The sequence below is a fragment of the Cajanus cajan genome, chromosome 1 (assembly GCF_000230855.2).
Source record: "Cajanus cajan strain Asha chromosome 1, NIPB_CcT2T_4, whole genome shotgun sequence".
In the NCBI taxonomy this organism is placed as follows: Eukaryota; Viridiplantae; Streptophyta; class Magnoliopsida; order Fabales; family Fabaceae; genus Cajanus; species Cajanus cajan.
Window position 1 is genome coordinate 64,715,824 of NC_138517.1, and position 72,089 is coordinate 64,787,912.

Below are 72,089 nucleotides of genomic sequence, written 5' to 3' on the forward strand. Positions count from 1 at the left end.
ACTTGTGCAATCTTCTTCTACCTTTATCTTTTACTTTAAGTAATATCTTGGTTGAATATTAAAGAAGATAATTCTTGATTAACATGTATGTGTGAATATTGATGGTTTAATCTGAATTTAGTGCATTACATTTGAACCTCATTATTTTGTAATCAAGAAAGCATATAGCATTCATACTTCTATAAACAAGTCTTTGAAGAAACTTCATTGAAAATTCTGTCTTAGAAAGGTTTAAGTGAAATAAAGATCCTAAATACTCTGATAATTTTTAAAGGGTCATAGAATCCAATTCACCCCCCCTCTTGGATTGTGCCATTCTTTTCTAACAATTGGTATCTAGAGCAAGGTTCTTGAGAGTTATTCAAGATTTCAAAAATGGCCAATAACAACCTACCCTATGGTGAAGGTGTGTCTATTCATAGACCTCCTGTTTTCATTGGTGAAAACTATGTCTACTGGAAAATTAGGATGAGAATTTTCATTGAAGCTATTGATATTGCTGTATGGGATGCAATAGAAAATGGACTCTATATCCCTATGAAAAAAGATGGTGATGAGCTTAAAGAAAAACATTGGAGTGAGTGGAGTGATGAGGAAAAGAAAAGAGCCCAACATGATAAAAGAGCCAAAAACATCATAACATCTGCATTGTCTATTGATGAATTTTTTTAGAATTTCACAATGCATATCTGCTAAAGAAATGTGGAACACTTTGCAAGTCACTCATGATGGAACAAGTGATGTAAAGAGATCAAGGAAGCATACTCTCATTAGAGAATATGAGCTGTTTATAATGCAAAATGGTGAATCTATTTTTGATTTTCAAAAAAGATTTACACACTTGATAAATCACCTTGTTGACCTTGGCAGGAAATTTGAGAAAGAAGAGTTGAATTTGAAAGTGCTTCAATGCTTGGACAGATCATGGCAAGCAAAGGTGACAGCCATTGAAAAATCAAAGGATTTGACCTCCTCGACACTTGCTACTCTCTCTGGGAAGCTGAGAGAGCATGAGCAAAAGCTGCACATATTTGATGAACATGAGCAGCAGGATAAGAAAGGCAAAGGAGTGTCATTGAAAGCCTTGAAATCTGCCAAAGGAAAAGAGGTGTGTGAAGAATCAAACTCCGATGATTCCGAGACTGAGAACTTCAATTTGCTGGTGAAGAAGTTCAGAAAATTCATAAGTAGAGAAAAATTCGCCCTACAAATTTAATAAGAAGACAAACAAGAAAGAGGAAGCAAGCACATCCTCCTTCAATTGCTTTGAATGTGGAAAACCAGGACACATGAAAGCTGAGTGTCCAAACCTCTTGAAGAAGCAACAAGAGGAGAAGAAAAGCAAGAGAAATGGAAAAAGGGAAGAAAGCCTACATTGCTTGGGAAGATAATGACTCAAGCACAACAAGTGATGAATCCAAATGTGAGGAGAAAAACTTGTGCTTGATGGCTGGAACTGACCAAGACACAATAGTAAGTGACTCTGACCTTGAATCAAATCCGGATTATGACCAACTCCAAGAAGCTTTTATACAAATTCATAAAGAAGCTGTAAAATTGGATGCATTGAATTCAAAGCTGAAAAACAAGTTGAAATGGTATGAAAATGCTTTAATTAAATTTGAACAAGAGCTTGATGATTTGAAACATGAGCATGAAAATCTTCAAACTATGTTTAACTTTAGTGAAGCTCATTGTGAAAACTCCACCTCCTCAAATGATGTTTGTGGAAATTGCAAGAATTTTGAAAAAGAAAATGCTGATTTAAAATCCACTCTTGCAAAGTCCACTAATGGAAATGAAAATTTAAATATTCTTTTGGGAAAATAAAGAAACACTTTTGATAGGAGTGGACTTGGTTTTAATCAAAGCATGCGCATGCCATTTAAGTCAAAGAAAGAAGTTTTTGTGAAAAACCAAAATTTCAAAAAATTTAAAAGCAATTTTTCTAGACAAACAACCTGATTTTATTGTTATAAAAGAGGTCATACAATAAGGAACTGCTATTCTAGGAAATATGGAGTTCCAAATGGAGAGATGGTTTGGGTTGAAAAGAGTCAAAGGCTGAGAACTAACCTACAAGGACCCTTCACATGGGTACCTAAATTTTTTCTTTGAATCTTTGTTGTAGGAATGCTTGAGGGCCAAAAATCTACTTTGGTATCTTGATAGTGGCTGCTCAAGGCATATGACTAGGGATCCTTCAAAATTCTCAAGTCTGAAATTGAAGAATGAACGGTATGTTACCTATGGTGACAACAACAAAGGGAAAATTCTTGGCCATGGCAATGTTGGTAATCCCTCCTCTCAAACATTGATTGAGAATGTATTGCTTGTTGATGGTTTGAAACATAATTTACTGAGTATAAGTCAACTAAGTGATAAAGGTTTTAGAATTGAATTTGATAATACATGTTTCTTGATATGTGATAAAAAGACTAAAGAAATCAGATTCATAGGAAAAAGGATTGACAATATATACATGCTTGACTTAGAACACTCTATAGCAATTTCAAACACTAAGTGCTTAATAACTCAAGAAGAAAACATATGGCTTTGGCATAGGAGAGCTGCACATATTCATAAGGATCATTTGAATAAGTTGAGTAGGAAAGAATTAGTGATTGGTCTACCTAAACTCAAGTTTGGTAAGGATAAACTATGTGATGCTTGTCAAAAGGGCAAGCAAGTGAAAGCTAGCTTTAAAAGAAAAAATCAGATTTCCATAACTAGACCTTTGCAATTAATTCACATGGATTTGTTTGGTCCTTCAAGAACCATGAGCTTAGGCGGAAACTACTATGGTTTAGTGATTGTTGATGACTACTCAAGATACACATGGGTTATGTTTCTTGCAAACAAAAATGATGCTTTTAATGCCTTTAGAAAATTTGCCAAGATTGTTCAAAATGAGAAGTGTTCAAACATCACCTCTATAAGAAGTGATCATGGAGGTGAGTTTCAAAACATAATGTTTGAAAAATTCTGTGAAGAACATGGTATAAACCATAATTTCTCAGCACCTAGGACACCTCAACAAAATGGGGTTGTTGAGAGGAAAAATAGGCCCTTAGAAGAACTTGCTAGAACAATGTTAAATGAAATAAACTTGCCAAAATATTTTTGGGCTGATGCTATTAACACAGTTTGTCATGTGTTAAACATAGTTCTGATCCGGCCTATATTAAAGAAAACACCCTATGAAATTTACAATGGAAGGAAGCCTAACATTTCATACTTTAGAGTGTTTGGGTGTAAGTGCTATGTGCTGAATAATGGGAAAGAGCAATTTGGAAAGTTTGATGCAAAGGCTGATGAGGCAATCTTTCTAGGATACTCTACAAATAGTAAAGCTTATAGAATCTATAACAAGAGAACTCTAGTTGTAGAAGAATCTGTCCATGTGGTATTTGATGCGTCTAATAAACAAGAGACAAGGCAAACTGAAATTGAAGATTTAACTGAGTTGCTTGATCAACCCCTACTGGAAAATGAACCAAATGAAGAGCCTAAGGAGAATGAATCACATGAGAAAGCAAGGGAAACAAGTGAACAATTGCCCAAAGAATGGAAAACTTCTAGAGACTTATCAATGGATAACATAATTGGAAATATTGGTAAGGGAGTTTCAACTAGGAGTGCTATTAAAAATATTTGCAACACTATGGCATTTGTGTCACAAGTTGAACCTAAGAGCATTGATGAAACACTAAAAGATGAACATTGATTAATGGCCATGCAAGAGGAACTAAATCAGTTTGAAAGAAATGAAGTATGGGATTTAGTGCCATTACCAAAAGATTATCCAATAATTGGAACCAAGTGGGTTTTTAGAAATAAGCTTGATGAATCTGGGATAATTCTAAGAAATAAGGCAAGACTAGTTGCTAAGGGGTATAATCAAGAAGAGGGGATTGACTATGATGAGACTTTTGCCCCTGTAACAAGGATAGAAGCCATTAGATTACTTCTTTCTTATTCTTCTATAAAGAATTTCAAGCTTTATCAAATGGATGTGAAAAGTGCTTTCCTCAATGGGTTGATACAAGAGGAAGTGTATGTGGAACAACCACCAAGCTTTGTGGACTTTAAGAATCCTAATCATGTGTACAAGCTCAAAAAGGCACTCTATGGCTTGAAGCAAGCTCCTAGATCATGGTATGACAGGTTAAGCAAATTTTTGATTAAGAATGACTATGAAAAAGGGAAGGTGGATAATACATTGTTTGTCAAGAAGTTTAAAAATGATTCAATGTATGTACAAATCTATGTGGATGATATTGTATTTGGATCTACAAATACCTCTCTATGCAAAGAATTTGCTAAAACTATGCAAGGAGAATTTGAAATGTCAATGATGGGAGAGCTCACATTCTTTTTGGGGTTACAAATCAAACAAATGCATGATGGAATATTCATATGTCAAAGCAAGTATTGCAATGAACTTCTGAAAAATTTTGGTATGGAAGGGTGTAAGGAGGCTGCCACACCTATATCAAATAATTGCAATCTTGACTTAGATGAGAGAGGAATTGACGAGTCATTATTTTCCATTACTTTCTTACCTTTCTGTACTTATTTTAAGCTCTGATTTTTGCTTAATTGTTTATATTCTGTACTGTTTTCTATTTGGGTTTTAATTGGACTGGTAATTCATATTTTAATTAATTTGAATTTTCTGAATCTAATTATTCCAAATTTCATTTTCAGGGCAGTTTAATAATTATCTGAGATTGGAATTATTTTCTAGACTTCAAGTGGAGCTGCCACGTCATCTGCCACATCATCTGCCATGTCACTACTGCACCATTTTCCACCTCAGCATTTATTTTCAGTCCTTAGTCTATTTTATTGTAGTTGGGTCAGACTTGTAACTGTTAGGGGCCCAATTTCGTTTTTCTAGGTCATAGGTCTAGGTTAGGGCTGACTTGGCAGCCACTAACATGAGAGGCTAAAGTGACTACGTGAACAGGAGCCTTCTCTCTCATTTATTCACGTTTTCTCTCATGTAGCTACAATTTGGACGTTTTGGGTTTTCCTTGTTGCTTTCTTTTACGTTTTGTTCTCTTTGAGCTGCCATTGTATTTTCGTTTTACTCTTCTCCTCTGTGGTTGTGGAACTTGAACATTTATATTTGAAGAATACACATTTTCGTTTTCCTTCTCTGCCTTGCTGCATTTTTGTTTCTGTTTGCTGTTCTGTTTTAATGGAAGGCTAAAAACCTTTGGGGTTGGTTCCTTGAGCAGATTGCAATATCTATTTGAGGTTTTATTTGTATTTGAATCTGTGTTCTACTTGGTTCTTCTTCATTGAACCTCTCAAACGTTTTCGTTTTTGATAGATGTTCATGCTTAATGAATCAGGTTGCTCACAAGTTGCTTAATCTTGTGGGGAGGTTTAATGTTGTATACGTTTGCTTAATTCGTGTAGGGAAATCTTGAGTTAATCTTCGCTTAGTTGGTTAACTCGGATGGAACAAGGATTAAGTTATGAACAGAGAAATGTTCTGAGAACCAGGGATAAAAGAGTTGCAATCTGAGCAGGGAACCAATCTGTTTTACTTACTATTTTATTTCGTATTATTTTGTTACAAATTGAAAATCTGAAAACAAACCCCCACCATTTCGTGTGTTTAAGCCTTTAATAGTAAAAGACGGTCCTTGGGAGACGACCTAAGAGTCACTTCTTAGTACTAGATTTACCTGTATTTATTTGACCGGATACGACTTCGATCAAATTTGGCGCCGTTGCCGGGGACCATTGGTTCTTGTTAAAGGCTGTGTGTTATTTGTTTTTGTTGTGTGTTTAGTGTTTTAGAGTCTTTGTTATGTTATGTGTGTTTTTGGTGTAGTGTGTTTTAGTGTATCAGTATATCAGTGTTAGTGTATCAGTGTTTGTTTCAATTTTGTATGAACAGTAAACCAATGGAACAGTAACTCAAATTTGGTTTTTTATGCATTTGTTTGCTGTCATGTGTTTGTCATAGCTGATCTTTATTGCATTTGATAGGCCATTGTGACCAATTATATTGATTCCATTTGGTGTGCTGAATCATTATTGTGTGTGTTGAGTTTCAATTCTGGTGCATTTCGTGGTGCATGTGGCTCAAAATCTAGTGCATTTTGGCTCAAAATCTGGTGCATTTTGGCTCAAAATCTGGTGTATTTTCTGGTGCATTTTGCTCTGTTTTTGGTGCGTTTTCTGGTTCATTTTTGGTGCATGTTCTGTTTCGGTTTGGGCCTACTCTGTTTTGGCTGTCTACTAGTCCTCTGTTCAGGTGCCAAAAACGTGGGAAAATGGTGTGGAAGAGCAAAATATGGTGCAAAAATGTGGCGCATGAATAGTGCTGAATAGTGCCAGAATTTTCCAATTAATTGTGATTTTTGGTTTTGATAGCTAAACTTGTTATTTTTGCCTAATTTTTTTTGTGGTAACTTCTTTCAAGCTATATTTTGTGTAAAAAATAGCTAGGGCACCCAGTTTGGTCAAAATTTGGAGATACCTAAATTTTTGAAAATTATTTTCAGCAAAACTTCAAAGGGCCATAACTTTGGCTCTAGTTATCGGAATTAGGCAAACTTTATTTTTGAAGTTTTATTTCACTATTTTTCCAAACTTTTCTAATTTTTTTAAAATAGTTAGGCTTTGAATTTTGTTCTCAACTTTTTTGTGGTAGTGTCTTATGGTTTTAGGATGATGTTGGTGCATTAGTTTTAATGGTTTCCAAATTTGCATGAAAATTCTAATGAATTTTGTGGTTGTTTTTACTTTTCACGGTTACTATTCATGCATGTTTTCATGTAGTGCATGACTAGGAGCAACCTTGAATTTTTGCACCCATTTGATCCTGAGATTGATAGGACATTCCATAGATTAATTAGAGAGCATATCATTCCATCTTTAGATAGTGTTAGTCATAGCCATAGTGATAGTCTTAGTGTAATTGTTGCATCTGAACTTGATTCAAGCCAAACAGAAAATATGGGTGAACATAATGGACCCCGTGAGAGGACTCTTAGGGAGATGGCTGCGCCTGATTTCACATATGAGAGTCTATGCATTCAATATCCTGAGGAAGATGTTCCTTTTGTGCTAAAAACTGGACTAATCCATTTGTTGCCTAAGTTTCATGGTCGTGCAGGTGAGGATCCACACAAGCATCTCAAGGAGTTCCACATAGTTTGTTCCACCATGAGGCCACCTAATGTCCTTGAAGATCACATCTACCTGAAGGCATTCCCTTTTTCATTGGAGGATCTTGCCAAGGACTGGTTGTATTATCTGGCTCCTGGTTCAATAACAGGCTGGGATGATTTGAAGAGAGTGTTCCTCAAAAAATTCTCCCCTGCATCCAGGACCACTGCAATCCGGAAAGACATATATGGAATTAGGCAACTCATGGGGGAGAGCTTATATGAGTACTGGGAAAGATTCAAGAGGCTGTGTGCTAGCTGCCCTCACCATCAAATTTCTAAGCAGTTATTATTGCAATATTTCTATGAGGGGTTGAACATGATGGATAGAAGCATGATTGATGCAGCTAGTGGAGGAGCTTTAGGAGATATGACACCTGCTTCTGCTAGAGGGCTGATTGAAAAAATGGCGTCCAACTCACAACAATTCAATATGAGGAGTGATGCCATAGTTGTGAGGGGTGTGCATGATGTGGTAGCCTCAGATTCCACTGAACATAAGAAGCTGGAGAGTAAAATTGATGCTCTCACCACCTTGGTTTCACAACTGGCTGCAAATAAAAAATCAGCTCCACCACCAGCAAGAGTATGTGGCATCTGCACTTCAATTAATCATCCAACAGATGGTTGTCCCTCCTTACAAGACTCTTCTACAGGTCCTGATGCTCCACAAGCATATGCTGCCAACATTTACAACAATAGACCTCCTGTGCAGCAGCAACAACAGCAGAATTATGACCTCTCCAGTAATAGGTACAATCCAGGTTGGAGAAATCATCCTAACCTCAAATGGTCTAACCAGCAACAACAACAGCCATCCCCTCCCTTCCAAAACAATGTTGGTCCTAGCAGATATGTACCTCCTCCTGTCCAACAGCAGCAGCAGCAGCAGAGACAACATGAAGCTCCTGCACCACCAGCTCCTCAACCTTCTACTTCTGAACCTTCATTGGAGGAGTTAGTGAGGCAGATGACTCTTCAAAACATGCAGTTCCAACAAGAGACCAGAGCTTCCATTCAGAGTCTGACAAATCAAATGGGTCAGATGGCCACTTAGCTAAATCAGGCATAGTCCCAAAATTCAGACAAGCTACCTTCACAAATTGTGCAAAATCCGAAGAATGTGAGTGCCATCACCTTGAGGTCTGGCAAACAAGTTGACATACCAGCACCACCACCTACAGCTGTTGTACCTCCACTTGAGCCTACACTTGAGAAAAAGGGCCATACAGGTAGTAGCAAAAATTTTCATGCAGGTGGACCTTCTTCCAGTGCAGACAGTGATGATCTACATCAGCCTCCTATCCCTCTTCCATTTCCACCAAAATCAATTCCAAGAAAAAAGATGGAAGAGGTGGATAAGGAGATCTTGGAGACTTTCAGGAAGGTGGAGGTGAACATACCTCTACTAGATGCCATTAAGCAAATTCCCAGATATGCTAAGTTCCTGAAAGACTTGTGCACCCACAAGAGGAAGCTGAAGGGCAATGAGCGAATCAGCATGGGTAGAAATGTCTCAGCACTCATAGGTAAATCTGTTCCTCACATTCCTGAGAAGTGTAGGGACCCAGGTACATTTTGTGTACCTTGCATTATTGATTTAGGAGCTTCAATTAATGTCATGCCTCTGCCTATTTCAATTCTTTGTCTCTTGGTTCTTTGCAACCTACGGGTGTGGTCATTCAGTTGGCCAATAGGAGTGTTGCCCACCCCACAGGTTTTATAGAGGATGTCTTGGTTCGGGTTGGTGAACTATTTTTTCCTGCCGATTTTTATGTGCTTGATATGGAGGACGGATTCTCCCATGGTTCTGTCCCAATCATTCTGGGCGGACCATTTTTGAAAACAGCCCGGACCAAGATTGATGTTTATGCTGGCACGTTGTCTATGGAATTTGGTGATATTGTTGTTCACTTTAATATTTTGGATGCCATGAAATTTCCTTCTGAAGCACATTCTGTTTTTCGTGCTGAATTGATTGATGATCTAGTTGATGAGCACATTCATGATTTACATTCTTCTCATGCTAAGAAGCATTCATTTTCATCTGATTTGTATTGTTATCTTCCATGCATTGAGTCTGAATCTAAATATCAATCTGAATGTGAAACTGATTATGAGGCATCTGAATTTGAATTTGACACTTTGGGTGCTGTACCTCTTGCTCTTGATTTTATACAGTCAGAATGCACTAACCATTTTGCAGGAAGTACAAAAGAATCTGACTTGCAGGTTGAGGTATAGTCTGCGGAACCCCTTCTCCCTTTTTTGGTTCCTTCTGATGTTCAGCCAGCACCCACACCAGAGTTGAAGCCTCTTCCAGAGAACCTCAAGTATGCTTACTTGGAGGATGATGAGAGATTCCCTGTGATCATATCCACATCCCTTGATGCTGATCAAAAAGAGAGGTTGTTGCATGTGCTTCGGAAGCACAAGAAGGCAATTGGTTGGACCCTGGCAGACATTCCTGGTATTAGCCCATCCACATGCATGCACAGGATATTATTGGAGGATGGAGCTAAACCAGTGAGACAGCCTCAGAGGAGACTTAACCCGGTGATTTTAGATGTTGTGAAGAAAGAGGTGACCAAGCTTCTACAAGTTGGGATCATCTATCCCATTTCAGATAGTCAGTGGGTGAGTCCGGTCCAAGTGGTCCCCAAGAAGACAGGCCTCACTGTTGTTAAGAATGAGAGGGATGAGCTCATACCCACCAGAGTCCAAAATAGTTGGAGGGTCTGTATTGACTATCGGAGGCTCAACCAAGCAACAAGGAAGGATCATTTTCCTCTGCCCTTCATTGATCAGATGCTTGAGTGCCTGGTAGGTAAATCTCATTATTGTTTTCTTGATGGGTTCTCTGGTTATTTTCAGATTCATATTGCTCTTGAGGATCAGGAAAAGACCACATTCACCTGCCCTTTTGGTACTTTTGCCTATAGGAGGATGCCTTTTGGCCTATGCAATGCCCCTGGCACATTCCAGCGATGCATGCTCAGTATTTTTAGTGATTTTCTTGAAAATTGCATAGAGGTGTTTATGGATGATTTTACTGTTTATGGATCCTCTTTTGATGCATGCTTGGATAGTTTGGATAGAGTTTTGAATAGATGCATTGAGACTAACCTTGTTCTTAATTTTGAGAAATGTCATTTCATGGTAGAGCAGGGTATAGTTTTAGGGCATATCATTTCTAGTCGGGGCATTGAGGTTGACCCTGCAAAGATATCTGTCATTGCGCAATTGCCTTACCCCTCTTGCGTGCGAGAGGTGCGATCTTTTGTTGGCCATGCAGGTTTCTACAGGCGCTTCATTAAGGACTTCAGCAAGAAAGCCCTTCCACTATCCAACTTGCTTCAGAAGGATATTGAATTTGATTTTGATGACAGGTGCAAGGAGGCGTTTGACTGCCTCAAGACAGCCTTGACCACCACTTCTATCATTCAAGCACCACACTGGACAGTTCCCTTTGAGTTGATGTGTGATGCTTCAAATTATGCACTGGGGGCTGTCTTAGCACAGAGGGTTGACAGATCACCTAGAGTGATATACTATGCTTCCAGGACATTGGATGCTGCTCAAGCAAATTACACGACCATGGAAAAGGAACTTTTAGCTATTATTTTTGCACTTGATAAATTTCGATCATATTTGCTTGGTTCTCGTGTCATTGTTTTTACAAATCATGCAGCTCTAAAGTACCTATTGAAGAAGGCTGACTCAAAGCCTAGGCTGATTAGATGGATGCTCTGGCTTTAAGAGTTTGACTTGGACATCCGTGACAGGAGCGAAGCACAAAACTTAGTGGCAGACCATCTTAGCAGGATTGAGAGAGCTGAGGACAGTGCTGATGTCTTGCCCATCCAGGATAACTTTCCTGATGAAAATTTGTTGATTGTTTCTTCTGTTTCTGTTCCTTCCCCCACCCCTTGGTTTGCGAACATTGTTAATTATTTAGTTGCTTCTGTTTTTCCTCCATTAGCATCTAGAGCTCAGATTGATAAACTCAAGAGTGATGCTAAACATTATGTTTGGGATGACCCCTATTTGTGGAAGTTTTGCAGTGATCAGGTAATCAGGAGATGCTTGCCAGACCATGAGATTGACTCTGTCCTGCAGTTCTGTCATTCTTCTGCATCTGGTGGTCATCTTGGCATTCAGAGGATAGCTCGCAAGGTGCTTGATTGTGGTTTTTACTGGCCCACCATCTTCAAGGATGCGTGGAAGATTTGTAGCACTTGTGAGCAGTGTTAGAGAGCAGGAGGATCCCTTACATGGAGACAGCAGATGCCTCAACAGCCCATGCTATTCTATGAGGTGTTTGATATCTGGGGTATTGATTTCATGGGTCCCTTTCCTGTTTCTTTTGGTTTTTCCTACATTCTCCTAGCTATTGATTATGTTTCAAAATGGGTGGAAGCCAAAGCCACCAGAACTAATGATGCTCGGGTTGTTGTGGATTTTGTCAGATCTAACATATTTTGCAGGTTTGGAGTACCCAGAGCTATTGTTAGTGATCAGGGCACCCATTTTTTGTAACAGATCCATGTAGTCTTTGCTCAAGAAGTATGGGGTAGTGCACAAAATTTCTACACCCTACCACCCCAGACTAATGGGCAAGCTGTGATTTCAAATAGGGAGATCAAGAGGATCTTAGAGAAGATTGTGCAGCCCAACAGAAAAGATTGGAGTAACAGGTTGGAGGATGCTCTCTAGGCGCATAGGACTGCCTACAAGGCACCTATAGGGATGTCTCCTTATCAGGTTGTCTTTGGTAAGGCATGTCATTTACCTGTGGAGATAGAGCACCGAGCCTACTGGGCTGTGAAGACTTGCAACTTCTCTATTGATCAGGCTGGAGAGGAAAGAAAGTTGCAACTGAGTGAGCTTGATGAGATCCGCCTTGAAGCCTATGAGAACTCTAAGTTCTACAAGGAGAAAACCAAGAAGTTCCATGACAACTTGATAGCTAGGAAGGACTTCGTGGTTGGCCAGAAAGTTCTCTTGTACAATTCTCGGCTCGGACTCATGGGTGGTAAGTTACGTTCTAAGTGGATTGGACCTTTTGTTGTTACTAATGTTTTTCCTTATGGTACAATTGAGGTCAAAAGTGAATCCACAGACAAGAGCTTCAAAGTTAATGGGCACCGTCTGAAACCTTTCCTCAGCAATCCATCCTTGTTGAATGCAGTTGAAGAGGAGATGTCTCTGCTCGACCCCGCTACTCTCCCACCATGACTTAGGGAGTTTTCTTTCCCCCTCTCCTTCTTTACTTTTATTGCACTTGTCCAGATTTATTGATTGTTCTGATTGCTCTGATCTTTTGTTTGGGCCACATTTGGATATGATTAAGGCATTTTTGTTCTGATAAGCCTCTGGCCAAATAAGCCTACCTTGATTTAACTCCTCTGATAACCGCTGCTGAGCCTATTTCCCCCTCTTAACCTTAGGGAGTTTTGGAGCTTTGGAATTGTTTTGGGAATAAGTTCTTGAATAAGTGTGGGTGTGTGTGTATGTTTCATTGGATGATGTATGTTGGCTAGTTAATTCCTTATGCTGTACACTTTGCTTCTCTGCATGTTATCTCATTTCAAATTTTCGTGTGTACTGTTCACTATGTACTATTCATGTTTAAAAAAAAAAGTGAAAAAATGAAAAAGAGAAGTTGTTTGAGGCAAGAGAAAGAGGATTCATCATCATAGAGGTCATTAGAGGTTTTTGGGTTTGTTTTTTGTGCGCATTCTTGACTTATTCCCCATTGCTGCTCTAGTTCCTCTGGTTTGTATTTACTTATCCCATATATTTTCCTCTACCCTGTCTTTGGCCTCATTACAACCCTAAAAAAAAGACCTTGTTGGATCGAGCGCTTACCACTAGGCCAAAAGCTATAGCTGATAGTCAGGGCGCAACTCTTTTTACTTAAGAGCGCAGCAGCCCAAGCGCCATGATTCGACAGTGACTTGGCCCACCTAGCCTCCACCACGAGACAATTGATGCAACCCGCAACAATCTCCCCCTCAGCAATTGCCCTGCTGGGTATCGAACTCATGACCTTGGCTCTGATACCACTTGTTAGTCCCTTAGCCTCAATTAACTTAAGAGGGGGGGGTGAATTAAGTTTACTAAATTTCCTCTTATAAAAACTTTTCCAATTACTTCTTTATCAATTTATTTCCTTAGACAAATTTGTATGTAAAGAATGAATGATGATGAAAACTATACAATTATAATTAATAACAAGAAATTAAAAGTGTAGGGAAAGAAGAATTGTAAACTTGATTTTATACTGGTTTGGCCAATCCTGCCTACATCCAGTCCTCAAGTCTTCCACTTGAGATTTCCACTACTCTTGTAAACCTTACAAGAAAATGAATCCTCCAACACCTCGGAACTCCCTTTCCTTGTGTTGAGATTCAAACACCAACAAGGAGAAAAACCCTTTCTCCTTTACAGATCTAATGATCTATTAAGTATTACAGAATGACTCTCTTGAAGAGTGGATATTACACTTTCATGATCTTTGATGAACTCTTTAGAGATTTTGCAAATGATTTTGGCCAAGTGATTTGTAAAGATTATTTTCACAATAGAGTTCGTCACCTTGCTCTGAAAAATTATAGGTATTTATAGGCAATTGTTTCTTAGGTTATGTCTTTTCATGAAGAGTTGTAACTTTCTATAATTTTTCAGAAAATAGGCTCTGGTAATCGATTACAAAACTTAGTAATCGATTACAACGGTTAAAGTTCAAAATGATTGAAATGTTGTATAATTTAAATTCAAATTTTTAAGTTTTATCTTCTGGTAATCGATTACCAGAACACATTTTGTATTCAGAATTTGAACTTTGAAATTTCCTGTTCTGGTAATGGATTACAAGGTCTGGTAATGGATTACTAGAACATATTTTTATTGTTTCAAAAACTTTTATGTAGAAAACTTCATCTCAATAATTTCTTTCACAAATCTTTTTTAAGAAATGATTTGAACTATTCTTTAAAGCTTTTGTTAAGTCTTTTGAAAACATTTTTACTTACTTTCAAAAGATTTACAACTTTTTTAAATTTAAAGAGATTAATTTGAGATTTTTGAAAACTTATTCTCAAGGCCAAGCATACTTGCAATTTCAAAAGATTCTTTTACATACTTAGCTAAGTTGACAAGACTTATCTATGTACCAATTGAGATCTTGTTCTTGCATCAACTTGCTTTAGCTCAACCATGATTCTTCTTCAATGCTTTATAATCACTTTGGCATCATCAAAACATTTGTGCATATTTTCTTCCACATTCTCCCCCTTTTTGATGATGACAATTCACTGAAAAGGGAAAGAAAATAAAACAATATATTTCGATCACTCCCCCTTAAACTCCCCCTTAGTAAAGCATTGATTGAAGTTCCTTTTATTTTATAAAAGGAGTTGTACTTATGTTTTGAAAAAGATTGTAGAGATCAATGTTTATATTTTAAAACATAAGTGTCAAGTTGGGCATCAAGAATATTTTTGTCAAAATATTTTAGTCAAACTTAGCCCAAAGTAATGTTAGAAAAAAAATAAACATTTTCTTTTCCTTTGCGGTCTTATCTCCCCCCCTTTGGCAACATCAAAAAACCAAGTAGAGTATTAAGACAAATGTTTATCTTTGTCCTTTTGTGATCCTTATCCTTTCTCTCCCCCTTTAGCAATCATCAAAAAGAACATAATAACAAAATAATCCAAAGGTAAAGAGCAAGCCAAAAAATTTTCCATTCCAAATTTTGTGTAAATTCATACTATTTTTGCTTTGATAAATTCATGTTGTATCAACCTTTCCTCTTGTAAATTCTTTTTCCAAAAGAAATTTACTAAGTCTTTCATACCATGCCCTAGGAGCTTGTTTTAATCCATATACAACCCTTTTCAACTTAATGACATGGTTTGGAAATTATGAGTTTTCAAATCTAGATGGTTGTTCAACATATACTTCTTCTTGAATAAAATCATTTAGAAATGCACTTTTGACATCCATTTAATATAGTTTGAAATTCATTATAGATGCAAAGGCTATTAACATTTTAATGGTTTCTAGTCTTGCTATAAGTGCATATGTTTCTTCATAATATATGCCTTCTTCTTGATTATATCCTTTAGCAACTAGTCTAGCTTTGTTTCTTATAATTATACCATGTTCATTTAATTTATTTCTAAATACGCATTTTGTTCCAATAATTGGATGATTATATGGTCTAGGGACTAGTTTCCATACTAGATTTTTCTCAAATTGATTTAACTCTTCTTGCATAGCATTTATCCAATGTTCATCATTTAAGGCTTCATCAATAATTTTTAACTTCTATTTTAGAAACAAAAGCCAAGTTATTGCATGCTTCTTTGAGAGAGTATCTAATATTTACCTCTTTCGATATGTCTCCAATGATATTTTCCAGAGGATGATTTCTTGAGATTCTGAACTCTCTTTGAGGAATCATGTTTGTTTGATTCTCTTGAATTATAGAATCCTCCATTCCTTAATCTTTTTTGTCCTTTTGAGTTTGCTCATGAATATGAGTGTCTTCAAAGCTTTCTACAATATCATCAATAATATCTTTTCTTGGACAAACAAGGTTAGTTTCATCAAATATAACATGAATTGATTCCTCTATTGTCATGCATCACAAAGTTTATTTTTCTCAAATTTAATTTTTGGTAATCCTATTTCTAAATCTTTTGAGATTAATTTATTTAAGTATTCCATGTTTATGTGAGCAATTCTTTTATGTCATAACCATGATTCATCATCTTCACTCAAGTCATTGAGAATAACTCATATTTTTCTCTAATTTTATCTTGTATACATTTTTTACTCTAAATCTTATTATTTTAACATGCTCATAATTTTTGTTCAATAAGACATTTTTGTGAATCAAAAGACACAGAGAAACTTTTATCACATAATTGACTCACTTGATAAACTATGTTTAAGAACATCCACAAGACATTTTCTATGGAGGTTGAGAAATTTATACCTATTTTTCAATGTCAAGCATTTTTCTTTGTTGTTGTCTCCATAGGTTACATGTCCACTTTTCTTAGGAGTAATTTCAATTATCTCCTATCATATGCTTGGAACATCCACTATCAATGTACCAAGTTTGGTCTTTGGAATCCTTCAAGAAAAAGAATGAATTGATTTTGGTACCCAAGCTTTCTTTGGGTCCTTAATGTTAGTAATAACAGAAGAACCTTTAGGAATCCATACCATATTCTTGAGATTGTTAAAATTCTTTCTAATAAAGCAAGTTGAAGAATTATGACCTTTCTTTCCACAATAAAAACATGTTGTGAATGGAGAACTAGTAACTTGTGTGGGAACAAAGAAATTTTTGTATTTCTTTTGTTGTTTTTGAGGATTATATCCTAATCCTTCCTTATCAAATACACATTTTTGTTTTCCTAATATTATATCCAAATTATTTCTTCCACTAGTAAATTTTGCAAGAGTGTTTCTTAGGTTACTAATTTCTTCTTTAAATCTATTGCATGTTGAACATGGATGATTTATTTTATTTGTTTCTAAATTATTTTTAATCTCTTGATTTTCTTCTTTAGAATTTATTATCCTAATTTCAGTTTTAAGATCATCTAATTCATTATTTAATTTCGAAATCTCTTTTTCCAAGTTTGAAATTGTTTTCTTATATGATGATACTAATTTTGCAAGTTTAAAAGATTCCTTGTGTAAATCATTAAATGCATCTTGCAATTCATCAAAGGTAATAGAGATATCATTGTTAGACGATGTTACCTCTTCTTCGCTTTCGTAATCTTTGGCCATGAATCCCAAATTTACAACTTCATTTTCTGAATCACTTGTAGAGTTCATATCATTTTCTTCCCAAATGATATATACTTTCTTGCTTTTCTTATCCTTGAAGTTTTTGTTGTTTGACTTCTCCATCTTCTTTTTGTAAATTGGACATTCCAATTTTAAGTGACCTAGTTGATTGCATTCATAGCATCTTGGAGTTGAAGAAGATTCTTCTCCTTTCTTCTTTATATTGAAATTGAATTTTCTTCTATTATCTTCATTCCATTGATCTTTGGGCAAATTTTTAATTTCATTGCCTACTACAATAGAGGGAATGAAAGGACCATTTTCAATAGCATCCCATATGTTTAAATCTATGGCTTCTATAAAAATTTGCATCCTAGATTTCCAATAATGATAACCTTCGCCATTGAATATAGGGGGTCTATAAATAGAGTTACCCTCGGGAAATAAAAAATTTGATGAGGCCATTTCAATTCTTGAAACTTTTAAGCCTTCTACAAGAAACCTGCTCTGATACCAATTGTTGGATCGAGCTCTTACCACTAGGCCAAAAGCTATAGCTGATAGTCAGGGCGCAACTCTTTTTACTTAAGAGCGCAGCAGCCCAAGCGCCATGATTCGACAGTGACTTGGCCCACCTAGCCTCCGCCACGAGACAATTGATGCAACCCGCAACAGACCTTTTGATCCTTATGTGCATGTTTATTGGGTGTTGATTTTAGAGGCTTGCCAAGTCTATCTGTTGCTTGTTTGTCATGAGTGCTTTGAGAGTATACAGTTGCTTAGACACTTGAGAGATACAGTGATACAGTGCATCTTGTGAGGTTCTGTTGCTTTTGATTCACCTCTTGAGCTGATTGATTGTCTTGCCATCTTTTGAAATGCTTGGATGATTTCCATAAGTATCTGGTTTCTCTGACTCTTTCTGTGTTGGATGTTGTCTACTCCTTTTCTTTTCCCAGGATTCATTGAGGATTGTGTAAATCTGTGTGTTTTCTTGTGTGTATTCTTGTTTCTGTTTCTTCATGTTGTGTCACTCTCTTTGCTGTCTTTGGAATTGTTCCTTGCTCTGCTTTTTAATTTTGCCCCGGAGTGCAAAAGGCTAAGTGTGGGGGAATTTGATGAGTCATTATTTTCCCTTACTTTCTTACCTTTCTGTACTTATTTTAATCTCTGATTTGTGCTTAATTGTTTATATTCTGTACTATTTTCTATTTGGGTTTCAATTGGACTGGTAATTCATAGTTTAATTAATATGAATTTTCTGAATCTAATTATTCCAAATTTCATTTTCAGGGCAGTTTAATAATTATCTGGGCTTGGAATTAATTTCTAGACTTCAAGTGGAGCTGCCACGTCATCTGCCACATCATCTGCCATGTCACTGTTGCACCATTTTCCACCTCAGCATTTATTTTCAGTCCTTAGTCTATTTTATTGTAGTTGGGTCAGACTTGTAACTGTTAGGGGCCCAATTTCGTTTTTTAGGTCATAGGTCTAGGTTAGGGTTGACTTGGCAGCCACTAACATGAGAGGCTAAAGTGACTACGTGAACAGGAGCCTCCTCTCTCATTCATTCACGTTTTCTCTCATGTAGCTACAGTTTGAATGTTTTGGGTTTTCCTTGTTGCTTTCTTTTACGTTTTGTTCTCTTTGAGCTGCCATTGTATTTTCGTTTTACTCTTCTCCTCTATGGTTGTGGAACTTGAACATTTATATTTGAAGAATACACATTTTCGTTTTCCTTCATTTTCGTTTTTGTTCATTTTCTTTTTCCTTCTCTGCCTTGCTGCATTTTCGTTTCTGTTTGCTGTTCTGTTTTAATGGAAGGCTAAAAGCCCTTGGGGTTGGTTCCTTGAGCAGATTGCAATATCTATTTGAGGTTTTATTTGTATTTGAATCTGTGTTCTACTTGGTTCTTCTTCATTGAACCTCTGAAACGTTTTCGTTTTTGATAGTTGTTCATGCTTAATGAATCACAAGTTGCTTAATCTTGTGGGGAGGTTTAATGTTGTATACGTTTGCTTAATTCGTGTAGGGAAATATCGAGTTAATCTTCGCTTAGTTGGTTAACTCGGATGGAACAAGGATTAAGTTATGAACAGAGAAATGTTCTGAGAACCAGGGATAAAAGAGTTGTAATCTGAGCAGGGAACCAATCTGTTTTACTTACTGTTTTATTTCGTATTATTGTGTTACAAATTGAAAATCCGAAAACAAACCCCCACCATTTCGTGTGTTTAAGCCTTTAACAGTAAAAGACGGTCCTTGGGAGATGACCTAGGAGTCACTTCTTTGTACTACATTTACCTGTATTTATTTGACCGGATACGACTTCGATCAGGAATAACTGTTGATAGTTCAAAGTATAGAGGCATTATTGGATCACTCTTGTACTTGACAGCAAGTAGGCCTGATATAATGTTTGCTGTGTGCCTATGTGCAAGATTTCAAGCTAATCCAAAAGAATCTCACATGAACAGTGTGAAGAGAATTCTCAAATATTTGAAAGGTACAACCAATGTAGGTTTGTGGTATCCAAAGGGAGTCTCACTAAGTCTGATAGGCTACTCAGATTCAGACTATGCTGGGTGTAGACTAGATAGAAAAAGCACAAGTGGAACTTGTCACCTACTAGGTAGTGCACTTGTTTCATGGCATAGCAAAAAGCAAGCTTGTGTTGCTTTAAGTACAGATGAGGCTGAGTATATAGCTGTTGGAAGTTGTTGTGCTCAAATTCTTTGGATGAAACAACAATTAAGAGATTATGGAGTTGAGCTGAATAAAATTTCTTTGAGGTGTGACAACACAAGTGCAATAAATTTGACCAAAAACCCAATTTTGCACTCTAGGAAAAAACATATTGAGATATGACACCACTTCTTAAGAGATCATGTTCAAAGGAATGACTGTGTTGTAGAGTTTGTAGAGACTAGCAAACAATTAGCTGATATTTTTACAAAACCTCTACCAAGGGAAAGATTCAACCAATTAAGAATTGAATTAGGGATAATCAATGAATCATGTTTAAATTGATTATGCTTTGAGAGTGATAGTTAGAGATGTAGGATGCAGTGATATAGATGTTTAGAAGAGAGTATTCAAGTGGCAAATTAGACTAGGTGTAACTTGAAAGGTTAAAATTTCTGAGAAGCAAAACTTCTCTGGAATAATCGATTATCTTAAAATATAATCGATTATGTTAAGTAAACCCATGATAATAATCGATTATTTGGGTAAAGATTATCTGGAACATGAAGAATTCCAAGAGCCATAGGAATAATCGATTATTTGGGGAATAATCGATTATCTGGCAAGAAGAATCTAAAGAGTCACTGTAATAATCGATTATTTTGGGAAATAATCGATTATCTAAGAAGTGGAATCTGAGAGGTCACTGGAATAATCATTTATTCTGCAAATAATCGATTATCTGGGCAATGTTAGGAGAAACTACCCTCTGTAATAATCGATTATCTTGAATATAATCAATTATCTATATCAGATTGTGTTTCCAAAGGGATTTTGCTGATGCAAATAATCGATTTTTTGCATAAATAATCGATTATCTGGGCGGTTTTTGAAATTTCTGAAACGTTTAAACGGTTAAATACGCGCCAAACACTTGGAACTCTGATGAGCCGTAATTTAGTGCTTCAATTCATATCATTATGGCATTGATTACTTCTCACATTTAGGGTTAATTTCGTGGTTTTATCATGTTTGCTAATTGTCATTTGAATTATGGGCTTAATTGCAAAACTAATCAAATTTCTGTTTCTGGACAGTTTGACCTTTGCTCGGTGTTTTGGCCATATCTGGAGCTACAGGACTCCGAATTGAGCAATCTTAGTGGCGTTGGAAAGCTAAGAGAAAAAGCTACAAATGTCTCACTAATGTGCATCTCCTAATTCGAAGCCTAAGATGGTCAAAATGGAGCCCGAAAATGACCCACGGAATCTGGAAACGTTTTGGGCCTTGTTTTGCAATGTTCAAATCAGTTTGGGCCCAATTTGACCCAAGCCTTCTAGAAGGGCAAAAGGGTAATTTAAGAAACCCTAAAAGAGAGCAGAAGACAGGGGCTAGAGGCACACTCACGGGGGCTTGCTCCCATTGCTTCCACCTTCTCTTCCGTTTTTAGTTTTTTTTCTTAGGTTTAGTTTAGGGTCTCTTCTTTCTTCTTCTTCTTTCTTTTTCCTTCATTTTCAACACTTCTTTGGACTCCTTTGATGCGAATCTCTCCATGGGTTAGAAATGTAATCTCTAATTTCAGTTGTTATTCACTTTCCCTTCTTTCAATTTACAATTTCAAGTTCAATATCTCTTTAGTTGTTGCTTCTTGCTTTAGTTCAAGTTTATTGTGATTCTAGCTTGTATTCATGCTTTGTGGTTGTTTCTATTGCTATTTTGCTGCTTCCCATGAGAGTTTAATTTCGAATTTATGGTCTCGATGTTGATTAGCTTAGGGTTTAATTTACTAGCTAGTGCTATGAGTAGCTAAGTAGCTTTGGTTGGATTTCTTAATGTGGATAGCAACTTCTCTTTGAGGTTAATGGTGTTTTAATGTTGTTTTTGAGTTGAATTACATTCCATAATCTCTATTTGAGTTCTTAATGAATGGTTCTTAGATTTTCGCTTAGTTAATTGACGAATCATTATTAATTTCACAAGTCATATAATTGGGTTTTCGCTTAGTTAACGAGATTATGTGAATTGTGATGAGATTTACAAATAGAGAATTGAAGTGGGTTGTGTAAGTGCTTAACTGCAACTTACTTTGTTTAATTCTTAATTAATCTTCGCTTAGTTGGTTAATTAGGAGCTCGAATGTGATTTAACTCAGTAACTTGCATGTTTAGATTAATTGAGGATAAGAGGTCAAGCTATCTAGTTAAGGAATCCAACTTTTTAGTTTATTGTTTGTTACCGTTTGGTTACCATTTATTTGTTTCTTTTTCAATCAAAACCCCCCCCTCTATTTTAATTTCCGTTGCTTGAATCCTATGGCTTAAATGCATTATTCCTTGAGAGAACGACCTAGGAGTCACTTCCTAGTACTACATTTACTTGTATTTATTTGACCGGATACGGCTTCGATCAAATTTGGCGCCGTTACCGGGGAATAATGGTTTTTTGTCTTAGGATTCTAGTTTGTGTGTGTGCGTTGAGTGGAATAAATTCTCAGTATGTTTATGTGTTCAGTTGTGTTTTATTTCAGTTTGGAGTGATGTAAAAAAATGAAAAAAAAAAAAAAATCTGAATAATTTTAGTGTTGTGTTATGTGTTAGTTTGAATCATGTTATGGCGATGAGTAGCACTTAACAGTAACATGGACCTAGCATTAACACTTGTTTTCATTTGAATAACTTGCTGTTGTGTGAGTTACATATCACTTGTGCATCGGAGATTCGTTTTGTTGTTGGTCATTGCTGTGCTGGTCCTGCATTCAAATTCAAATTCTATTTCATAATCCTTTATATTTAATTGTGTTTATTTTTGCATTTAGTTATTGTTTTGCATGTAGTTAGTTTCTAGTTTTTGTGCTGGTTTTTGCATTTAGTTAGTTTCAAGTTATGTTAAAATAACAAGAAAAATTTGGTTCTAATTTCTGTTCTGCATCAGTTGTAGACCCATTATTCTGTTTTGCACATGAAATTCTGTTTGTGTTCAGGTTCTAGTCTTAGTTTTGGTGTAGCTTTTTGCATTGTTGAGCATTGTGCAATCAATTAATGCACTCTGGTTTGGTCTAGAGTGTTGCATTGCATAATCTGATTTAGTGCAGTGTGTGAATTCTGAACCGGACTACAGTCAGAGGAGGATCCATTTGAATAATTCACATTCTGTTCTGCATTATTCCCATATGCATTTAAAATCTGGTTCTGCATTTAAAGAACAACAAATTCTGCTGCACAAATTCTGCACAAATTTCTGCTGCACAAATTCTCAAATTCTGCTGCACAAATTCTGCACAAAATTCTGCTGCACAAATTCTGCATTCTGCTGCACAAATTCTGCACAAAATTCTGCTGCACAAATTCTGCATTCTGCTGCACAAATTCTGCACAAATTTCTGCTGCACAAATTCTGCACAAATTTCTGCTGCACAAATTTCTGCTGCACAAATTCTCAATTTCTGCTGCACAAATTCTGCATTCTGCTGCATTCCTGCTGACTTTTGTATATTGGATATGGAAGAGGGATTCTCCCGTGGTTCTTCCGTTCCAATTATTTTAGGCAGACCATTCTTGAAAACAGCTTGAACTAAGATTGATGTCCATGCTGGTACACGTTCTATGGAAGTTGGTGACATAGTAGTTCGGTTCAATATTCTTGATTCGAAATGTCCATTTGAGGATCATTCTGTTTTCCGAGCCGAATTACTTTCTCATCCTGATTACATTGATTTTCTTGAATTCCTTGATTTCGTTGAAGATGAGTGTATATCTAATTTTGCACTTGATATTGATTTTCCATCTTTGATGGACACTCATCATGTTTGTTCTGATTCCATGAGATGCGCTATCTGTGTTGAAATTGAAAATGCTTTGCATCCACATTCTTTAGATATAGCTGTATCCATGGATATTGAGGACGGTTCTGTTTTAATTGATACATCTAACCCATTTAGTGAGGTGCGTTCTGCACAAGCACACTTTCTTTTTGCAGGTTCTTATTTTGTGCCACCACCTCCATTGAGGAAGGATCATTATCCACCACCCTTTGATGATCGGATGTTGGAGATTTCTCACCCGCCGCTCCACTCCCATTCCCATCTTTCACCTGATGTTATTCCCAATGCCATCTCTGCAGTGTCTTGGCATCCTCCATGGTTTAGGGAGTCTTCTTTTTCTCTCCTTCCTTTAGTGTCACTGCATATGTTTGATTCTGGATTATTTGGATTGATATGTTTGTGTCACATTGGGACAATGTGTAGTTTAAGTGTGGGGGGGAGACCTTTTGCTTTTGGTCTTTTGTTATTTTTTACGTCTTTTGGTCTTTTGTTATTTTTTACGTTTTTGGTTTTCCTTGTGAATTCCTGGATCTGTATAGGTAATAAATACTTGTTTCACTCTTGGTTTTGAGTTTCCGAATATTTCATGGACTGAATTCTTGTATTTCTTGGCATGTTGAGTTTATCTTGAGGTTTGAGAGGTTGTTTTGAAAGTGACGTATATACCCTGTGTGAGGATTGGAGCCTTCATGATTCTTTCTTGGGAATTTTATGCCTTTTGACTGCTTGCACATGTGCCTTGGCTTGACTCTTTTTGATGATTCTTGATTGATATGCATGTATGGAAGTGATAAAGGCAATTTTGTTCTTGATCCTCTAGCCAAATAAGCTTACCTTGATTTAATCCCTTGATAGCCCCTTTGAGCCTATGTTTATCCCTTTTCTTTGTTTTGAAGCTCATCATTAGCCTTAAGTGAAAAACCATGATTACCTTAACCTTAGGGAATTTTGGAGCTTTGGAATTGTTTTGGGAACAAGTGTGGGGGCGTGTGTGCTCATTGGATTCATGTGAATTGGCTAGTTGATTTTATTGGCTCCTTGTACTTTTTATTGTGTAAATATGTTTAATATCTTGTCTCTTGCAAAAAAAAAAAAAAAAAAAAAAGAAAAATAGAAAAAAAATCATTATCAAATTCGAAAAAAAAAATGAAAAAAAAAGAGACAAGATAAGAAAAGAAAAAAAAAATAGTAAATAAAAGTGTTTGGTGGAGTCAAGAAGAGGATTAGAATTAGGGGTTTTGGGTGTGTTTTTATTGTATTTTCACTTGTTCCCCATTGCTCCTCTATTCTCTTTAGCTTTCAGCTTCTCATCCATATTTTATCCTCCCTTATCCTTGGCCCCATTACAACCCTGAAAAGTCCTTTTGATCTGAATATGTATATGTTTTCGAGTGTTTGATTGTAGAGGCTTGCCAAGTCTTGTGTGTTGCTTGCTTTCTTGAGTGCATTGAGCGGAATTTCATTTACCTTATACACTATACACTTGAGAGATACACTTGAGTGATCCTGTGAGGTTTGGTTGCTTTTGATTCACCTCTTGAATTGATTGATGTGCTTATCATGTTTTGAGGTATTTCAATGATGTTCATGGATATTTGGTTGCTTTGACTGAAAGTGTACAAGTTATTTGTTCCTTACATTTTCCTTGGATTCGTGCTGGTTAACAAAATCTTCTCTTCCTTATGTTTCTCTTGTTGGGTTGTTTCGTGATTTGATTTTGCCCGGGAGTGCAAAAGGCTAAGTATGGGGGTATTTGATGAGCCGTAATTTAGTGCTTCAATTCATATCATTATGGCATTGATTACTTCTCACATTTAGGGTTAATTTCGTGGTTTTATCATGTTTGCTAATTGTCATTTGAATTATGGGCTTAATTACAAAACTAATCAAATTTCTGTTTCTGGACAGTTTGACCTTTGCTCGGTGTTTTGGCCATATCTGGAGCTACAGGACTCCGAATTGAGCAATCTTAGTGGCGTTGGAAAGCTAAGAGAAAAAGCTACAAATGTCTCACTAATGTGCATCTCCTAATTCGAAGCCTAAGATGGTCAAAATGGAGCCCGAAAATGACCCACGGAATCTGGAAACGTTTTGGGCCTTGTTTTGCAATGTTCAAATCAGTTTGGGCCCAATTTGACCCAAGCCTTCTAGAAGGGCAAAAGGGTAATTTAAGAAACCCTAAAAGAGAGCAGAAGACAGGGGCTAGAGGCACACTCACGGGGGCTTGCTCCCATTGCTTCCACCTTCTCTTCCGTTTTTAGTTTTTTTTCTTAGGTTTAGTTTAGGGTCTCTTCTTTCTTCTTCTTCTTTCTTTTTCCTTCATTTTCAACACTTCTTTGGACTCCTTTGATGCGAATCTCTCCATGGGTTAGAAATGTAATCTCTAATTTCAGTTGTTATTCACTTTCCCTTCTTTCAATTTACAATTTCAAGTTCAATATCTCTGTAGTTGTTGCTTCTTGCTTTAGTTCAAGTTTATTGTGATTCTAGCTTGTATTCATGCTTTGTGGTTGTTTCTATTGCTATTTTGCTGCTTCCCATGAGAGTTTAATTTCGAATTTATGGTCTCGATGTTGATTAGCTTAGGGTTTAATTTACTAGCTAGTGCTATGAGTAGCTAAGTAGCTTTGGTTGGATTTCTTAATGTGGATAGCAACTTCTCTTTGAGGTTAATGGTGTTTTAATGTTGTTTTTGAGTTGAATTACATTCCATAATCTCTATTTGAGTTCTTAATGAATGGTTCTTAGATTTTCGCTTAGTTAATTGACGAATCATTATTAATTTCACAAGTCATATAATTGGGTTTTCGCTTAGTTAACGAGATTATGTGAATTGTGATGAGATTTACAAATAGAGAATTGAAGTGGGTTGTGTAAGTGCTTAACTGCAACTTACTTTGTTTAATTCTTAATTAATCTTCGCTTAGTTGGTTAATTAGGAGCTCGAATGTGATTTAACTCAGTAACTTGCATGTTTAGATTAATTGAGGATAAGAGGTCAAGCTATCTAGTTAAGGAATCCAACTTTTTAGTTTATTGTTTGTTACCGTTTGGTTACCATTTATTTGTTTCTTTTTCAATCAAAACCCCCCCCTCTATTTTAATTTCCGTTGCTTGAATCCTATGGCTTAAATGCATTATTCCTTGAGAGAACGACCTAGGAGTCACTTCCTAGTACTACATTTACTTGTATTTATTTGACCGGATACGGCTTCGATCAAACTCCTATCACTACTACAAGACATGTTATTTACATCGGTTCTTTAACACTATCTACATCGGTTCTAAAACCGATGTAGAATAGAGTGACGTATTAAATGTATACCATTTTACATCGGTTCTGTGTATAACCGATGTAAAAATGTACACAAATTTACATCGGTTATATACAAAACCGATGTAAAATTATACTCTCATTTACATTTGTTCTTATTACAACCGATGTAGATTATTAATTTTTTTTAAAAAAAATTTGTTTGATTTTAGGTTCTTTCTAATTTAACCTGTAATAAACACATAATTCTCTGCCATATTTTTGAAAATGTGCATGAAATTAAAAGATTAAACAAAACCCACAAACAAATCAAAATAGACAAAAAGAACAAATTGACTTACACAAAAAATACACATGCATTCATCTTTTCCCATACCCCTAATTAAGCCATAGGATTTCTTTTGTAGTAAGTAAAAAAGAAAGCAACACAAGCTACCACTTTCAAGGGCAAAGTGTATATTAACTCCATATTTTTTGTTTTGTTAACCATAGTGTGAATGGTATCTTCCTGCACCTAGAAGTGGTAATGAGCAGTATTCAGATTAGATTTCTATATAGGGGAAGGGCAAGACAAATTCTTTGTTTTGCTATGGCTTGGTATATATATTAATGTTTTGAAGATTTACCTATTTATGGTTCGATTAAAGGAAAAATCTTTAGATTTCTGTATACGAAAGTTTATGCAAATTTTATACTTGAATAATAATTGAAGCTTTAATAATGTGGAGAAATAGAAGGAGAAAATGACAATAAGCCTTTACCTGAAACATAATTCCTATAAAAGCCCACCAATATTGTCAATTCAAACAATCAATTGACAGCCGTCTTCACAAAGTCTTTAAGGAGTCCTGGAATTGATTATATTTGAAACTAGCTCAGTGAATATACTTTATATGCTCTAGCTCGAGGGGACCATTAGATATTGTAGATATCTTATATTCTGGTTAAAGCCAATTATTGAATATTGCTAGATATCCTTAATTATGGAAATTAGGAAATTCTAGGATTTACATAATTATGGTAATTAGACAATTATTCTCTGTTATTATTACCCATGCTTTGTGTACATTATCACACAGATTCAATCATGTCACTTGCTTGTTCGTATTCCATATGGATATGTAAGCTCCAACTATCCAAGCCAACCGAAAAGTATTTTTTTAATTAAATACCTAATAAAGAGTGACTGACGTGTCTGTCAAAAACACATCCAAGACTCTGTCTGACACCTCACTGTAAGAGAAATGTCCCTGCTTCATAGATGCAAATTTCTCCCCAACCTGATTAGCCAATATAGATGTTGTGGTCTGTGGAACTTGGTTATGCATTGCCCAACCCCCATAATCATGTTTTCCACTTTTTTATGATGTTTGATTTTCATACGTGAAAGTGGGTTTGAAGTTCAAATGAAATAAAAATATAACATTGAAGCTTATGTGGTGAACAAATGCCCTATTTTTTTGCATGTCATTTACTTTTCAATAGAGAAATCTAACCATAAACTATTTCACTTCAAACCAACTTTTAATTAAAATTAGTTTTGCAAAATAAAGATTAAATTCAACTTTATAAACGTTTACTCAATGACAAATTATAACAAACTACCAAAAGGGAGAGAGGACAATTGGGGAGAGAGGAACAGAGATGAACCACACACCTCATGAAACACCGCAAAGACCAGGAAGGCAATTAATGCAGAAGCACCCTGTACATGACAAAAATCACAATCACAAACACAACTAAAAAGAGAAAGATGAAAACAAAGAATAACATTAATATATACTAAAATCTAGAATATACTATGTTAAGCTACTAGAGTAATTCAAACAAATAACTCGGCTAGAAATGATGAATATATAAAAATATAACAGCACTTCAAATCTAGAATTTGTAGTAAGAAACAATAACAGTTACAATAGTCCTTATACAAGTGTCACTTCAAAACTGGTTAATAACAAGATTATCATAGCAACCAATTATCTGACAACCCAAGTATAATCTAACAAATAAAATCTGCAATTACAATTAATTTCGCAAGAGAAGCTTAATCACATAATAAAGGTTGTTATCCCCATACACTAGCAAGAATCAGATCTAATAAAAATGTTATCTAGCAAAGCCCTGATTCTTTAATTTATTTTCGTTAAAACTTAAACAATCTGCATTTGATGTATCCATTTCCAGTTAATATCACCAAACTGTACACATTTTTCTAAAGCAGAAAAAAATTTAAATAAAAATTAGTAGGTGATATCTAATATCAATACATGCAATGCCAGAATAATGATTCCAGTTAATCTCTTCACATAATAATGATTCCATCCTTTACAAAATGATAAAACTCATGAAAAGAAAATACATGTAACTATAACATAAAGTAATCATGCAATCATAGATGATTTTATTAAATATGATGAGATTGATAGACAGGACATTAAAACCAGAAATATTACCTATGTTACTCAATTATTTGCACAGAATTATATTTTGGTAGCAGGGGCACCTATTTGCTAGATATAGCATTCCAAAGAAAAATAATTAGGTAAGTAAATCAAAGAAAAAGGACATTCAATCAGCGTGAAGTTATTAAAAAAAGGACACTTAATTACAATAATAGATTGTCTTTATTAAGATAAAATTATATCTAAACACACCTTTTACATCTTTTTAAATGCAAGTAGTTGGTAATAACACAAGCATCATTAACTTGCCCCAAACCAGTATCAATTCTCTTCATCATAATAATCACTTAAAATGAAGTTTATTTATACTCATTATCACTCTAGGTTCAGTTATACAACCATTGTATTATTATCAAAAAATTTAAACTGTTAAGCAAAAACGCATCAAGAGTTTTTATTTATATTTCTACCATTATACACTAAAAAAAATGTAGAAACAGGATTGAAGCGTGGTAGCTATATTCCAGTTATAACGATTTGAATGCATAATAGTCAAACTCCTCATTAGAATGCACAATAGTCAAACTCCTTATACTAAATGATTCATAAAACTCTTTTCCCTTCTGTAAACCATAAGACAAGATCCTTAAATTGAAAAAGAAAAAGAAATTAAAGGAATCTGACACTGCCATACCCTCATGTTTCTCGATATTTTCCATCAGTAGGGTTTTTACACGTCTAAAGTAGGCTTGTGATATGAACCTGCAACAGACATTAGAAGGAAAAAGCAATTATAAGTTCAATGACTAAAATTGAACAGTCAAGTGATAAGAAACGAGACAATATATACACAGAGTATACACTACTGTGACTTAACTATATTCCTTGATTGATAGTGGTAGCCTCTTCACGTGGTTTCTTCAACAAAAGGTTCCCTAGTTTGCCTCCCCAGAAAAGTAGTGATATAACCACAAATAACAGTGTTAATTAACATAATTAATTAAACCTCTCAAAAGACTAAACCTAGTATAGCAAAAAAATAAATTCTGCATGTACCCACTTACATGTATTCCTTAGGGAAGGTCATTAGCATACAGAACTTGATTCAAGTCTCTTATATTATAGAGACCAGGAGTTGTGATACAATATAGATTTTCTTTTTCCTCTTGAAAATTTATTTATTATAAAACAAATGCCTGGTCGGGAAAATATATCTAAAATCAATGCTAATTAAATTCGTATATGATATCAACAGCATACAATATAACACCATTTTTCTACTTGCCCCAAACCAGTAGCAACCATAAGTTCATCATCCTCAACAGATAACTGTTTCTGGGTAAATACCTATGAATCCAGTATCTAAAAAGAAATGAAAGACAACAAGAAAACATTCAGCTAACTACTTTCAAGTAGAAATATTTTGTAATATAGATTCAAACTTCTTAACAAATAATGACCTCCAGAAATTCTTCTATGAAATATTTTGAGCCGTGTAAGTAACTTGAGACAACAAACAAACAAAAAAGAGGCAAAATTCCAAAAACATGCGTGATAACATGAATCAGATGCAAACCAATCATCACAATAACTCAAATTCCAAACATGAAGGAAAAACACGAAACGAACAAACAACACTCCAATCAAGTAAGAGAAAGCAAGTAAGTAGTAAGTACCTAATGTCTCTCAAGGCATCGAATAACACGAGAGAATACACATTATCATCGTCCGCAAAGTAAACAATCCCATTAAGCCTATGGCGCTCAATGTGCTCCAACGCCGTGTTCCTCTAATGAACCCCTCTGCCCTTCATATCCGTCGAATTCTTCTTGCACACCAAATGCCTATACATCACGATCGTCTTTCGTAGCACCTCCGCTGCCTCCATCGATGCCGCGTTCATCTCCACCACCACCCACACCACCGGCAGCGGCACCAGCCGCAACACCTGCGCCAGCCTGTTCAGGAAAAAGAGGCGCGAAACAGAAGATTCATTTGTAGGGTCCATGGGAGGGAGATTCTTGGGAGGCACGGGTTCCTTAGGTTTAGATGGACGGGAACGAGTGTTGACGGAAGAAAGAGAGGCAGCAGTGGCGGTGGCAGTGGAAGAAGAAGAGAGACGCGGGTGCGTAAAACCCTAAGCCATGGTGATGAGGTTCCACTTAGTGAATCCTCATGAACACCTTCAAATTCTTCTTGGATCCTTGGAAGAATTTCAAGGACGGATGCTCCAAGAAGAACCAATGAGACCTAAGCTTGAACAAGCTAAATCCGGAAGAAGATGATCAACCTAACTCTACAAAGAGAGGAGCTCAAGTAGGGTAGAGCAAGGTGGTGAGAGACTTTCGGAGGAGGAGATTTCAAATAGTGAAAACTCATTCAATTAATCCAAAAGTATCATACAAGTCTCGGTCATAGTGATTTATAGGATAAAATTAGGTTAAGGTGACCTTGGGTGAGTCTAAGGTTAAGTGGAACCAAGGTAAGGTTCACTTAACCTTAGGCGCCCAAAATTTGAATTCAAAATTCAAATTTTGGTGCCAAAACCCGGATCACCCATGTGCTAGCTCATTTGGTATGTAATTAAGAAGCCATTTGAGTTGCATTTCGGATCACACCATGTGCATGTGTTGCACTGTCGCCACCGGCCCGAAACGGGCTTTCGGCATTCGCGAAGGATGGTTGGACTCTTTTACTTGTTTAAAAATATGGATTGCTAGAATGACTTATTCTCAAACTGAGACCTCGTCAAACGAGCAATTTTATTAAAAGGCTCACCAATCCATGTTAGTCCCAAGCGGGACCCTCCATAGATTAGCGGTTTTCATAAAAAGGAAGGGTTCATGGAGTCGCCACCAATGTTTTACTCAAAACATTGGAAAAAGGGATAAGGCAATTGATTTTATAAATCAACTTCGGCCATTACAACCAGAGTTGGGTAAGGGAGTCGGTTACGCGTGGGGAAGGTGTTAGCACCCCACAACGCCCCTTTCGGGTTCCCTATGACAGATTATTTATTAAATAATAGCGCAAAATTACTAAATTACCCCTATTTATTCTAAGCAATTATAAATTAACTATCTACATGATGACAGTTTAAATATGTACACACAGAAAGCAGTAAAAGGAAGGTCTTAAGAAGAAACCTTTGAAGCGTGCTTTTATATTCAAGTAAAACTGGGAAGCTTTTTGGCGTTCCCTCGCTCTACAAGCCCGCTCGCTCCCTCCTAGAAAATTTTAACTATGGAAATCCGGAGGATTTCCCTTCGACTAGGTTCGAATCTCCAAGCTAAATGCTCGAAATTCCAGAACTTCGTCGGATCGACTCCCAGAGAGATTTCTAGGGCAGAACACTGCTCAAAAACCCCAGAAAACTCAAGGAGGGAGTCAAAACTGTGTGGAAAAGTGTAGAATGACGTCCAAATGACGTCTTATTTATAGGGAACAGGCGCAATACGGTCCCTGGAATCAATACGGCCTGTATTGAAGTTTTGAACTTCAATACGGCCGTATTGAGTTCAGTGCGGCCGTATTGAAGTTCAGAAACTTTAATACGGCCGTATTGAGTTCAGTGCGGCCGTATTGTAGTTCAAAATGTTCAATACGGCCGTACTGAACTTTTGGGAGGCCGTATTGGGCTTCATTCCCTCCACTTCCTTATTTTTTGCTACTCTAAGACCTCTAAACCTACCGATTGTCATCCTAGGGTCTTCCAGGGTCTTCCAGGAGTCCTTCCGGCTGACTTTCCTTTGATCTTCGAGAGTCTTCGAGTTTTATTTCCGACCCGGACAATTTTAGGGGTCTACAGCTGCCCCCCCTTTACTTAGTCAAACGGCCTTTTAGTGTACCGGTTGATAAGTAAAGGAGTTGACCCAATTGTCCGGGGAATAAAGCCATCCTTCCGACTTGTAGTGTCTTCCGGTGGAAAATTGCTGAGTAGCCTCTCCAGGTTTTGCTTGACTCGTCGCCCGAGCCGGAAGCTGCATACCTTCGTGCTTCTGAACACTCTGGTAGCGTGAGTACCGCCTCTCCAGGCTTGTGCATACCTCGGTGCTCTGGACATCTGGGTAGCTGAGTATTGCCTCTCCAGGCTTGTGCATACCTCGGTGCTCTGGACATCTGGGTAGCTGAGTATTGCCTCTCCAGGCTTGTGCATACCTCGGTGCTCTGGACATCTGGGTAGCTGAGTATTGCCTCTCCAGGCTTGTGCATACCTCGGTGCTCTGGACATCTGGGTAGCTGAGTATTGCCTCTCCAGGCTTGTGCATACCTCGGTGCTCTGGACATCTGGGTAGCTGAGTATTGCCTCTCCAGGCTTGTGCATACCTCGGTGCTCTGGACATCTGGGTAGCTAAGTATTGCCTCTTAGGCTTTGAGATGATTTTGTCTCCACAGTCCACGATGCTGCTTCGACGGTTTGATTTTGATTTTGGTGCCACTGAGGGCTAGATAACGCAGGGATCCGTCTAGGGGATGTGCAGTCATTCATAGGTTTTTGTGCCCCAACTTGCATTGCTTAGTTGGTACCCATGGGGAATTTCTGTTTCCTTGGGGTGTAGACACAGATGCTCTTCTTGAATTGAGCGATGCCTTATGTTTGGCTGACGTCCTTTGACGTTGGTGGAGTATCCCGGTTATCCTTATTCGGGTATCTCTTTTGGGTTTTCTGATTTTTGTCGCCTCTGTGTAGGCTATTATCCGCTGGGGATTTTTTCATTGATTTTGATTAGCCTCTTCTGTTAGGCAGATCACCTTGATGCTTGATGTTTGGCTGAAAAGCCAGATTCCGCTTGGGGAATTGTTATTGATCTTTTGGATTTTTGCTTTTTGTAGGAATGCCTCTGAGTAGGCGAGTGGGGATTTAAAGTTTATATATCCCAGAGTATTATTTAGAAAGCCTCTTCAGGCTTAGCTTCACTCATCGCTTGAGTTGGAAAGCTACCTTCCACTGAGGAAGTCTAAGTCCTTTGACTTGGATATTTTGTTTAGATCGTGCTTCCGTTGGGGAATTTTGCTGATCTTGCTTTGATAGCTTTCACTGGGGAATTTGGCCCGTGAGTGGAAGCTGAGATATCTCTGGAGAGTATTATTTCGGCGAGCCTCTCCAGGCTCAATTATTCTGATAGAGTATTATTTAGGCGAGCCTCTCCAGGCTCAGTTATTCTGAGAGAGTATTGTTTCGGCAAGCCTCTCCAGGCTCAATTATTCTGTATGATGAATTGGTTTTTTGTTCAGCCCAAGAATGCAAGCTGAGATGTCTTTTGGAGAGTATTATTTTGGCAAGCCTCTCCAGGCTCAGTTATTCTGTATAATTTGTTGGATTTTCTGTATTTTGCCTTTTTGTTGATTTTGGCTTTTTCTGTGTTTTTGCCTTTTTTGTTGATTTTGGCTTTTTCTGTGTTTTTGCCTTTTTTGGTTGATTTCGGCTTTTTCTGTACAGAAATGCTCTGAGAAGTATTATTTTGGCAAGCCTCTTCAGGCTCAGTTATTCTGAGAGAGTATTATTTCGGCGAGCCTCTCCAGGCTCAATTATTCTGTGAGAGTATTATTTCGGCGAGCCTCTCCAGGCTCAATTATTCTAAGAGAGTATTATTTCGGCAAGCCTCTCCAGGCTCAGTTATTCTGAGAGTATTATTTCGGCGAGCCTCTCCAGGCTCAGTTATTCTGTATGGTGAGAGAGTATTGTTTCTGCAAGCCTCTCCAGGCTTAATTATTCTGAGGAAGTATTTTTTCAGCAAGCCTCTCCAGGCTCAATCATTCTGTACAAACTGAGGAGTATTGTTTGTATCCTTGCCTTTTTTCGTTTTCGGCTTTTGTTGACTGCTGTCATACACAAGCAATTTTCTATTTTTTCTATTTTATGCAATTGCCTCATGATGAGGTCTTTGAATGTGCAATTAATGTGCGCGATGCACAAAATGCAAGTTTAATTATTTTATTTTTGGAAAAAATGAATGGCTCCCCCTATCCTCTTCTTCTTGGAGGAATTTTGTCATTGATGTGAGGGAGGATTTCTGTTATTGCCAATACGGCCGTTATTCATTTTAGTATGCCCGTATTGAATTGAAAATTTGTTCATAACCCTAATTTTGGTACGGGCATACTGAACATGATACGGGCGTATTGTTTTTCTGAAGTTTATATATATTTTTTTTGTTTTTTTCAATAAACAGAGAATAAGTGATCTTCCATTACACCTATCATCTGTATGCATGTATGCAGTATGATGCACCTAATTCTATTTGATTCACTTTTCAAAAGAATTAACCGATGCGTTTCTCTGTTTGGATTTTTGCCATTCCTCTAGACGGGCTGTGTGCTGCCGATTTCTGTAACCGAGGAATGATGCATGTTATATTGAGATTTGGTGTCATCAACCAAATGATTTTCCTTTCCTTTAGAAGATGTGTCAACCCTCCTATTGACTACTATATCTCCATGTTTCCACTAGATTATTCAAAAATCGTTTGGGACAAGAGAGAAAAGAAGGAAAGGATATTTTTTCGAAAGTTTGTGTTTTAGAGGGGATTATTTATTTTTTGAAAAATGGATTTTGTAAGAATGGCTTGGCCAATGGTAGGCTTAAGTGTTTAGGCTTGTTTGATTAAACACTTATGAAGTTAAGCACGTCTTGGTTATTAACATTTGTGATTTGACAACTTGGATAGCTTTTCTTGAGCCCCTTTGTTGAATTCAGTTGGTGGTACCATCATGGATTTATTCTGTTTTTCGATTGCCCTAACTTTTGCCTAAAACACCCATTTGTGGAGTTTTAGCGGGCTTTTGTTTTTGTTCATTATTTTGTAACCCTAATTTTTGCCTAGGTCACCCTTTTGTGGGATTCCTAGCGGGTCTTTTGCTCTTATTTTTGCGCAGTCCCCTTTTTGGGTTTCCTGCCGAGCTTTTTGTTTTTTAGGATTTTTGTCCTGAATGGATTTCTTTTTATCCATGACGGCACTTATTGAGGCCAAGGAAAGGTGCTCCAAGTTGTCACACACTTCCACATAAAAAAGATGCGGGTTTATTTTTATTAAGACGATTTTAACCTCATTTATGTTTATTCAAACAGGGTTAAAAATAATGTGGTCTAGAATTTTATTGCAAGCAAGAAAAGAAGCAATAAAGAATAATGAAGAATGATTTTATTATAATCATAGTGGAAACATGTGCCCTATCGAGGCTCGGGGGTCGGGCTGTCCCCGAGGAGTAATCTCTAATAGTCATCAGGTTTACACATCCCTATCGAAAGGAGGAGAACACTTGATGACGACGACCGGCCTTGACGCTTGTGAACCGGCCTTCCTAAAGATCTGGCTTAAAGAACGTCGAGAAGGATCTTGATTCCTCTTCGTTCTTTGATCTTTGTTAGGGTTGTATCCTAACCCTTGTTGCCCCGGATTATCCTTGATAATAGGTAGCTCGGGAATTCCTTGGGAATCCTTGCCAAGTCCTTGTCCCGGCAAGTATCCATTCTTGGTGAGCATATGGGCTACCTTCTTCATTTCTCGGGGAAATGTTTCAACATTGGCGATCTCCAATGCTTGGAAGGCGGTTTCTAAAGCTTCCTCTGCTGCATCCACGTAAGGTATGGTGGATGGCTTGCTGATGAGTATGTCATCTTCAGCTTGTACGGTCACCAGTTTGTCATCCACTATGAATTTGACTTTCTGGTGGAGTGTAGAGGGAACAGCTTTCGCATCATGAATCCAAGGTCGGCCAAGGAGACAGCTGTATGCCGGAGTAATGTCCACCACTTGGAATTCGACATTAAAGATAGTGGGTCCAATTTGGATTGGAAGATTGATCTCTCCCACCACTTCTCTTTTAGAACCATCGAAGGCTCGAACGATCATGTTGCTCGGGCGCATTTGGACTCCCTTGATTGCCACTTGATCAAGAGTTCTTCTAGGCATCACATTCAAGGAAGATCCATTATCCACCAAGACTTTTACGATGTGATACTCCTTGCACTTTACAGAGATGTGCAAGGGCTTATTGTGATTTGGTCCCTCGGCGGGGATCTCTTCATCGGTGAAAGTGAGTGTAGGCCCCTAAAATTGTCCGGGTCGGAAATAAAGCTTGAAGACTCTCGAAGACTGAAGGAAGATCAGCCAGAAGGACTCCTGGAAGGCCCTAGGAGGGTTCTCTGTAGGTCTAGAGGTCTTAGAATAGCTCAAAATAAGAAAGTGGAGGGAATGAAGCCCAATACGGCCGTACTAAACTTAATATGGCCGTATTGAAGCTTCAATATGGCCGCAGTGAACTCAATACGGTGTATTGAAGTTTCTGAAACTTCAATACGGCCGTACAGAAATCAATACGCCCGTATTGAAGCTTCAATACAGCCGCAGTGAACTCAATACGGGCGCATTGAAATTTCTGAATTTCAATACGGCCGTATTGAACTTCAATACGACCGTATTGAAGTTCAAAAATTTCAATACGGCCGTATTGATTCTGTAGCCCGTATTGGGCCTGTTCCCTATAAATATGACGTCAATTGGACGTCATTCCACACTTTTGAACATAGTTTCAACCCTCTCCTTGAGTATTCTGGGGTTTTTGAGCAGTGTTCTGCCCTAGAAATCACTCGGAGAGTTGATCCGACGAAGTTCTTGAGCCCCGAGCCATTTTGCTTGAGGATCGAACCTAGTCGAAGGGAAATCCTCCGGATTTCCGTAGTCAAAATTTTATAGGAGGGAGCGAGCGGGCTTGTAGAGCGAGGGAACGCCAAAAAGCTTCCCAGTTTTACGAAATATATAAAAGCACGCTTCAAAGGTTTCTTCTTAAAGTCCTTCCTTTTACTGCTTTCTGTGTGCATATTTAAACTGTCATCATGTAGATAGTTAATTTATAATTGCTTAGAATAAATAGGGGTAATTTAGTAATTTTACACTGTTATTTTAGAAATAATCTGTCATAGGGAACCCGAAAGGGGCGCTGTGGGGTGCTAACACCTTCCCCACGCGTAACCGACTCCCTTACCCAACTCTGGTTGTAATGGCCGAAGTTGATTTATAAAATCAATTGCCTTATCCCTTTTTCCAATGTTTTGAGTAAAACATTGGTGGCGACTCCACGAACCCTTCCTTTTTATGAAAACCACTAATCCATGGAGGGTCCCGCTTGGGATTAACATGGATTGGTGAGACATTTAATAAATAAATTGGATAAGATCGACAAGGTCTCAGTTTGAGAACAAGCCGTTCTAATAATCCAATACATTTTCAAAACTAAAATAAAAGAGAGCTCGACCGTCTTCGCGACCGCCGAGGCCCGTTTGGGCTGGTGGCGACAGATGGCGACTCCACTGGGGAAGCCTCGAGAGTCAGTCCCATTTAGTGACAGATTATTTTTAACAAATAATAGTTAAAATTACTTTATTACCCCTTGTTTGTATGATAACATGATTTATAATTTGGCTTTAGTAACTGTTGTATGTTTAAATTCCGCAATTGTTTGAAATACAAACTGCACACAAACCTTTGCACACAACAGTTCCCTCTATACCCGGGGGCATGAGTGATTAACCATAGGGAGTGGATGTTAGTACGGCCGGTTGTCGAATGGGTCTATAGGTGCCCGTAGACCGTTGTCGGAAAACATCACTCAAGGTGATAACCATGAACTTGAGTCCGACGGTGCGTTGGAGCTTTCCATCGACCTACGATGAGAGGAATTGGGTCCCTATAATGGGGGCACCTTGGGGGCCTTGGACTGGTGAGAACAGTTAGAACCACCTTGAATATGCACCATTTCTGCAGGATACCCCTACCTCGTGATTCGCTCGTGACTGTTCGTGGATGAGTGAATTGTTTGTGTAAATGCTTATGTGCAATTGTTTGTGCATTAATAATAAACCTCGTGATAAGGTCTAAAGAATAATCTCCATGCATGAAAATACCATGACATGAGAGGAAAGACCATGTGTGGAAATATAATAAAAGTGAGGAGCATGTACATCATTACCAATAAGACATCATGCATCCTCATAGACCATGCATTTTAGGTTCACCAATACCTCTTGACATGAGTAAAAGAGACCCATAATTATCGAGATTCTCCGTTGAGGAGAGATCATAAGTCAAGGAGGGTGGTAACACTCTGTTTTAAAAAGGCAGCGCCTTAAAAATGGAGGGTTATCAAGCTCATGTCAAGAGCGTATTCATCCCATAAATAAACTAATTAAAACATTCATTTTAGAAAGTGGCTGGTCATCTCTCTGTCCTCACACGCGCACAGAAAATCAAGAAAATGGAAGCATTGGAGGAGCAAAACAAAAAGCTCACAACCGAGCTTTCACAACTTAAAGACCAAATGGCGCAAATGATGGAACTCATGCGTCATCACAACATCCATGGATCTCATCACAGTGATCATGGGTCCCATCATGAGGGAGAGGAGGAAGAGCATGAAGAAAATCCTCCACACGCTGTACCTCTTGGGGCTGGAATTATGATCAAAGAGCCCGAGGTTTCAAAAGAACAATTCCACGCCCTAGAGGATCGGTTGAGGGCTATGGAGGGGCATGATTTTGATGTCAAAGATGCCGCCGATATGTGCTTAGTGAGGGACATTCAATTCCCTCCTAAATTTAAAGTGCCAGATTTCCCGAAATACGTGGGATCGACTTGCCCCAAGAGTCATCTCACCATGTACTGCCGAAAGATGGCTGCATATGCCACAAACGAAAAGCTCTTGATCCACTGCTTCCAAGAGAGCTTGGCTGAAACTGCACTCAATTGGTATATGCAGCTGGATGGAAATCAAGTGTGCACATGGAGGCAGTTGGCCGACGCCTTTCTCAAGCGCTACAAATACAACATCGACCTAACACCCGATAGGTCAGATCTTCAAGCCTTGAGCAAGAATAATGATGAATCTTTCAAGGCGTACGCCCAACGTTGGAGGGAGTTGGCGGCACAGATAGAGCCCCCGTTGTCGGATAAGGAGACGGTGTCCATATTCATCAATTCGTTGACTGGTCCCTATTATGACAAAATGATAGGGAACACAACGACACTCTTCTCGGACATCATCACCATCGGAGAAAGGGTGGAATAAGGGCTGAAAAGTGGGAAGCTAGCTAAGCCCTCCCAATCATTCGAAGCTAAGAAGGCCTTTGGGAAGAAGAAAGAAGGAGGAGTCAACGCTGTAACCATTTCTCCATCTTCTTCCACTTCGAAGTCGGGAAAGTCGCAATACAAGCCTGTGAGGAAGTTTGATAAACTTCCGACCACATATAGCGATCTCCTGCCGAAGCTAGTGGATGCGCGTCTTCTAGCTTATGTTCCACCGAGGAAATTTGATCCACCATACCCCGATTGGTACAAACCACAAGACAATTGTCTATACCATTTGGGGGCATCGGGGCATTCAACGGAGGACTGTAAAGTTCTCAAATATAAGGTCCAAGACTTTATTGATGCTGGGTGGGTCACTTTCGATTCGACAGCACCCGACGTGAGCAAGAATCCTCTACCAAAGCAGGAGTAGAGAATGGCAAGCCACAATAGGGCCCCTCCATATTTTTCTTTTCTCTTAGGGACTCGTGATCAGTACCCTAGATCATGAGGACCTTTTCATGTAAATAAGGGTTTTGTACAGTTTTACATACATATATCAATAAAGAGGCATTTTTCACATATCACTCTCTCTTTTGTTCATTTCTCTCTTTCCTCATTAACATTAATAATTCTAAACCTAAACAGAACCAATAAAATAATTATGTCTGTAATTGTTCGCTCTGACCGGGATCCAAAAGTTGAGGATGAATGGGTTGAGTTGGACAGTGATGAGGAGATCATCTCTCCGGATCTGCAAAGACTGCTAGATCAAGAAACTCGTCTACTCCAACTGTGTCAAGAGAAATTGGAGACCGTAAATTTGGGGCGGGGCCGAGAGATAAAAGAGGTCAATATTGGGACCCATATCAGTGATGAAATAAGGACACATGTTTCCACTATGATTATAATAAAATCATTCTTTCTCATTGCTTCTTTTCTTGCTTATAATAAAATTCTAAACCACATTTTTTAACCCTGTTTGAATAAACATGAATGAGGTTAAAATCATCTTAATAATAATAAACCCACATCATTTTTATGTGGAAGTGTGTGTGACAACTTGGAGCACCTTCCCTTGGCCTCGACAAGTGCCATCATGGATAAAAAGAAATCCTAAAAACAAAAAAAGCTCGGCAGGAAACCCAAAAAAGGGGGCTGCACAAAAATAAGAGCAAAAGACCCGCTAGGAATCCCATGAAAGGGTGACCTAGGCAAAAGTTAAGGTTGCAAAAATAAACAAAAACAAAAGTCCGCTAAAACACCACAAAAGGGTGTTTTAGGCAAAAATAAGGACAATCAAAAAACGAAAGAAATCCATGATGGTACCATGGACCGAATTCAAAAAGAAAGGTTCAAGGGAAGTTATCCAAGTTGTCAAATCACAACGTCAATAACAAGATTTGATTAACTTCATAAGTGTTTAATCAAACAAGCTTAAACACATAAGCCTACCTCGGCCAACCATTCTTACAAAGACCATTTTTCAAAAATAAAATAATCCCCTCTAAAACACAAACTTCAGAATAAAAAATATCTTTCCCTTCTTTTCTCTCTTGTCCCAAAAGATTTTAGAATAATCTAGTGGAAGCATGGAGAAATAAATCATCACTGATCTGAACAACAAAATGGTGGAAGAACTGTGCCAAGAATTCAAGATCCAACACCACAATTCTTCCCCATATCGGCCAAAGATGAATGGGGCAATCGAGGCAACCAAAAAGAACACCAAGAAAATAGTGCAAAAGATGGTTGTCTCATTCAAAGACTGACACGAGATGTTACCCTTCGCTCTTCATGGTTATAGGACTTCAGGAGACAGTTCTACCCGTCGAAGTCGAAAAACCTTATATAAGGGTAATCATGGAAGCAAAACTTTCCGAGGCAGAAAGGGTTCAAAGCCGATACGACCGGTTGAACCTTATCAAGGAGAAACGGCTGAACGCCATATGCCATGGTCAAGCCTATCAGAGGAAGATCAAAAAGGCTTTTGACAAAGAAGTCCACCCTCGAGTCTACCATGAGGGAGAGTTGGTAATGAAGAAATTGCTACCAACTCAAAAGGGACAAAATCGGAAAGTGTGCCCCAAATCACGGAAGACCATACGTGGTGAAACGAGTCTTCTCAGCAGGAGCATTAATCCTCACAGACACGAATGGAGAAGAACTTCGATACCCAGTCAACACTGACATGGTAAAGAAGTATTATGCTTGAAGACGTTGCTTGCATAGGCCCGCTAGGATGAAAACCCAAAAAAGGGCGTCCTAGGCAAAAGTTAGGGCAAAATAAAAAGCCTGCCAGTACAAGGGTACTAGGCAAAACAAAGGCAAAATTATCCCCGCTAGGATACGTCCTAGGCAAAAGTTAGGGGCAAAAGAATAAGATGTAAAAGCAAAGCAAGCAACGATCGCTTAAATCGAAAACCGAAAGGCGGTTCAAGTGATTATCTTCTAGAAGCAAGCGTCTTGCAGCATCTACACTCCTAGCTCAGGCCGAAGCAATTAGGGGAACTTAAAGAGCAACAATTACAGATATAATTGTTAAGCCCAATGTATATAGCCTACCCTGGCCAGCCATTCTTCAGAAACTTCCTTCTGCAAATCTTTCTGTAAAAACATTTTTGAATATCAAATAAAATATCCATTTGTTTCTTTTCTCTCTTGACCATGTGATTACGCCTCTAAATTGATGTTTCAAAAATTGTACGAAACTCTCTTAATAATCGGTCAAATAAAGAAAAATTGGAGGGGTTCCTAAAATCCGTAATCTCCTGCATAAAAGGCTCACAAAAATATTCCCTCACGTCGATGACAGAAATTCCTCCAAGAAGAGGAGGATAGGGAGAGCCATTCATTTTTCTAAAAAGCGTTAATAAAATAATCAAACTTGCATTTGTGCATCACACACACATTAGTTGCACATTCAAAGACCTTATCATGAGGCAATTGCATAAAATAGAAAAAAAAAATATAGAAAAAATTGCTTGTGTATGACAGCAGCAAACAAAATGCAAAGATTCAGAAAATCAACAGCGTCATACAGAATAACTGAGCCTGGAGAGGCTTGCTGAAAGAATACTCTCAGAATAATTGAGCCTGGAGAGGCTTGCCGAAAGAATACTCTCAGAATAACTGAGCCTGGAGAGGCTCGCCGAAATAATACTCTCTCAAAATAATTGAGCCTGGAGAGGCTCGCCGAAATAATACTCTCTCTCAAAATAATTGAGCCTGGAGAGGCTCGCCGAAATAATACTCTCTCATAATAACTGAGACATTTCTGTACAGAAAAAGCCGAAAAACAACAGAAAAGGCAAAAATACAGAAAAAGCCAAAAAATGACAAAAAAGGCAAAAATACAGAAAAAGCCGAAAACGACAAAAAAGGCAAACGATTTAGAAAATCAATCGCCTCGTACAGAATAACTGAGCCTGGAGAGGCTCGCCGAAATAATACTCTTTCAGAATAACTGAGCCTGGAGAGGCTTGCCGAAAGAATACTCTCAGAATAACTGAGCCTGGAAAGGCTCGCCAAAATAATACTCCACATCACAGAATAAATGACCCTGGAGAGGCTCGCAGAAATAATACTCCCCAGAGAAACCTCAACTCAAGCTCACGGAACAAATCCCCAGCGAGAGCTATCAAAGCAAGATCGACAAAATTCCCAATGGAAGTACGATCTCCCAAGTAGAATATCCAAGTCAAAGGACTTAAACTTCCTCAGTGAAGATAGCTCTCCAACTCAAGTGTTGAGTGAGGCTAAGCCTGCAGAGGCTTCCTAAATAATACTCTGGGATACATAAGATCCCTCATTCCCCAATCGCCTACTCAGAGGCATCCCTGCAAAAAGAGAAAAATCAAAAATATCAATAAGTATTCCCCAAGCGGAATCTGGCACTCAGCCGAACACTGAACTTCAAATCCCCAGTCGCCTACACAAGAGGCACTTCTTCAAAAAGGAAAACCCAAAAAAAGAAAAAATCAATAACAATTCCCCAAGCGGAATTTGGCTTTTTAGCCAATCATTGAACGTCAAGCTGATACGCCTAACAGAAGAGGCTAATCAAAATCAACGACAGAATCCCCAGCGGATAACAGCCTACACAGAGGCGACAAAAATCAGAAAACCCAAAAGAGATACCCGAATAAAGATAACCGGGATACTCCACCAACGTCAAAGGACGTCAGCCAAACATAAGGCATCGCTCAATTCAAGAAGAGCATCTGTGTCTACACCCCAAGGAAATAGAAATTCCTCAATGGGTACCAACAATGCAATGCAAGTTGGGGCACAGGAACCTATGAATGACTGCACATCCCCTAGACGGATCCCTGCGTTATCCAGCCCTCAGCGGCACAAAAACAGAAAAACCGTCGAAGCAGCATCGTGGACTGTGGAGACAAAATCATCTCAAAGCCTAAGAGGCAATACTTAGCTACCCAGTTGTCGAGAGCACCGAGGTATGCAAAGCCTGGAGAGGCAATACTCAGCTACCCAGTTGTCGAGAGCACCGAGGTATGCAAAGCCTGGAGAGGCAATACTCAGCTACCCAGTTGTCGAGAGCACCGAGGTATGCACAAGCCTGGAGAGGCAATACTCAGCTGCCCAGTTGTCGAGAGCACCGAGGTATGCACAAGCCTGAGAGGCAATACCCTGCTACCCAGTTGTCGAGAGCACCGAGGTATGCACAAGCCTGGAGAGGCAATACTCAGCTGCCCAGTTGTCGAGAGCACCGAGGTATGCACCAGCCTGGAGAGGCAATACTCAGATACCCAGTTGTCGAGAGCACCGAGGTATACACAAGCCTGAGAGGCAATACTCTACTACCCAGTTGTCGAGAGCACCGAGGTATGCACAAGCCTGGAGAGGCAGTACTCAGCTACCCAGTTGTCGAGAGCACCGAGGTATGCATGAGCCTGGAGAGGCGACGACTAATACTCAACCTGGAGAGGCTACTCAACAATTTTCCACCGGAAGACACTACAAGTCAGAAGGTTAGCGTATTACCCGGACAATTGGGTCAACTCCTTTACTTGTCAATCGATACACCAAAAAGACCGTTTGACTAAGTAAAGGGGGGGCAGCTGTAGACCCCTAAAATTGTCCGGGTCGGAAATAAAGCTTAAAGACTCTCGAAGACTGAAGGAAGATCAGCCAGAAGGACTCCTGGAAGGCCCTAGGAGGGTTCTCTGTAGGTCTAGAGGTCTTAGAATAGCTCAAAATAAGAAAGTGGAGGGAATGAAGCCCAATACGGCCGTACTAAACTTAATACGGCCGTATTGAAGCTTCAATATGGCCGCAGTGAACTCAATACGGTGTATTGAAGTTTCTGAAACTTCAATACGGCCGTACTGAAATCAATACGCCCGTATTGAAGCTTCAATACAGCCGCAGTGAACTCAATACGGGCGCATTGAAATTTCTGAATTTCAATACGGCCGTATTGAACTTCAATACGACCGTATTGAAGTTCAAAAATTTCAATACGGCCGTATTGATTCTGTAGCCCGTATTGGGCCTGTTCCCTATAAATATGACGTCAATTGGACGTCATTCCACACTTTTGAACATAGTTTCAACCCTCTCCTTGAGTATTCTGGGGTTTTTGAGCAGTGTTCTGCCCTAGAAATCACTCGGAGAGTTGATCCGACGAAGTTCTTGAGCCCCGAGCCATTTTGCTTGAGGATCGAACCTAGTCGAAGGGAAATCCTCCGGATTTCCGTAGTCAAAATTTTATAGGAGGGAGCGAGCGGGCTTGTAGAGCGAGGGAACGCCAAAAAGCTTCCCAGTTTTACGAAATATATAAAAGCACGCTTCAAAGGTTTCTTCTTAAAGTCCTTCCTTTTACTGCTTTCTGTGTGCATATTTAAACTGTCATCATGTAGATAGTTAATTTATAATTGCTTAGAATAAATAGGGGTAATTTAGTAATTTTACACTGTTATTTTAGAAATAATCTGTCATAGGGAACCCGAAAGGGGCGCTGTGGGGTGCTAACACCTTCCCCACGAGTAACCGACTCCCTTACCCAACTCTGGTTGTAATGGCCGAAGTTGATTTATAAAATCAATTGCCTTATCCCTTTTTCCAATGTTTTGAGTAAAACATTGGTGGCGACTCCACGAACCCTTCCTTTTTATGAAAACCACTAATCCATGGAGGGTCCCGCTTGGGATTAACATGGATTGGTGAGACATTTAATAAATAAATTGGATAAGATCGACAAGGTCTCAGTTTGAGAACAAGCCGTTCTAATAATCCAATACATTTTCAAAACTAAAATAAAAGAGAGCTCGACCGTCTTCGCGACCGCCGAGGCCCGTTTGGGCTGGTGGCAACAGTGAGGTGATCATTAGCCGTGATGTGACTAACAATCCCCTCAAACTTGTCTTGGGAGATGGTATGCGACACATATGCCTCGTTCAAGACTTTCAACAGAGCTTGTCGATGCGGTTCGGAGCTTAGGATCAACGACAACAGCGTAATCTTTGCTGGCGTCTTGTGAAGTTGATCCACGATGGAGTACTCGCTCTGTCGGATAAACTTTAACAGCTCGTCTGTCTCCTCCTCGGATTCTTTTTCCTCGGTTTTCTTTTCTTCTTTTTCTTTTTTTCTTGGGGGCTTTATCATGAAGATCTTCGGGAGTGTAGATCCTGCCACTCCTAGTCATGCCCCCAAGTCCAGCGATGTTGGAAATATCGCTGTCGGCAGAAGAATGGATGTCGTATATCCATGGCACAACCTTATTTGATTCGTAGGGAAAAGGCCCTGGAGCGATGATCCTTAACGGCATTGGACCTTCCCCTTTGTTTGTCTTGATTACCAACAACGGAGTTGACGTATGCTCGCTTGGCACGGTTGTTGGCTTACACTTGATAACGAACGGCGTGCGATCCATTCTTTGAACATACGCATCGATTAATTCTTTCTTTTTATTAATGTTTATTGATGAATTACTAGGAGGGATGTATGAAATGCAAATCTAGATCCCTCCATGATCTTTGATAAGAATGCATGATATGAGACGATGACGTTGAATATGCATGCATTGTGTTTATTCAACTAAGCATTATCATGTTTTTAGGATGTCCCTAATATGATGCATGATATTGCTTGGTTTGGATAAATAACCCTTTTTTCTTTTTTGGGTATTTTTATTTATTATATTTTTTTGTATTTTTGGGTGAAAAGGGAAACTACCTATATGAATGTGATGAAGGTAGATGTTAACACCGTATAATGGAAGATTCTTATTCCTATTTATTCTTATTTTTAAAAGAATAGGAATGTTGTATGTTTAAAGAAATGCAATGTATGCTCAAACAATTTCACATAATCAATGCACAAACAATTCACTCATCCACGAACAGTCACGAGCGAATCACGAGGTAGGGGTATCCTGCAGAAAAGTGCATATTCAAGGTGGATCTAACTGTTCTCACCGGTCTGAGGCCCCCAAGGTGCCCCCATTATAGGGACCCAATTCCTCTCGTCGTAAGTCGATGGAAAGTTCCAACGCACTGTCGGACTTGAGTTCATGGTTATCACCTTGAGTGATGCTTTCCGACAACGGTCTACGGGCACCTATAGACCCATTCGACAACCGGCCGTACTAACATCCACTCCCTATGGCTTTCCACTCATGCCCCCGGGTATAGAGGGAACTGTTGTGTGCAAAGGTTTGTGAATTTATATTTCAAACAATTGCAAAAAATTAAACATACAACAATTATTTAAAGCCAACTAGATAAAACATATTATCATACAAGCAAAGGGGTAATGAAGTAATTTTAACTATTATTTGTTAAAAATAATCTGTCACTAAATGGGACTGACTCTCGAGGCTTCCCCAGTGGAGTCGCCATCTGTCGCCACCGGCCCGAAACGGGCTTTCGGCATTCGCGAAGGATGGTTGGACTCTTTTATTTGTTTAAAAATATGGATTGCTAGAATGACTTATTCTCAAACTGAGACCTCGTCAAACGAGCAATTTTATTAAAAGGCTCACCAATCCATGTTAGTCCCAAGCGGGACCCTCCATAGATTAGCGGTTTTCGTAAAAAGGAAGGGTTCATGGAGTCGCCACCAATGTTTTACTCAAAACATTGGAAAAAGGGATAAGGCAATTGATTTTATAAATCAACTTCGGCCATTACAACCAGAGTTGGGTAAGGGAGTCGGTTACGCGTGGGGAAGGTGTTAGCACCCCACAAAGCCCCTTTCGGGTTCCCTATGACAGATTATTTATTAAATAATAGCGCAAAATTACTAAATTACCCCTATTTATTCTAAGCAATTATAAATTAACTATCTACATGATGACAGTTTAAATATGTACACACAGAAAGCAGTAAAAGGAAGGTCTTAAGAAGAAACCTTTGAAGCGTGCTTTTATATTCAAGTAAAACTGGGAAGCTTTTTGGCGTTCCCTCGCTCTACAAGCCCGCTCGCTCCCTCCTAGAAAATTTTAACTATGGAAATCCGGAGGATTTCCCTTCGACTAGGTTCGAATCTCCAAGCTAAATGCTCGGAATTCCAGAACTTCGTCGGATCGACTCCCAGAGAGATTTCTAGGGTAGAACACTGCTCAAAAACCCCAGAAAACTCAAGGAGGGAGTCAAAACTGTGTGGAAAAGTGTAGAATGACGTCCAAATGACGTCTTATTTATAGGGAACAGGCGCAATACGGTCCCTGGAATCAATACGGCCCGTATTGAAGTTTTGAACTTCAATACGGCCGTATTGAGTTCAGTGCGGCCGTATTGAAGTTCAGAAACTTCAATACGGCCGTATTGAGTTCAGTGCGGCCGTATTGAAGTTCAGAAACTTCAATACGGCCGTATTGAGTTCAGTGCGGCCGTATTGTAGTTCAAAATGTTGAATACGGCCGTACTGAACTTTTGGGAGGCCGTATTGGGCTTCATTCCCTCCACTTCCTTATTTTTTGCTACTCTAAGACCTCTAAACCTACCGATTGTCATCCTAGGGTCTTCCAGGGTCTTCCAGGAGTCCTTCCGGCTGACTTTCCTTTGATCTTCGAGAGTCTTCGAGTTTTATTTCCGACCCGGACAATTTTAGGGGTCTACATGCACATGGCCGAAATTCACACCAAATGTGCTTCTAATTACATGCTAATGTAACTTCACATGTAACCTAAATAACCCTAAATTCACATGACCTCTAAATGTATATCCTACACTACATGGCCGGAAATACAAGGCCCAAAGAAAGTACAAGGCTCTAAGGCCTAAATCCTATACTACCCTATACTACTTAGGCTTGAGTCAAAGCCCAACAAAACAGAGTAATGGGCTTCTCTTGGGCTTGGGCCCACTCTTCATGAATCCTTCTTGCCATAGCCCTAGTAGTTGGGCCCTTAGCCCATGGGCCTCCTCCATCATCCCCTCCCTCTTGAAGAGGATTTGTCCTCAAATCCAAAGCTTCCGCCTCTGTGGTAGCTAGTCCTGTAAACAAAGAGAGATCAGAAATATTGAAGCTAGAACTAACACCATACTTAGAAGGGAGATCTAGGACATAGGCATTATTATTAATTTTCTTAAGGATTTGGAAAGGGCCATCCCCTCGAGGACTAAGTTTTGACTTTCTTTGGGAAGGAAACCTATCCTTCCTAAGGTGTAGCCAAACCCAGTCACCTTCCTTGAAGATAACTTCTTTCCTACCCTTATTATTATATTTTTGATATTTTTCTGTTTGGGATTGAATATGATCTCTAACCCTCTCATGTAATTTCTTGACAAACTCAGCCCTAGATGTACCTTCTTTATGAATAAAGGAAGTAACATCAGGTAGGGGTAATAAATCTAATGGAGTAAGAGGATTAAAGCCATAAACAATCTCAAAAGGAGACATGTTAGTGGTCTTGTGAACCACTCTATTATAGGCAAACTCCACATGAGGGAGATAGTCATCCCATGACTTTTTATTGCCCTTGAGGATTGCCCTCAACATAGTCCCTAGAGATCTATTTACTACCTCAGTTTGCTCATCAGTTTGAGGATGAAATGTGGTAGAAAATAGAAGTTTAGTTCCTAACCTTGCCCAAAGTGTTTTCCAAAAGTGGCTTAGGAACTTAACATCTCTATCAGAGACTATAGTTTTAGGTAACCCATGTAGTCTCACAATTTCTTGAAAGAATAATTTAGCTATGTGACTTGCATCATCCACTTTGTGGCATGGAATAAAGTGTGCCATTTTGCTAAAACGGTCCACTACCACAAATATGGAATCCTTTCCTCTTTGGGTTCTAGGCAAGCCAAGGATAAAATCCATGGAAATGTCTACCCAAGGAGAAGAGGATATGGGCAAGGGGGTGTATAGCCCATGAGGTTTGGTGGTAGACTTTGCTTGTAAACAAGCAATGCAACTACTACAAAACCTTTGGACATCTCTTTTCATATGAGGCCAAAAGAATTTCTCTCTCAAAAGGGAAAGAGTCTTCTCAATTCCAAAATGCCCCATGAGCCCACCCTCATGGCTCTCCCTAACCAAGAGCTTCCTAATAGATCCTTGGGGTATACAAAGTTTGTTTTCTTTAAAAAGAAACCCCTCAGAAATATAGTAACCTTGGTAAGGTTTTTGAATACATAAGGAATAAAAGTTAGCAAAATCAAGGTCTTTCTCATACAACTCCTTAATGTCATCAAACCCTAGTATTTGAGAACCTAAGGTATTCAATAAAACATGTCTTCTTAACAAAGCATCAGCTACTACATTGGTAGAGCCCTTCTTATATTTGATGACATAAGGAAATTGCTCTAGGTACTCAACCCATTTCGCATGCCTTTTATTTAATTTATGTTGACCCTTCAAATATTTAAGTGATTTATGATCACTATGGATGACAAATTCCTTGGTCACAAGATAATGTTCCCAAGTTTGAAGGGCACGAACTAAGGCATATAACTCTTTGTCATAGGTAGGGTAGTTCAAGGCAGCCCCATGAGGTTTTTCACTGAAATAAGCTATTGGGTGGCCACCTTGTAACAACACAGCTCCTATGCCAAGTCCTGAAGCATCACATTCTAGCTCAAAAGTTTTAGAAAAATCAGGTAAAGCTAGAACAGGTGCTTGAGTAAGTTTATGCTTTAGTTCTTGAAAGGCTAAATTATGTTTTTCCTTCCATTGAAAGGCCACATCCTTCTTCACCAACTCATTGAGAGGTGAAGCTAATGTAGAGAAGTTAGGAACAAAACGTCTATAAAAGCTTGCCAAACCATGGAAGCTCCTAACTTCACTAACATTAGTAGGAATAGGCCATTCTTGGATGGCTTTGATTTTCTCGGGGTCCACTTGAACCCCATTTTTGCTTACCACAAATCCTAAAAAAATAACATTATCCACACAAAAAGTGCACTTTTCCACATTGGCAAACAATTGATTGTCCCTAAGGACAAGAAAGACTTGTCTTAGGTGTGTAGACCCCTAAAATTGTCCGGGTCGGAAATAAGACTCAAAGACTCTCGAAGACCGAAGGAAAGTCAGCCGGAAGGACTCCTGGAAGACCCTAGGATGATTCTTTGTAGGTCTAGAAGTCTTAGAGTAGCTTAGAATAAGGGTGTGTGAGGATTGGAGCTCAATTCGCCCTCCTAGAGGTTCAGTACGGCCGTACTGAGCCATTTGAACTACAATACGGCCATAATGAAATCAATACGGTCGTACTGAAGTTTTTGAACTTCAGTACGGCCGTACTGAATTCAGTACGGCCGTACTGTAGTTCAAAAACTCAGTACGGGACGTATTGACTCCTTAGGTCGTACTGCGCCTCAATCCTATAAATAGGACGTCATTGGCTCGTCCTTCCACACATTTGGAGCATTTCTCCACCCTCTGGCTGAGTATTCTTGGGTTTTTGAGCTATTCTATGCCCTAGAAATCTCTCCGAGAGCTGATCCGACTAAGTTCTTGAGTTCACGAGCCTTTAGCTTGAGACTCGAACAAGTCGAAGGGAAATCTCTTTGATTTCCATAGTTAATATTTATTTTTAGGGAAAGGAGCGAGCGAACGTGTAGTGGGAAGGAGCGCCAAAAAGCCTCCTAACTCCTTTTTGAATATATAAAAGCCCGCTTCGAAGGTTTCTTTCCAAATCCTTTCTTTTACCGCTTTCATTTATCGCTTTTTGATTGTTGCATTGCACGTTTAAAGCTTTCATCATGTAGATAGTTTACTTATAATCGTTCTAATAAATAGGGGTAGTTTAGTAATTTTACGCTATTATTTATGAAATAATCCGTCATAGGGAACCCGAAAGGGGCGTTGTGGGGTGCTAACACCTTCCCCACACGTAATCGACTCCCTTACCCAACTCTGGTTGTAATGGCCAAAGTTGATTTGCGAGAATCAATTGCCTTATGTCTTTTTCCAATGTTTTGAGTAAAACATTGGTGGCGACTCCAAGAACCCCTTTTTGCGAAAACCACTAATCCATGGAGGGTCCCGTTTGGGATTAACACGGATTGGTGAGAATCATTTAACAAAATTGTTAGTTCGATGAGGTCTCAGTTTGAGAATAAGTCGTTCTAACAATCCATCATTTTTCAAAACTAAAAAAAGAGTCCAACCATCGTCGCGAATGCCAATGTCCGTTTCGGCGGGTGGCGACAGATGGCGACTCTGCTGGGGAAGCCTCGAGAGTCAGTCCCATTTAGTGATGGATTATTTCTAAAATGATAGTTTAAAATTACTTCATTACCCCTCGCTTGTATGATAATATGTTTTACCTAATTGGCTTTAATAACTGTTGGATGTTTAAATTTTCGCAATTGTTTGAAATATAAACTGCACACGAACCTTTGCACACAACAGTTCCCTCTATACCCGGGGGCATGAGTGGAAAGCCATAGGGAGTGGATGTTAGTACGACCGATTGTCGAATGGGTCTATAGGTGCCCGTAGACCGTTGTCGGAAAGCATCACTCAAGGTGAAAACCATGAACTCAAGTCCGACAGTGCGTTGGAGCTTTCCATCGACTTACGACGAGAGGGATTGGGTCCCTATAATGGGGGCACCTTGGGGGCCTTAGACCGGTGAGAACAGTTAGAACCTCCTTGAATATGCACTTGTCTGCAGGATACCCCTACCTCGTGATTCGCCCGTGACTGTTCGTGGATGAGTGAATTGTTTGTGTATAGGTCTATGTGACATTGTTTATGCATTAATAATAAAACCTCGTGATGAGGTCTAAGAATAACCCCCATGCATGAAAAATGTCATGACATGAGAGGAAAGACCATGTGTGAAAATATAATAAAAGTGAGGAGCATGTGCATCATTACCAATAAGACATCATGCATCCTCATAACCATTCATTTTAGGCTCACCAATACCCCTTGACATGAGTGAAAGAGACCCATGACTATTGAGATTCTCCGTTAGGGGAGAGATCATAAGTCAAGGAGGGTGGTAAACCTCCGTCTTAAAAAGGTGATGGAAGGTGGCTACGTTCCATGCACGCCCTTGATCTTGGTTCAACAAGGAGACTCCAAAGAAGATGGAAAGATGGTGGTGATGTTGGCGGAAGCACAAAGTGAGGATGGTTTGCTCAAGGTTGTTTCATCCAAGTGTAGGATGAAACCTATTTAGGGTTTTGCTCTCTTAGGGTGGAGATGGGAGGAGGTTAGCCAAAGGCAACCTAGAAACTAAGGGAGAGTTGGTGTTTAGGGTGGTGGTGGTCACGCTCAAAGGGGAGGAAGGTGTTTGGTGGGGTGTTGCTCCTTTTGGCTAGCTCACTTCACTAAGGTAGGTGAAGGCCAACCAAGGAAGGCCAAGCTCAACTCACTCATGGTGGTTTAGGGAGGAGGAGAAGGGAGGGGCCGTGGAGTACCTAGAGACTATGGAAGAGAAGTTGAGGCAAAAAAATGCACACTCAAATTCAATATATCCAAAGTATGTACAAGGTGATAGGCTAGGGTATAAATAGGAGTGCTAGCATCTAGGGTTTCATTTGGTGTTGCATTGGCCGAAATTCATCAAGCCAAATGCATACTAAATGAGATGCAAATTAACCCTAGATGCTACTTGGTGGCCAAGTTTGGCATCTAAGGGTTTAGGTTGGCTACAACAAGGTGCATGATAAGTCTATGCACCTTGGCCCTCCAATTGGGCCTAAGCCTACCTAACACCAAAAATGTCCAAACAATTCCACTAAGTGTGCGTCACCCTCCTAATGGACACGCCTAGCCCATTTTGAAATTAACCTAAGCATCTAAACACCCCAAAATACAAGGGCAAAAATGGGAAATACAAAGAAATAAACCCTAGGACTAAAATACCCCAAAATACAAGGGTAAAAAAGGAATAAACCAAATAAATCCTACACTACTCAAAATTAGTCATAGCATTGGACCATGTGATGGGTTTCACATGAAGTACCATGGATGGTCCTCCATCATACCCTCCTTCTTGAGAAGGATTTGACCACAAATCTTCAAGTTCTTCCATTCCATTGATCCTTCAAAAGAAGTGAAACCACAGTTAGGGGAGTAAAATATTAAAACTTAACTATGCAATCCTTAAGTACATAATTTGTTGAATGAAGGTGCTTAGGGCAAAAGGGAAGAGCCAAAGAGGCATCACCATTTAAAATTTATTGACCCATGCAATTCATTCACCAAATCATCTAACTTAGGATTGGGTGCCTTTTATTCAATGATGGCTTTTAAAAAGGTGCTCATCCTCCATTGCCATCTTTCTTTGGCACCAAAGAAAAGAGGATGGCACAAGGGTTAAGGTTCACTTGAACCTAGCCCTTTTTCTTCAAAGGAAAAATTCTTTTTATTTTTTCTTTTCTTTTTGTTTTTGTTTTTGCTTTTCTCTTCATCATCTTTCTTAGCCTTTAGTTTGAGTTGGTCCTCATTCACTTGAGAGGGTGATAGAGGACACCACACAAACTTCTTACCTAAGTGTTGGAAACTTATTTTATTGGTGAGGCCATCATGGATTATGTGCTTGTCAAATTGCCATGGCCTCCCAAGCAAGACATGACTAACCTCTAATGGCACTATGTCACACAAAACATTTTCTTTATAGTTGCCAATAGAGATTGGTATGCTTGCTTGTTGGTTAACTACAACACCTCTATCCTCATTGATCCATTGCATTTTGTAAGGTTTAGGATGAGGTTTTGTAGTCAAGGCTAACTTATCAACCAATCTAGTACTACAACAATTTGAAGTAGACCCACTATCGACAATGAGAGAACAAGTACTTTCTAAGACATTGCATTTTGTTTGAAACAAGTTCTCTCTTTGTGATTGGTCAATTTCACTAGATTGATTGTTAAGGAGCCTTCTAACCAACAATAAGTCTCCTTCACAAGGTAAAATTTCTTCCTCGGAGTCTATGGCTTCTTCTTCACTAGAGGAAGATGAAGTAGCTTCATCAAGGCTACTATAGTGATCTTGGGCTTTTAAAACCATGGTTTTCTTTGTAGGACATTGAGAAGCAATATGTCCTCTTCCAAGACACTTAAAGCACTTGATTTCACTTGACTTAGACTCTTTGGAAGGTGCTTTAAAAGATGAATTTTCTTTTTCTTTTCCTTTTTCTTTTTCTTCTTTGGGATAAGGTAGGGAAGAGTGGCCCTCCTTCTTAAAACTCTTGGAATAAGAGGGAGTGGAGTCTTTTCGAAAAGGTTTTCTTGTAAGTTGATGCTCCACTCTTGAGCAAAGTTGAACAAGTTCATTCAAATCCCTATAAGGTAGAAGTTCAACTTTGTCTCTTATCTCAAGATTAATACCACTTTGAAATCTAGAGATTGTGGTCCTCTCTTCCTCCCTAATCCCAGCCCTCATCATTAGCAACTCCATAGATTGCCTATATTCTTCCACACTAGAGGACCCTTGTTTCAATCTTTGAAGCTTATCCATAAGCTCTCGGTCATAGTATGGAGGAATATGCCTCCTTCTTAAGGCACTACGGAGCTCATTCCAATATTGGATTGGGGGCTCATGATTTATTCTCCTTTCTTTTTCTAAGGAGGTCCACCAATACATAGCATGCCCTTGGAAGCTAAGGGTTGCTAAAGAAACCTTCCTATCTTCACTTATTCCATGGCAAGAGAAAAGTTGCTCAACTTTCATTTCCCAATCTAAATAATTTTCAACATTATCCTTGCCATGAAATGGGGGAAGATTGATGTTAGGTTCCCTATTGGAGGACTCCCTATTTCTATGATGTCTTGGGGGCCTTTGATAGTAATCATCATTGTGATGACTACTAAAGAAGATATCACTTGGAGGTTGGGTATGATGCCCTTCCTCCTCATGAGCACTTGCATACATGTGCCCCTTTCCTCTTGAGGGTTGAGGAGAAGTGACTTTTGGTCTTGAACCACTAGCCTCTCCTCCCACAACTAATCTTTCAAGTAATCTTTTTATTTCCTCATTGTTTCTTTCAAACTCTTTTTCTTTCCTTTTCAATTCTTCTTCTCTTTTTATATTTTCCTCTTCTTTTTTTCTTAGGTACTCTTTCAATTCCCTAAGTTCATCCCTAACACTAGACCTAGTGCTACGAGAATTATGACCATGTACACTAGAATGCTCACTCATCTTTGATCAAAAGGTTTTCACAAAATTTTCACAAAGAGTTAAAAAGGTTTTCACAAAGATTGAGTGATAAAAAGGTTTTCACAAAAAGTTTTAAAGGTGCAAGATAAGTAGAAAAGGCCTAAGTATACAAATTGAACCTTCAAGGGGAGGTGGACTACAAAGAATCACTTAATAACCAAGCCCTTTTCAAGTAAAAATCACTAAGCCCTTTTTACCTTTCTTACAAAAAAAACAATTTTGACACTACCAAGTGTGTGTGTGCACGCACCCCTAGTAGGCAAAAAAAAGTTAAGCCTTCTAAACGTTTTGGAAGCAAAAGTAAAAAAAAAAAAAAACCTAGACAATTATACTAGTAAATCTATAAAGCATGCAATGGAAAGCAATTTAAAACATACACTAGTCGGGGTCCTAGTGAAGGTTTTCAAATCACCTTCTCTACACGCTCTAAAACCCAAGTTGAAGAGGTTTAAAATGGCCAAAATTACAAACCAAATGGAAGAGATGAATGGCCTAAAACAAAGGGGCCGAAAGCAAGTAAAACAATGTAAACAAGAAAATAAGTCTTCAAACTCCTCCTTTTGTGGTTCCTTCACAATGAGCAAACGTGTTAGCACCTCTCCAAAGTGTTTACTCTCCTTTTGGTTTAGTGAAAACCCTTCCAAAGGCTAGGTTGGGTTTTGGTTCACTCCTCCACTCAATCCACCAAAGGATTGCTACTTTGCTAGATAGGTGCTTCACCTTCAATTAATGAAAACCAACCAAGAGCAAGAGTTCCAAAAAAATAAAAACTGAAAAGGATAAATTATGAAAGGCTAAACTCAGATAGAATAAGTTGAGACAAAACAAAAGAGGCCAAAAGAAAGACAAGCAAAAAATTAAGACTCAATCAATAAAAGATAGCACTCAAAAGAATAAACCTAGAATGGCACTAGAATGGGTTTGTGTTTAAGTTTCACTTGCTTAAGTCTTTTAGTGTTTTCGGTCCAACCAAGGTATAAGTCCCAAAAAAATATGTCCAAATTGTCAAATGTCCAACTCCAAATGCAAAGGTAATGGTCCAAGTCCACAAGTCTAGCAACAAGTCCTTTTTGTCCAATAAATTTTTTTTTTTGTCCAAGATTTTTGTTCTTGTTCTTTTTGGTCACGGCAATTGGCTTTTTAATTGTCCTTAGGTCCAATTTTTTTTTAAATTTTCAGCCCAATTTGTTGCTTAGGTTTTGCACTTGTGGTGGCACAAAAATTAGGTCAAATTCTTAGGAGAAGGAGACAAAGACAAGTGGCGTTTTCTTAGAGGTTTATAGGGAATATTTTTGAGTGGAAATGGTTTTGTACTATTAGGTCAAGTTGTTTAGCACAAAATGTCCAGCACACCTCTTAGATTCTTTTAGGGTTCTTGGCAAACAAGAAATCAACTTAAACAAGTGAAAATGCAAGGGTAAGGTGGGCGGTTTTTAGCATGTGCAAGAAGTTCACACATGGAAAATCATGGCAACATATAGAACATGCTAGAAGCTAATAGCATGCATGAATGACCTAGATAGTATTCTATATGGCACGCCCACTTAAGATGTATGCATCATGGTATTTTTCATGTTTTCATGCAAGGTGTTTGGGCACATACAAGGATATAATGGAAGACAAAATATAGGAGGTAAAAATGACAAAACTATAGGTAGATTCCAAAAACAAAATGCATGAACATGTGATACTCAACCTATCATGGAATATGACAACCCTAAAAAAAACAAGGAAACCTAAAGCATCAAGGAAGGTTCAAGGAAGCAAAATATGAACCAAAAACACAAAGAAAATATTCGGTCACAAGGAGAAGGAGAAGAAATGACCGAATCAAAAGAGAGAACCAAGAAGACTCAAAGAAAGACAAAGAAAGAAAACGTTTACCCTTGAAGAACCATGGCTCTAGATACCACTTGATGGAAGGTGGCTACGTTCCATGCACGCCCTTGATCTTGGTTCAACAAGGAGACTCCAAAGAAGATGGAAAGATGGTGGTGATGTTGGCGGAAGCACAAAGTGAGGATGGTTTGCTCAAGGTTGTTTCATCCAAGTGTAGGATGAAACCTATTTAGGGTTTTGCTCTCTTAGGGTGGAGATGGGAGGAGGTTAGCCAAAGGCAACCTAGAAACTAAGGGAGAGTTGGTGTTTAGGGTGGTGGTGGTCACGCTCAAAGGGGAGGAAGGTGTTTGGTGGGGTGTTGCTCCTTTTGGCTAGCTCACTTCACTAAGGTAGGTGAAGGCCAACCAAGGAAGGCCAAGCTCAACTCACTCATGGTGGTTTAGGGAGGAGGAGAAGGGAGGGGCCGTGGAGTACCTAGAGACTATGGAAGAGAAGTTGAGGCAAAAAAATGCACACTCAAATTCAATATATCCAAAGTATGTACAAGGTGATAGGCTAGGGTATAAATAGGAGTGCTAGCATCTAGGGTTTCATTTGGTGTTGCATTGGCCGAAATTCATCAAGCCAAATGCATACTAAATGAGATGCAAATTAACCCTAGATGCTACTTGGTGGCCAAGTTTGGCATCTAAGGGTTTAGGTTGGCTACAACAAGGTGCATGATAAGTCTATGCACCTTGGCCCTCCAATTGGGCCTAAGCCTACCTAACACCAAAAATGTCCAAACAATTCCACTAAGTGTGCGTCACCCTCCTAATGGACACGCCTAGCCCATTTTGAAATTAACCTAAGCATCTAAACACCCCAAAATACAAGGGCAAAAATGGGAAATACAAAGAAATAAACCCTAGGACTAAAATACCCCAAAATACAAGGGTAAAAAAGGAATAAACCAAATAAATCCTACACTACTCAAAATTAGTCATAGCATTGGACCATGTGATGGGTTTCACATGAAGTACCATGGATGGTCCTCCATCAAAAGGTAGCACCTTAAAGATGGAAGGTTATCAAGCTCATGTCAAGAGTGTATTCATTCCATAAATAAACTAATTAGATTAAGCATTCATTTTAGAAAGTGGCTGGTCATCTCTCTGTCCTCACGTGCGCGCAGAAACTCAAGAAAATGGACGCGTTGGAGGAACAAAATAGGAAGCTTACAGCCGAGCTCTCACAGCTCAAGGAGCAAATGGCGCAAATGATGGAACTCATGCGTCACCAAAACATACACGGGGATCAACACAGTGACCATGAGTCCCATCATGAGGAGGAGCAAGAGCAAGAGCCTCCGCAAGCTGTACCCCTTGGGGCGGGGATTACAGTTAGAGAGCCCGAGATTTCAAAGGAGCAATTCCACGCTCTCGAGGACCGGCTGAGGGCTATGGAGGGGCATGATTTTGATATCAAAGATGCCGCCGACATGTGCTTAGTGAGGGACATCCAATTCCCTCCCAAATTTAAAGTGCCCGATCTCCCAAAGTATGTGGGATCGACTTGCCCCAAAAGTCATCTCACCATGTATTGCCGAAAGATGGCTGCATATGCCACTAATGAAAAGCTCTTAATCCATTGCTTCCAAAGAGCTTGGCTGACACCGCACTCAACTAGTATATGCAGCTGGATGGGAATCAGGTGCGTACATGGAAGCAGTTGGCCGACGCATTTCTCAAGCGCTACAAGTTTAACATCGACCTAACACCCGATAGGTCCGATCTTCAAGCCTTGAGTAAGAAAAGTGATGAATCCTTTAAGGCATACGCCCAACGATGGAGGGAGTTGGCGGCACAAATAGAGCCCCCGCTGTTGGATAAGTAGACGGTGTCCCTGTTTATAAACTCGTTGATCGGTCCCTATTATGACAAGATGATAGAGAACACGACAACGCTCTTTTTAGACATCATCACCATTGGAGAAAGAGTGGAACAAGGGCTGAAAAGTGGGAAGCTAGCTAAGCCTCCCCAATCATTTGAAGCTAAGAAGACCTATGGGAAGAATAAGGAGGGAGGAGTCAACGCCGTAACTATTTCTTCATCTTCCTCCGCTTCGAAGTCGGGAAAGTCGCAGTACAACCCTGTTAAGAAGTTTGATAAACTTCCGACCACATATAGCGACCTCCTGCCGAAGCTAGTGCAAGCTCATCTTCTAGCTTACATTCCACCAAGGAAAATTGATCCACCTTACCCCGATTGGTACAATCCGCAAGACAAATGTCTATACCATTCGGGGGCACCAGGGCATTCAACGGAGAACTGTAGAGCTCTCAAATATAAGGTCCAAGACCTTATCGATGCTGGGTGGATCACTTTTGATTCGACAGCGCCCGACGTGAGTAAGAATCCTCTGCCGAAGCAGGAGTAGAGAGAAGAGCAAGCCACGATAGGGCCCCTCCACATTTTTCTTTTCTTTTTGGGACTCATGATCAGTACCCGAGATCATGAGATCCTTTTCATGTAAATAAGGGTTTTTTTTGTACAGTTTTTTATACATATCAATAAAGAGGCATTTTTCACACATCATTCTCTCATTTATTATTTTCTCTCTTTCTCTCATTAACATTAATAATTCTAAACCAAAAACAGAACCGATAAAACAATTATGTCTGTGATTGTTCGCTCCGACCGGGATCCGAAAGTTGAGGATGAATGGGTTGAGTTGGACAGTGATGAGGAGACCATCTCTCCGGATCTGCAAAGACTGCTAGCTCGTCTACTCCAACCGTATCAAGAGAAATTGGAGACCGTGAATTTGGGGCAGGGCCAAGAGATAAAAGAGGTCAACATTGGGACCCATATCAGTGATGAAATAAGGGCGCAATTGATCCAATTGTTAAGGGAATATAAGGACGTATTTGCATGGTCGTATCATGATATGACCGATTTGGACTCTAACATCGTCGAGCACAAGTTACCGTTGAAAGAAGGGTTTTGACCCATCAAACAAAAGCTCCGACGAATCAAGCCCGAATGGTCTTTAAAGATCAAGGAGGAGGTAGAAAAGCAATTAGACGCGGGATTCTTGGTTGTATCTCAGTATCCCGAATGGCTGGCTAACATCGTGCCAGTCATTAAAAAGAATGGAAAGGTTAGAGTTTGTGTTGACTACAGGGATCTGAATCGTGCCAGTCCAAAGGACGATTTTCCCTTACCGCACATCGATACACTAGTGGATCATACAGCCACGAACACACTCTATTCCTTTATGGATGGGTACTCTGGGTACAACCAAATCAAGATGAATGTGGAAGACCGCGAGAAAACTTCCTTCATTACACCCTGGGGCACTTTCTGCTACAGGGTGATGCCTTTTGGACTCAAAAATGCGGGTGCCACCTACCAACGAGCGATGGTGATGTTATTCCATGACATGATCCACAAAGAAATCGAAGTATACGTGGATGACATGATTGCAAAGTCGAAGGACGAAATGGACCATATCCAATATTTGAGAAAATTATTCAACCGGCTTCGCAAGTATCAGCTTAAGCTAAATCCGGCTAAGTGTACTTTCAGAGTTCGGTCGGGTAAGCTTCTCGGGTTCATCGTCAGTAAAAAAGGCATAGAGGTGGACCCCGATAAAGTGAAGGCAATAATGGAAATGCCTCCTCCTAAGACCGAGAAAGAGATAAGAGGATTCCTCGGCAGGGTGAACTATGTCGCAAGGTTCATCGCACAGATGACTGACACGTGCAAACCAATATTCAGGCTGTTGCGCAAGAATCATTCCGAATCTTGGGATGAGGATTGTCAACAAGCTTTTGATAAGATCAAACAGTGCTTGGCCAATCCACCAGTATTGGTGCCACCTGTCGAGGGAAGACCATTAATCCTCTACTTAACCGTGCTTGATGAGTCCATGGGAGGTGTGCTAGGACAACAAGATGAAACGGGAAAGAAAGAATGAGCCATCTACTACCTGAGCAAGAAATTTCTCGACTATGAAACCCGCTACACGCCGTTAGAAAAGACGTGCTGTGCGTTAGCGTGGGCAACACAACGACTCAGGCAGTATATGATTAGGCATACTACTTGGTTGGTTTCCAAAATGGATCCAATTAAGTACGTGTTCGACAAACCAATAATCACTGGGAAGATTGCCCGATGGCAAGTATAATTATCAGAATTTGACATCATACATGTCACACAAAAGGCCATCAAGGGCAGTACCCTAGCTGATTACCTAGCACACGGGCCGACCAACGACTACCAATCCCTTCAGGATAATTTCCCCGATGAGGATATAATGAATCTACAACATGAAGAGCCTAAAGATGATGCGTGGACCATGTATTTTGATGGAGCCTCCAACATGCTTGGACGAGGGATTGGCACAGTGCTAATCTCTCCACAAGGAAAATACATTCCCATAACGGCAAGACTCAACTTCGATTGTACAAATAACATGGCTGAATACGAGGCTTGCGCGTTGGGAATCCAAGCAGCCATCAACAATGGTATCCTAAAGCTCAAAGTGTTTGGTGATTCGACCCTAGTCATCTACCAACTACAAGGTGATTGGGAAGTCCGAAATCCTAAACTGATACCATATGTTGAGCACATCAAAGATTTGACACATCTCTTCCAAAGTGTCGTCTTTGAATACATTCCAAGGGAGGAGAATCAGTTTGCCGACGCTCTTGCTACGCTCTCGTCGATGTTCGCCTTGGATAGTGAGCATGAAATGCCCATCATCAATATCCGGTGGCACGATAAGCAAGCGTTCTGCCTTCTGATAGATAAAGCTGTCGATGATCGTCCATGGTTCCATGACATCAAGCAATATTTAACAAAAGAGGAATATCCTGATGCGGCCAACGATAATGACAAGAAGCATATCCGAAGAAGGGCCATGGGATTTCTGCTAGTCGGTGAAACCCTCTACAAGAAAAATTATGACTCGGTCTTGTTGAGATGTATAGACCGAGTCGAAGCTCAAAATATGATCAAAGAAGTACATGAGGGGGTTTTCGGTACCCATATCCCCGGGCCTGCAATGGCTAAAAAGATCCTCAGTACGGGATACTATTGGTCGACCATGGAAAGGGATTGTTACCAGTACGTGCGAAAATGCCATAAGTGTCAAGCATACGCCGACAACATTCATGTCCCACCGACTCCACTCAACGTATTGGCTTCACCTTGGCCATTCGCAATATGGGGCATGGATGTTATTGGACCCATCGAGCCGAAAGCATCCAATGGACATAGATTCATCCTTGTGGCCATTGACTACTTCACCAAATGGGTAGAAGCGGCATCGTATGCTCATGTGACCCGAAAGGTGGTAACATCCTTCATCAAGAAGAACATTATATGCAGATACGGTATTCCCGATAAAATCATCACTGATAATGGATCTAATTTGAATAACAAAATGGTGGAAGAACTGTGCCAAGAATTCAAGATCCAACACCACAACTCTTCCCCATATCGGCCAAAGATGAATGGGGCAGTCGAGGCAGCCAATAAAAACATCAAGAAAATAGTGCAAAAGATGGTTGTCTCATTTAAAGACTGGCATGAGATGTTACCCTTCGCTCTTCATGGTTATAGGACTTCAGTACGCACATCTACAGGAGCTACTCCATTCTCCCTCGTCTATGGGATGGAGGCAGTTCTACCTGTCGAAGTCGAGATACCTTCTCTAAGGGTAATCATGGAAGCAAAACTTTCCGAGGCAGAACGGGTTCAAAGCCGATACGACCAGTTGAATCTTATCGAAGAGAAACGGCTGAACGCCATATGCCATGGTCAAGCCTATCAAAGGAAGATCAAAAAGGCTTTTGACAAGAAAGTCCACCCTCGAGTCTACCATGAGGGAGAGCTGGTAATGAAGAAGTTGCTACCAGCTCAAAAGGACAAAATCGGAAAGTGGGCCCCTGTCGCCACCGGCCCAAACGGGCCTCGGCGGTCGCGAAGACGGTCGAGCTCGCTTTTATTTTAGTTTTGAAAATGTATTGGATTATTAGAACGACTTGTTCTCAAACTGAGACCTTGTCGATCTTATCCAATTTATTTATTAAATGTCTCACCAATCCATGTTAATCCCAAGCGGGACCCTCCATGGATTAGTGGTTTTCGTAGTAAAAGGGTTCGTGGAGTCGCCACCAATGTTTTACTCAAAACATTGGAAAAAGGGATAAGGCAATCGATTCAAAAATCGACTTCGGCCATTACAACCAGAGTCGGGTAAGGGAGTCGGTTACGCGTGGGGAAGGTGTTAGCACCCCACAGCGCCCCTTTCGGGTTCCCTATGACAGATTATTTCTAAAAATAATAGTGTAGAATTATTTTATTACCCCTATTTATTCTAAACGATTATGAACAAGATATCTACATGGCGAATAAATTAGATATGCTATGCAACAATCAGAAAGCAGTAAAAGGAAGGATTTTGAAGAAGAAACCTTTGAAGCGTGCTTTTATATATTTCGTAAAACTAGGAAGCTTTTTGGCGTTCCCTCGCTCTACAAGCCCGCTCGCTCCCTCCTATAAAATTTTGACTACGGAAATCCGGAGGATTTCCCTTCGACTAGGTTCGATCCTCAAGCAAAATGGCTCGGGGCTCAAGAACTTCGTCGGATCAACTCTCCGAGTGATTTCTAGGGCAGAACACTGCTCAAAAACCCCAGAATACTCAAGGAGAGGGTTGAAACTATGTTCAAAAGTGTGGAATGACGTCCAATTGACGTCATATTTATAGGGAATAGGCGCAATACGGGCTACAGAATCAATACGGCCGTATTGAAATTTTTGAACTTCAATACGGCCGTATTGAGTTCAATACGGCCGTATTGAAATTCAGAAATTTCAATGCGCCCGTATTGAGTTCACTGCGGCTGTATTGAAGCTTCAATACGGCCGTATTGATTTCAGTACGGCCGTATTGAAGTTTCAGAAACTTCAATACGCCGTATTGAGTTCACTGCGGCCGTGTTGAAGCTTCAATACGGCCGTATTAAGTTTAGTACGGCCGTATTGGGCTTCATTCCCTCCACTTCCTTATTTTAAGCTACTCTAAGACTTCTAAATCTACAGATAGCCATCCTATGGTCTTCTAGGAGTCCTTCTGGCTGACTTTCCTTCGATCTTTGAGGGTCTTCGAGTTTTATTTCCGACCCGGACAATTTTAGGGGTCTACTGCTGCCCCCCCTTTACTTAGTCAAACGGCCTTTTGGTGTACCGATTGACAAGTAAAGGAGTTGACCCAATTGTCTGGATGATGTGCCAACCTTCTGACTTGTAGCGTCTTCCGGTGGAAAATTGTTGAGTAGCCTCTCCAGGTTGTTGCATACCTCGGCGCTTCTGACAACCTCGGTAGCTAAGTTTACCCTCTCCAGGGTCAACTTCACTCGATGCCCGAGCTGGAAGTTGAACACCAATGTGCCTCTGACGACGCTGATGGTTGAGTACTGTCTCTCCAGACCTTGAGTACTGTCTCTCCAGACCTTGAGTACCGTCTCTCCAGACTCTGAGTATCGTCTCTCCAGACTTTGAGTACCGTCTCTCCAGACTTTGTTTGAGTACCGTCTCTCCAGACTTTGTTCGAGTACCGTCTCTCCAGACCTTGTTTGAGTACCGTCTCTCCAGACCTTGTTTGAGTACCGTCTCTCCAGACCTTGTTTGAGTACCGTCTCTCCAGACCTTGTTTGAGTACCGTCTCTCCAGACCTTGTTTGAGTACCGTCTCTCCAGACCTTGTTTGAGTACCGTCTCTCCAGACTTTGTTTGAGTACCGTCTCTCCAGACTTTGTTTGAGTACCGTCTCTCCAGACCTTGTTTGAGTACCGTCTCTCCAGACTTTCTTTGAGTACCGTCTCTCCAGACCTTGTTTGAGTATCGTCTCTCCAGACTTCGTTTGAGTACTGTCTCTCCAGACTTCGTCTGAGTACTGTCTCTCCAGACTTCGTTTGAGTATCGTCTCTCCAGACTTTGCCTCTCAAAATGAGGTAGTTGAGTATAGTTTGTCTCCACAGTCCACAATGCTGCTTCGACGGTTTGTTTTTCTGATTTTGTGCCGCTGAGGGCTGGATAACGCAGGGATCCGTCTAGGGGATGTGCAGTCATTCATAGGTTCTTGTGTCCCAACTTGCATTGCTTAGTTGGTACCCATGGGAATTTTTGACTCCTTGGGGTGTAGACACAGATGCTCTCTCTCTGAGTTGAGCGATGCCTTATGTTTGGCTGACGTCCTTTGACGTTGGTGGAGTATCCCGGTTATCCTTATTCGGGTGACTCTTTTTGATTTTGTGATTTTTACTGCCTCTGTGTAGGCTGTTATCCGCTGGGGATTCTGGATGTTGATTTTGTCTCCACAGTCCACGATGCTGCTTCGACGATTATTTTTGATTTTTGTGCCACTGAGGGCTGGATAACGCAGGGATCCGTCTAGGGGATGTGCAGTTACTCATAGGTTCTTGTGTCCCAACTTTTCATTGCGTAGTTGGTACCCACTGGGGAATTTCTGGTTCCTTGGGGATGCAGACACGAAGATGCTCTTTTTGAGGTGAGCGGTGCCTTATGATTGGCTGACGTCCTTTGACGTTGGTGGAGTATCCCGGTTATCCTTATTCGGGTATCTTTTTTGGGTTTTCTGATTTTTGTCGCCTCTGTGTAGGCTATTATCCGCTGGGGGATTTTGTCATTCATTTTGATTAGCCTCTTCTGTTAGGCGTATCATCTTGACGCTTGATGTTTGGCTAAGAGCCGGATTTCACTTGGGGAATTATTATTGATCTTTTCGATTTTCTCTTTTTGAAGAAGTGCCTCTAAGTAGGCGAATTATCTTGATGTTCAGTGTTTGGCTGAGTGCCGCATTCCGCTTGGGGAATATTTATTGAAATTTTTGATTTTTTTCTTTTTGTAGGAATGCCTCTTGAGTAGGCGACTGGGGATTTGGGGATCTTATGTATCCCAGAGTATTATTTAGGAAGCCTCTGCAGGCTTAGCCTCACTCAACGCTTGAGCTGGAGAGCTATCTTCACTGAGGAAGTTTAAGTCCTTTGACTTGGATATTTTGCTTGGGCGATCGTGCTTCCATTGGGAATTTAGTCGATCTTGCTTTGATAGCTCTCGCTGGGGAATTTGTTCCGTGAGCTTAAGTTGGGGTTTCTCTGGGGAGTATTATTTCTGCGAGCCTCTCCAGGCTCAGTTATTCTGCATACTGTGGAGGATGTGGAGTATTATTTTGGTAAGCCTCTCCAGGCTTAGTTATTCTGTACAAACTGTTTGTTGGATTTTCTATATCCTTGCCTTTTTTCATTTTCGGCTTTTTTTGTATTTTGCCTTTTCTTCTGATTTGGCTTTTTCTGTATTTTGCCTTTTTTATGTTTTTGGCTTTTGCTGTACAGAAATTAAAAGTGCTAAAGAAATTAAATTCAGTTATTATGAGAGAGTATTATTTCGGCAAGCCTCTCCAGGCTCAGTTATTTTGTAGGAGTATTATTTCGGCAAGCCTCTCCAGGCTCAATTATTCTGAAGGAGTATTATTTCGACAAGCCTCTCCAGGCTCAATTATTCTGTGGGAGTATTGTTTCGGCAAGCCTCTCCAGGCTCAATTATTCTGTATGATGCTGTTGATTTTCTGAATCTTTGCATTTTGCTTGCTGCTGTCATACACAAGCAATTTTCTATTTTTCTATTTTATGCGGTTGCCTCATGATAAGGTCTTTGAATGTGCAACTAATGTATGTGTGATGCACAAATGCAATACAATTTTTTTTATTTTTGTTCATTTATTTAGAAAAGTGAGTGGCTCTCCCTATCCTCTTCTTCTTGGAGGACTTTCTGTCATTGACGCGAGGGAGTATTTTTGTGAGCCTTTATGCAGGAGATTATGGATTTTACAGGAACCCCTCCAATTTTCTTTTATTGACCGATTATTAATGGAATTTCGTACAATTTTTATGAAAAACCAATTCAGAGGCATAATCACATGGTCAAGAAAGAAAAGAAACAAATGGATATTTTTATTGATATTCACAAGTGTTTTTACAGAAAGATATACAGAAGGAAATTTCTAAAGAATGGCTGGCCAAGGTAGGCTATACATTTTTGGCTTAAACAATTATATCTGTAATTGTCGCTCTTCCCGTTCCCCTAATCGTTTCGGGTGAGATGCCTGAGCCAGGAGTGTAGATACTGCAAGACGCTTGCTTCTAGAAGATTATCATTTGAACCGCCTTTCGGTTTTCGGTTCAAGTGATCGTTGCTTGCTTTGTTTTTATATCTTATTCTTTTGCCCCTAACTTTTGCTTAGGACGTATCCTAACGGGGTAAATTTGCCTTTGTTTTGCCTAGTACCCTTGTACTGGCAGTCTTTTTATTTTGCCCTAACTTTTGCCTAGGACGCCCTTTTTGGGTTTTCATCCTAGCGGGCCTATGCAAGCAACGTCTTCAAGCGTAGTACTTCTTTACCACGTCAGTGTTGACTGGGTATAGAAGTTCTTCTCGATCCATGTCTGTGAGGATCAATGCTCCTCCTGAGAAGGCTCGTTTTACCACGTATGGTCTTCCGTGATTTGGGGCACACTTTCCGATTTTGTCCTTTTGAGTTGGTAACAGTTTCTTAATTACCAACTTTCCCTCATGGTAGACTCGAGGATGGACTTTCTTGTCAAAAGCCTTTTTGGTCTTCCTCTGATAGGCTTGACCATAGCATATGGCGTTCAGCCATTTTTCTTCAATGAGGTTCAACTGGTCATACCGGCTTTGAACCCATTCTTCTTCGGAAAGTTTTGCTTCCATAATTACCCTTAGAGAAGGTATCTCGACTTCGATGGGTAGAACTGCCTCCATCCCATAAACGAGGGAGAATGGAGTAGCTCCTGTAGATGTGCGTACTGAAGTCTTATAACCATGAAGAGCGAAGGGTAACCTCTCGTGCCAGTCTTTAAATGAGACAACCATCACTATTTTCTTGATGTTCTTATTGGTTGCCTCGACTACCCCATTCATCTTTGGCCGATATAGGGAAGAGTTATGATGTTGGATCTTGAATTCTTGGCACAGTTCTTCCACCATTTTATTATTCAGATTAGATCCATTATCAGTGATGATTTATTTTTCCATGCTTCCACTAGATTATCCTAAAATCATTTGGGACAAGAGAGAAGAGAAAGGAAAGATATTTTTGTTCTGAAGTTTGTGTTTTAGAGAGGATTTATTTTTCAAAAATGGTTTTTGTAAGAATGGATGGCCAAGGTAGGCTTATGTGTTTAGGCTTGTTTGATTAAACACTTATGAAGTTAAAAAGTCGTGTTGTGATTCGACAACTTGGATAGCTTCCCTTGAACCTTTCTTGAATTCGGTTCATGGTACCATCATGGATTTATTTTGTTTTTCGATTGTCCTTATTTTTGCCTAAAACACCCTTTTGTGGCGTTTTAGCGGACCTTTGTTTTTGTTTATTTTTGTAACCCTAACTTTTGCCTAGGTCACCCTTTCGTGGGATTCCTAGCGGGTCTTTTGCTCTTATTTTTGCGCAGTCCCCTTTTTGAGTTTCCTGCCGAGCTTCTTTTATTTTGAAAGATTTCTTTTTACCCATGATGGCACTTGTCAAGGCCAAGGGAAGATGCTCCAAGTTGTCACACACACCTCCACATAAAAATGATGTGGGTTTATTATTAAGATGATTTTAACCTCATTCATGTTTATTCAAACAGGGTTAAAAATAATGTGGTTTAGAATTTTATTATAAGCAAGAAAAGAAGCAATGAAGAATGATTTTATTATAATCATAGCGGAAACATGCGTCCTTATTTCATCACTGATATGGGTCCCAATGTTGACCTCTTATATCTCTCGGCCATGCCCCAAATTCACAGTCTCCAATTTCTCTTGACGAGCTTCTTGATCTAGCAATCTTTGCAGATCCGGAGAAATGGTCTCCTCATCACTGTCCAACTCAACCCTTTCACCTTCGGATCCCGGTCAGAGCGAACAATTACAGACATAATTATTTTATTGGTTCTGTTTAGGTTTAGAATTATTAATGTTAATGGGGAAAGAGAGAAAAGAACAAAAGAGAGAATAATGTGTGAAAAATGCCTCTTTATTGATATGTATTAAAACTGTAAAAAACCCTTATTTACATGAAAAGGTTCTCATGATCTCGGGTACTGATCATGAGTCCCTAAAAGAGAAATATGAAGGGGCCCTATCGTGGCTTGTTCTTCTCTCTACTCCTGCTTTGGCAGAGGATTCTTGCTCACGTCGGGCGCTGTCGAATCGAAGGTGACCCACCCGGCATCAATAAGGTTTTGGACCTTGTATTTGAGAGCTAGGCATTTCTCTGTTGAATGCCCTGGTGCCCCCGAATGGTATAAACATTTGTCTTGTGGCTTGTACCAATCGGGGTAAGGTGGGTCGATCTTCCTTGGTGGAACATGAGCTAGAAGTTTGGCTTCTACTAGCTTCGGCAGGAGATCGCTATAAGTGGTCGGAAGTTTATCAAACTTCTTCACAAGGGTGAATTGCGATCTTCCTGGCTTCGAAGTGGAAGAAGATGAAGAAATGGTTATGGCGTTGACTCCTTCCTCCTTCTTCTTCCCGAAGGTCTTCTTAGCTTCGAATGATTGGGAGGGCTTTGCTAGCTTCCCACTTTTAAGTCCTTGTTCCACTCTCTCCCCAATGGTGATGATGTCCGAGAAGAGTGTCGTTGTGTTCCCTATCATTTTATCGTAATAGGGACCAGTCAACGAGTTGATGAATAAGGACACCGTCTCCTTATCCGACAGCGGGGGCTCTATCTGTGCCGCCAACTCCCTCCATCATTGGGCGTACGCCTTGAAAGATTCATCATTTTTCTTACTCAAGGCTTGAAGATCTGACCTATCGGGTGTTAGGTCGATGTTGTATTTATAGCGCTTGAGAAAGGCGTCGGCCAACTGCCTCCATGTATGTACTAGATTTCCATCTAGCTGCATATACCAATTGAGCGCAGTATCGGCTAAGCTCTCTTGGAAGCAATGGATCAAGAGCTTTTCGTTTGTGGCATATGCAGCCATCTTTCGGCAGTACATGGTGAGATGACTCTTAGGGCAAGTCGATCCCACGTACTTTGGGAAATCTGGCACTTTAAATTTAGGAGGGAATTGGATGTCCCTCACTAAACACATGTCGGCGGCATCTTTGATGTCAAAATCATGCCCCTCCATAACCCTTAGCCGATCCTCAAGAGCATGGAATTGTTCCTTTGAAACCTCGGGCTCTTTAATCATGATCCCCGCCCCAAGGGGTACAGCTCGTGGAGGTTCTTCCTCATGTTCCTCCTCCTCATGATGATGGGACTCATGGTCACTGTGGTGAGACCCATGTACATTATGGTGACGCATGAGTTCCATCATTTGCGCCAT

The 72,089-nt window shown here is 39.5% G+C and overlaps 1 protein-coding gene and 1 long non-coding RNA gene across 2 annotated transcripts; both read left to right on the forward strand.

The window, feature by feature from the left end:
• The first annotated feature begins 8,538 nt into the window (after window positions 1-8,538).
• On the forward strand, window positions 8,539-11,447 carry LOC145955283 (uncharacterized). Its single transcript, XM_083069968.1, has 6 exons — window positions 8,539-8,764; window positions 9,184-9,347; window positions 9,483-9,929; window positions 10,068-10,119; window positions 10,489-10,891; window positions 10,979-11,447. Exons 1-6 carry the CDS (start codon window positions 8,539-8,541, stop codon window positions 11,445-11,447), a joined length of 1,761 nt encoding a protein of 586 aa, XP_082926094.1.
• An 8,824-nt stretch (window positions 11,448-20,271) lies between these two features.
• LOC145950486 (uncharacterized) lies at window positions 20,272-25,957 on the forward strand. Its single transcript, XR_014428376.1, has 2 exons — window positions 20,272-21,262; window positions 25,426-25,957. It is a non-coding gene; the product is annotated as an uncharacterized LOC145950486 (long non-coding RNA).
• Window positions 25,958-72,089: the final 46,132 nt, after the last annotated feature.

What these genes read in the sequence shown, in the direction of transcription:
- LOC145955283 (XM_083069968.1), top strand. Translation starts at nt 8,539, where the DNA reads ATGGAAGAGGTGGATAAGGAGATCTTGGAGACTTTCAGGAAGGTGGAG. An exon ending in AATTTGACACTTTGGGTGCT is followed by an intron (nt 9,348 to 9,482) that starts GTACCTCTTGCT and finishes TCTGATGTTCAG; the next exon opens with CCAGCACCCACACCAGAGTT. An exon ending in ACAAATCATGCAGCTCTAAA is followed by an intron (nt 10,892 to 10,978) that starts GTACCTATTGAA and finishes CATCCGTGACAG; the next exon opens with GAGCGAAGCACAAAACTTAG.